This window comes from Zingiber officinale, chromosome 2B, assembly GCF_018446385.1.
Source record: "Zingiber officinale cultivar Zhangliang chromosome 2B, Zo_v1.1, whole genome shotgun sequence".
Taxonomy (NCBI): Eukaryota; Viridiplantae; Streptophyta; class Magnoliopsida; order Zingiberales; family Zingiberaceae; genus Zingiber; species Zingiber officinale.
In genome coordinates this window covers 148752487-148824038 of record NC_055989.1, presented here as the reverse complement: position 1 = coordinate 148824038, position 71552 = coordinate 148752487, and the positions used below count along the sequence as shown (strand labels likewise).

Here is a 71552-nt window from a genome sequence, read left to right as displayed (position 1 = left end):
GACATTCATAGCTCGCGATTCACTCGTCGTTCCACCTTGCACTCGTCGTCCGCGTCTCGCACTCGCTGCCCGTGTTTCAATTATCGCTTTGCCTCGCATTCGTCTCCCGGTCGATGCTTGGTTTTTACTTGTCATTTGTATAATCGCCTGATCAATCTGCTCAGTACCGCTCGAGCATCTTCTCGATATCATTCGGTCTCCCTCAGCCTTTGATCGAGCGCTTGCTCGGCATGCCTTCCGCACTATTTCTCATCGATCGCTCGATACTATTTGAGTTGCTCAACATCACCATAGCTACTCGTTCGACGTAGTAAAACGAGCCCGGTGATCTGATTTCGCGTTCGGTAGCGATTCAGTTTTGGGGCTTGGTCTAGTCAGTCGGACTTGCGCCTCCTTCGACTAGACTTGAAGCGGAGGCATGTGACGTGGATATGGTTCAGGGGTAGAGGTGCAATTAAGTGGAGATGGGAGGGCGTTTTAGTCTTTTGGGGGCTGGCTAGGGCTTTGGGAGAAAAGGGGGAGGCACTGTAGCAGGAAGGGGGGTTCGTGCGTTGGGGGATTGGCGCCGCCGCCCTCTGCTTCTCTCTCTTGAGCTCCTCGCCGGCGACGACGCCGGCCGCCGGCCTCCTCTCTTTTCCTTCCTCCTCTTCCTCCTCGCGGCCTCACCACCGGGCCGATGCGACGCTACTGCTCCTCTTCTCTTTCTCGCAGCGCCGCCGATGCCCGCCCACCTCTCTTCTTCTTCCTCCTTCGCGCACGCCGGCCGACCGTGGCTCCCCGCTGCTCCTTCTCTCGGACGTCAACAACGTCTCTTAGCTCTCCCTCTCTTCATGCCCGTGGGACAGCCGCCCGCCTCTTCCCCGCTTTCTTTCTTACGAAGAGGAGGTCAAGGGTTGCCAACGCATCCCCCGCTCGCGCCGACTCCTTCTCTTCTACCTGCTCACGCATGCCTCACGGCGCCGCCGCCGGACCGTCACCACCTCGACTGTCTTCCTCGTCGCAACGACCAGCCATCGTTGACCAGCGTCAACAGTAGCCTTTAGCATCGCAGAGGGCTTCCGAGTAGCAGCCGAGCCCCATCGTCGCGGACGGCCTCCGTGCCGCAGTCATTCCCCATCGCTGTAGACGGTCCCGGTCGGCATGGGCGTACATTTCCGAGGTCGATCCAATATACTACCCATGTGGACGAGCGTCCTCGGCACTATTCGAGCCATCGAGCCATTGTTGTGTTCTGGGCTTCGAGCCGCGATTGTGTTTTGGACTATGTGATTTGTGTTTGACCTCCTTGCTGCCATTTTATCCTGGCCTGTGCACTGCTATTATTTCCCGGCCTGCGTGTCGATCTCGTTTCCCGGTATGTGTGCTGATTTCGTATCCCGGCCTGCGTGCCGATAGTACCTCCCGGCCTGCGTGCCGGTGCCTTATCCCGGTCTGTGTGCCGGTATTATATCCTGACTTACGGCTCGTCTTCTGGATTCGTGTCTCGTTCAGCTACTCGTCGTCAGATCCAGCTCTCCAGCCTGATCAAAGTCATCTACTCTTCCGGGTCGCGACAACTCGAGTCGCGTCCCATCCGAGGGCGCCCCCCTGGGCCAGGGTACGATTTCCGTCCATATTCTCTTTGCATTTTATTATTTTATGGCTTAGTCTTGTACTCATATATTTATTGGATTCGCCTCGAGCATCGGGGTACCGGGGACTGGGTCAACCAGGTCTCAAGCTGCAGGTAGCGTTGACCAGAGGACTTCCGAAGACTTGGTCAACACGGGAGCCATCTCAGCACACCCCCCTCCGGGACGTCACGATTCAGTCAACATCTCATCCACCTCACCCGACGGTCCGTCTGACTCAGCTTCTGGACGGGATCAACCGCTAATCCCAAATTTTAGAGGCGAAAACTAAATTTGTTGCTAGCATACGTAAAAACCCTACCTCCTCAGCCACACTCTTTCTTTCTCCTCCGCTTCTTCTCTTATACCTGACATTGCGTTTCTCCTTCGGCAACTCTTCCTCCTACTCCCTTCTCTAGCGACTCCAACGATTCTTCCCTCCTTCTCCCTGGTTCAGCGATTAACTTGTTTCTGTTTCAATCGAACTTGGACGTAGTCGAGGTTAAGATTATTAGGACCCTTGGCGGCCGACTAGAGGAGGAGGAGGAGGAGGGGGGGGGGGGGGGGAATAGTCCCTGTAAAAAAAATAAAAAAATCTTTCTCGTACTTATAACTTAAGATAAAAGAGCACTTGCATAAACAAAATAAGAGATAAACAAAATAATGTCGGCATCAAAATCGACAAAAAATATATGTCAGCACTGAAATCAACAGCAGCAAGACAAAAAATGGATGTCGATGTCGAAATCAATAGCAGCAGTAGGAAACGACAATAGGAAGAAATAACATAGGGCTGTAGAAAAAATTAGATTAGAAAAGAAGAATCGCTCTGATATCATGTAGAAATTAAGAGAAAAAAAAATTAATCATCTTATTAAATCTTAAAATTGATATAAAGTATAAGTTAAGAAACCCTCTATAAAAAAAAAATCTCAATTTTACTTAAGAAATTATAAATAGATAAATATATAATCGAACAGAAAGAAAGTTTAAAATTTAGAAAGAATTGGACTGACATTATATTAAAAAAATAACTCTTAAATTGTTCATGCAACTAGTACATACGATCCTAAAATCTCCTTTTTTACACATTGAAATTTTTTAGTAAAACTAAATAAATTTATCCAAAAAAAACTAAAATTACTCTTTCAGAACTTAATAAAAAAAAAACTAAAATTTCATTTCAATACCGTTAGCAATACTGGAAGATACTTGGAACATAGTCTCCTCGGATGTTAATATATTCACGAACTGTACTTCATTGCTGGTGCGCCTTCTCAACATTTTCAATCCCTTATTTTTTAATTTCTTCAACTTCTTCTTGTTTGAGAGCAACTCTTCAAATCTCTTCCCCGGCATCGTCAATCGTAATTTAATCAGATCGGATCCTGTCAAGCCATGGATCAAGTGTTCATTGTCCGTTGCTGTTTCAGTACTGGCGCTCTGGATATGCGTAGAATCTGTCCGTATGTCAAACTTGGTATTGTAGTTATTGTACTTCTTGAGTAACTCGGTCAGTATCATAGTCGACGACGACTGATCTTTCAGATTGAAGTCGAGGTTGAAGATCATGCCGTTCTCTCCCAGACAAATAACTTCATCAATTGCTGTTAATCGCTGTCAATCAAAGCAAATTAATTAGGTTATGCATAAAAACTTAAAGAAGGTAAACTTTATCGATCGATTCTCCAGTCTCTCACGTTTGGGGTTGTGCCAGAATTCAGCACGAGGTGAGCGGGTCCCCTTGGGAAAGGGACTCTGAAAAGATCCATCAATACAACCGAAGGATCTCTCCACGGCGTGATGTCCACGATGAAAGAGAATGACGCGATCTGGGCCTTGGGCGCTTCGATGTGCAGGTCGTTGACGACGTCGACGACCATCGACTCGAGCATTGAGCTGTGGATGTCGATGGCGTCGATGTCGGGCTTCAAGCCGAGCAGGACTAGGTGCTTGATGGAGGCGGAGTGGATGCTTAGTCTGCCCGTGCTTGAATACTCTGACCAACTGCATAACATGAGTCGCAGAGTCTCGAGGAAGGGGCAGGAGGCGAGGAGGTTGCCCAGGAAATCTTCGCTAAGGGCGCTGCATCTCATGTCAAGGGAGGTGAGGAGGGCGCAACCCAAGGGCGAGAGGGGGCGGCGATCGGAGTATTTCGACACCACGATTCTGTGCAAGAAGACTCTCCTCAGCGACTTGATGCCGAAGAAGCCGCAATCCCTGTCGCTGAAATCCAACCGTCCCTCGCCGGAATCGGATTGGAGGATGAGGTCTTGCACGCCCGCTTCGGCGAGGCCGTCGACGAGCAGCTGTTCGAGGGGTTCGGGTAAATCGGTGACGTCGTGGAGGACGAGGTGGCATTGGCGAATCAGAGCACCGGGGAAGGTGTGATCTTTATGGATGTAGACGTCAAGGCGGAAGGCGTCGAGTCGGGGGATGGAGGGGAGGAGGCGGCGGAAGCGGGCGCAGACAGCGGAGACGGCGACGCGCTGCTTGATGGGGAGGAAGGAGAGGATGGAGGTGAGGAGATCGTCGTGGAGGGAAGTGAGGCGGTCCTCCGGCGCGCGATTGTAGTGGCCCGTCATCAGGTGAGCCGTGAGCATAGCCGTCGCCGACGGAGGCCTATTTAAACGTGGTGGCCGGCCGTTTTAATTACCTTACCGAAAAAATATAATTCTGTTAATAAATCCAATAAATATAAGACTAAATAAAATACGGTTTTAAATCTTTTGAAATAGCCCTTAAGAATAAGTCTTATGAGGAAAATTGATTATTAGATTTATTTTATTATTTTTTTATTATATTTTAGTAAAATTTTTAACAATTATTAATTTTTTTTATCCACCCCTAATTTAATAAGATTCACTTTCTCTCGTCAATTTTGTGTAAGACGTTTAAAAAGGATTTAATATAAAGTCTGAACAGAAGATTTATCTAATTTAAGTTTGATAATTTCATTGTATATAAAATTATTATTATTATTATTATTATTATTATTATTATTATTGTTAATGAAGATTACTACGAGAAAATAGCTAACGGTAATTAAGAAATAAATCTTATCAGAAGATTTGATTATTAGATTTAGTCCATTATTTTATTTATTTATTTATTTACATTTATTACAACCTCAATTAACTAACAATTATAGTAAAAAATCACTTACTAATTTATTATCCATCGATAATTTATTTCTAATGTTTGATCCAAGAAAAATATTAATATAATGAATTCAACAAAAGTGAACAATATTTATAACAATTTATCCAATATGTTAACATTATATTATTACTAGTAGTATTTATATAAATTGAGTAAATCCTATGTATATAAGTTATTTGCATGTGTAATAATAATAATAACAATATTATTATTATTATTATTTTGATATTATTATTATTATTATTATTATTATTATTATTATTATTATTTTTAATTGATACATATATTTAGTCCTACTAACCACTAAATTAAATTAAATTAAGAAAAGTACTTTTGAGATTTATTTAGACTGTCAATATTTATAAGTATAATTTTTATAGAAGAAAAATTTTCTATAATACGATTGCATCTTAATTTAAATCTTAAATTATATGTAGAACCAGTCGAAAATCATAGCGTAGGAATGTTCTTAAGTGACGAAGAATCAGGAGACCAAACGAAAAACCTTCGCACGCTAGATCGTCTTCGTTTGCTGATTAAGACAGCTTTTCAGGGAGGAAATCGAAACTGGCAAGGCCGAGTAAAAGGAGATCACCAAAGAAGAGAAGAAGAAATAATAGAACAATTGCAATCCTTTTCAAATCTCCTCAAGCCTGGTCGTTTCGAGACTATGAAGAAAAATTACATCTGCTCGGACGTTTTCAATGACAAAGTCGTCAACCGGGCACTTCGCTTGTTCGACTTGGCGATTGAAGGGACGTTCGACCAACTCCAAGCAGGCGGCTACATCTCTGGTATTTTATCGAGTAAGGTCATCAGTGGGAACAAGCTGACTGAATCACTGCCCGATGATGCCTTAGATTACCTTGAGTGAGGTTGAGAGTTCCACCTTTGTAAAATTTTGAAGTTTCAATGAATGCTTGTCCATTCGGCTAAACTTTATCTTCTTCTAGTATTTGTTCTTTCAACTAGTCTTTCAAACATTGCATAAACTCGAGGTCTCGTGACTCCTCCGATCGACAACGACTAATCTATCTAGCTGATCGATCGATTTTATTTTCAGAGTTTCTCATTATGATTCTGTGACCTTCCGATTTCGTGGTCACTATATTCATGATAGGTTGTTCATTATTCTTGAATTATAAGATCGTCGCTTGACCACTCATCGAGCCAAGGGTTTAAGGTCACCGCTCGATCGTTGGCAAAGACTATGTTAGAGTGTATACTAAAAGCCTAACTTTTGTAAACATTTATTTATTTTTGAAATAAAATAATCACATTGGTCAAATGTCTACATTTATTTATTAAGTGTAGTTATTCAATTAATTTATATTATAGATAACATTGTGTGTGGTGTCACACACAGAAGATCATGTTATTAGTTCTTTATAAATTATAAACAGTTGCTCACGACTAAGATGGAAATGAACAAACCATTGGAATAGTCGTAATGTAATTATGTATTAGTTTATCTTGACTAATAAATTACACTAGTACATTCTAAGTGTATTGAGTAGGACCATTTTAGGTAAGTTCTTTTTATACTGACTTAATAAAAGAACTAGACCTTAGTTATTATGGAAGTGTGTGCTCTTAATCCTAATATAATAACAAGCACATATATTTAGTATTTATTTCTTTGACTTATCAAAGGATTAGATTTAGCTCGATAAATCATAGGCCCAATAAGTTGAGAAATGATATTACTTATAGTGTGTGTTGTTGATTATAGAAGAAACTGTGTCCTACTAATTTAGGTTGAGAATGTCCCCAAGAGGAGCTCATAAGGATTGTCATGTTAAACCCTGCAGGTGGACTTAGTTCGACATGATAATGAGGTTGAGTGGTACTACTCTTGGATTCAGACATTAATTAAAATGAGTTGTTAGTAACTCAATTAATTAGTGGACATTCGATATCTTAAACACAGGGAGACTAACACACTCATGATAAGAAGGAGCCCATAATGTAATTTGGGATTGGTGCGGTAGTGCAATAATAACTCTCTAGTGGAATGAGTTATTATTAATGAACTTGAGTTGTGTGTTCGGGGCGAACACGGGATACTCAAGCTCGTCGGAAGACCAAAACCAATTTCTCCTCTAGGTCCCTATTGTAGCCTCAATGAAGCCTTAAATCCACTCATGAAAAGCCCATCTTGGTGTCCAAGAGGGGGTCAGCCCATGGCTTGGTACCAAGCCATAGGGGCCGATCACTTACTTCTCAAAGGGGTCGGCCCTTTGCTTGGTGCCCAAGCATGAAGGGGCCGGCCAATAAAATTCAAAATAGGAGGGGTGTTTTGAATTTTTAAAATCTTCTCTTTGTAGATATCTACAAGTTTTAAAAGAGAGATTTTAAAATATAAAACTTTCCTTATTTGAATTAGGCCACATGGTTTAAAAGAAAGTTTAAAAGTTTTAAAACTTTCCTTTTTTAACCAGCATCATGGTTTTAGAAAAAAAGAAGGGAGTTTTAAATTTGAAACTTTCTATTTTTTGTAACCATGTTTAAAAAGGAAATTTTAGAAGAGAAGTTTTAAATTTTAAAACTTGGTTTTAATTTTTTTAAATTTTCCTTTTTTAACATCCACTTTAGGGAATTAAAAGAGAAGTTGTAAAATTTTATAAGAGCTTTTCTTCATTGCTTATAAATTTTTACAAAAATTATTTTCTTCCTTTTGAGGGGCCGGCCACCCTTGTTTGGTGCCGAAGCAAGGGGTCGGCCAATCAATGATTGAATCAATCAAGAGGAAGGAAAAGAAAAAATAAAAGGGGAAAAGGAAAAAACAAGAGGAAGATTTTAATTTTTGTAAAAATCTTTTCTTTATTTGCCTTGGACAAGTAATATAAAAGAAGGGGAGGGGAGGCTTCATGAGACATCAATTCTTATTCTCTTGTTGGAGTTCTTCATTGTGGTCGGCCCCTCTCTTCTTTCTTTTCCCCTTGCTCTCTTTTATTCCTTGGTGGTGGTGGTGTCCGAATACTAGAGAAGGAGGAGGGAGCTTTGGGTGGTTTTCATCTTGGAGGATCGTCGTCCACATGATGTCCAAGAGGAGGCGAGGAATACGGCAGAAGATCTCGAGGTTATTAGCATACAAAGAAGAGGTATAACTAGTAATTATTTTTCGCATCATACTAGTTCTTCTTTGTTAGAATTCCAAACACAAGAGGCATATGATTCTAGAATTTTGGATTTGTTTTGAAGTTGTGTTTTTTTTTATTTTTCGAATTTGTGATTCGATTATTTTTTTTTTTGTTAAACCTAATGTTATTTTAGGAAATTAAATATTGAATTTCTATTAAAGACTTTGTCGAGATAGTGGTGGATGATCTCATACCCAAGAAGGCCTAGTGTCTCGCCATGTTTGACCTGGGAGTCGATTTTAGAAATAAATATTTAATTAACATTATAACATAGGTGGATTTGGATCAATTGTGTTAAGTTTTGCTTGCGATCTAAATCTAAACCATCAAGAACAGATAAGTTAAATTTGGAATCAATAATGTTAAGTTCCGTTTGCGATTTCTAATTTAATTTCTAAAGAACACAATAGGTTATTTAGGAAAGGTTTGACACTTGTACAAAAATTTTATACAGTGGAACCGGTACGATCTTCCTAGGACCAACCAACAGACTAGGGTTTAAGGTCGTCGCTCGACTGTTGGCGAAGACTGGGATTTAGGGTCGTCGCTCAACCATTGATGAAGACGAGGGTTTAAGGTTGTCGCTCGACCGTTGATGAAGATGAGGGTTTAAGGTCGTCACTCGACCATTGATGAAGACGAGGGTTTTAGGTCGTCGCTCAACCATTGATGTATACAAGGGTTTAAGGTCGTCGCTCGATCGTTGATGTAAATAAGGGTTTAAGTTCGCCACTCGACCGTTGATGTAGACGAGGGTTTAAGGTCGCTGCTCGACCGTTGTAGACAAGGGTTTAAGGTCGTCGCTCGACCGTTGATGAAGACGAGAGTTTAAGGTCGTCGCTCGACCGTTGATGTAGATGAGGGTTTAAGGTCACCGCTCAACCGTTGATGTAGACGAGGGTTTAAGGTCGCTGTTAAACCGTTGATGTAGATGAGGGTTTAAGATCGCCGCTTGACCGTTGGGGAAGACACATCTCAAGAATGACATTCTTCACTTTTATTCATATTTACCCTACGTTCATAAAATATACAAAAATACATGTATTCACTCGCGCACCTCTCATTCGGTCTTGTAGGGTTGGAGATGATTCGCGCTCCACAGCCTCTCGAGTTGCCTTACCCCTTCATCCTCCAAGTAGTAGGCGCCTGAGTGGAGCTTTTGCACGACCTTGAAAGTTCTCACCCATGGGGCTTCAAGCTTGATGATGTCGTCGATCAGCTTCACCTTCTTCCACACGAGATCGCCAACCTGGAAGGACCTCGGGCTCACCCTTCGGTTGTAGTTCTGCTTCATCCATTGTTGGTACGTCGTTAGCTGAATAGCTACTTTAGCTCGCGTTTCTTCCACCAAGTCGAGCTCCATGAGCCTCCGTTCGACGTTTCCTTCATCGTAGTACTACACCCGATTAGATTCTACTCCGACCTCCACATGGATGACTGCTTCGCCGCCGTATACCGAGTGAAAGGGGGTTACGCCGGTCCCCTCCTTCGGAGTCATGCGAAGGGCTCACAACACCCTGGGGAGCTTGTCGACCTAGTTGCCTCCGGCGTGGTCGAGGCGAGAGCGTAGAACTCTGACGATCTCCCAATTGACGACTTCAACTTGTCCGTTGCCCTGGGGGTAGGCCACAGAGATGAAGGCTTGTTGGATGTCATAGCCCTTGCACCACTCTCTAAGCCCGTGCCCGGCGAATTGTCTCTCATTGTCTGATACGAGCCGGCGTGGGATGTCGAACCGGTATATGATGTTCTGCCAAATGAACTTAATGACCATATGCTCGGTTATTCTTCCAAGTGGCTTGACTTCCACCTCCTTCGAGAAGTAGCCCACCGCGACGAGCATAAATCTCTGCTGACCTATCGCCATGGGGAATGACCCAACGATATCCATGTCTCATTGGTCTAACGGGAAAGATACTGTGGACGCCTTCATTTTCTCGATCGATCAGTGCGGAAGGTTATGATACTTTTGGCAGGACAAGCAGGTGCCTACCATCCGAGCGACATCTTATTGGAGGGGTAGTCAAAAATATCCGACTAGGAGTATCTGACGAGCTAACACACGACCGCCCGGATGGCCTCCACAAGAACCTTGGTGCACCTCCCACAGAATGTATTTGACATCTTCCGATCCAACGCATTTGAGTAGGGGTCTGGTGAAGGCTCTCTTATAAAGTTGGTCCCCAACTAAAGTGAACCATCCGACCCTCTTCTTCAGCAAGCGAACTTCTTCCTGATCGGCAGGGGTAACTCCCGACTGCAGAAACTTTGTTAGAGTCGTCCTTCAGTCGTTCGGGAAGGTCATTCCCTCCATTCGGTCAATATGTGCCATGAGAGAGACCTATTCGATCGGCTGCCCTATGACGATCGGTGATAATGAACTGGCTAAGTTTGCCAACTCATATGTCGTCTGGTTCTCCGATCGGGGGATTTTTGTATAATGACCACATGAAAGTTTGTCTTCAGCTTCTCGAAGGCTTCCGCATAGAGCCTGAGTCGGGCATTGCTTATCTCAAATGTCCCGAATAGCTGTTGAACGACCAACTGAGAGTCTGAATGGATGAAGACTTTAACGGCTCCCACATGCTAGGTTGCCTGTAGGCCGACTATCAATGCCTCATACTCTGCTTAATTATTAGTGGCGCGATAGTCCAGCCAAACGGAAATCTGCATCCGGTCTTTCTATGTGAGATAAATAATATGTCGATTCCGCTACCTTACCGAATGGACGAGCCATCAACATATATCTTCCACGTCGCCTCCGGCTCAACATGCTGGACATCTATGACGAAATCCGCTAAGGCCTGAGCATTGATTGCCACTCGGGATTGATATTGTATGTCGAATTCTCTCAACTTGGTCGTCCATTTGATCAGTCTTCCTGATGCCTCAGGGTTGAGAAGAACTCGTCCCAAGGAGCTGCTAGTAAGCACGATGATTGAGTGTGCGAGGAAATATGGGCGAAGCCTCCGAGCGGCGAGAATCAAAGCATAAGCTAATTTTTCCAGATCGGTGTAATGAGACTATGTATCCTTCAATATATGACTTAAAAAATATACAGACTGTTGTTCTTGGTCGTTCTGCCTAACTAGGGTCGATCCAACGGCATGTTCATTGGATGATAGATAAATCCAGAGTGGCTCGGCAACAATCGGCTTGGCCAATATAGGCAAGGAGTTTAGATATTCCTTAAACTCTTCCAATGCCCGATCACACTCGGTGTCCCATTGAAATTTTATAGCTTGGCGAAACACTTTGAAGAATGGCAGGCTCCGGTCAGATGACTTGGATATGGCAGGCTCCGGTCGGATGGCAGGCTCCATTCGAGAAGGTCATTCCCTCCATTTGGTCAATATGTGCCACGAGAGAGACCTATTCGATCGGCTGTCCTATGACGATCGGTGATAATGAACTGGCTAAGTTTGTCAACTCATCTGTTGCCTGGTTCTCCGATCGAGGGATTTTTTGTATAATGACCACCTGAAAGTTTGTTTTCAGCTTCTCGAAAGCTTTCGCATAGAGCCTGAGTCGGGCATTGCTTATCTCAAATGTCTCGAATAGTTGTTGAACGGTCAACTAAGAGTTTAAATGGATGAAGACTTTAACGGCTACAACATGTTAGGTTGCCTGTAGGTCGGATATCAATGCCTCATGCTCTGCTTAATTATTAGTGGTGCGATAGTCCAGCCGAACGAAAATTTGTATCCGGTCTTTCTGTGGTGAGATGAGCAATATGTCGATTCTGCTACCTTACCGAGTGGACGAGCCATCAACATATATCTTCAACGTTGCCTCCGGCTCGACATTCTGGACATCTATGACGAAATCCGCTAAGGCCTGAGCCTTGATTGTCACTCAGGGTTGATATTGTATGTCGAATTCGCTCAGCTCGGTCGTCCATTTGATCAGTCTTCCTGATGACTCGGGGTTGAGAAGAACTTGTCCCAAAGAGCTATTAGTCAGCACGATGATTGAGTGTGCGAGGAAATATGGACAAAGCCTCCGAGCGGCGAGAATCAAAACATAAGCTAATTTTTCCAGATCAGTGTAACGAGACTCTATATCCTTCAATATATGGCTTAAAAAGTATACAGACTATTGTTCTTGGTCGTTCTGCCTAACTAGGGTCGATCCAACGGCATGTTCATTGGATGATAGATAAATCCATAGTAGCTCGCCAACAATCGGCTTGGCCAATATAGGCAAGGAGTTTAGATATTCCTTAAACTCTTCCAATGTCCGATCACACTCGGTGTCCCATTGAAATTTTGTAGCTCGGCGAAGCACTTTAAAGAATAGCAAGCTTCGGTCGGATGACTTGGATATGAATCTGGACAGTGTCGTGATCCGACCGGTCGACTGTTGAGTTTCCTTCAAGTTCTAAGACGACGGCATGTCTTGTAACGCTTTGACTTTACTTGGATTGGCTTAAATGCCCCGCTTGGTGATGATGTAACCCAAGAAGCAACCACTATTCGCGTCGAACAGACACTTGCCCGAATTCAACTTTATTCCATAAGCCCTCAGCGTTCGACAGATTTTCTCGATATCTGCGCACAAGTCAGTAGCTCGGAGGGATTTTATTAATATGTCATCGACGTATACCTCCATGTTATGGTCGATCTACCGTCGGAACACCTTGTTCATCAGCCTCTGGTAAGTAGTTCCGGCATTCTTGAATTTAAATGACATGACGTTGTAGCAGTATGTTCCATCGGCCACAATGAAGTTGACCTTCTCCTAGTCTTCTTAGGCGAACGACACTGTTGGAGTGTATACTGAAAGCCTAAGCTTTGTAAACATTCATTATAAATAAAGAATCATATTTGGTCAAATTGTCTACATTTAGTTGTAGTTGTTCAATTAATTATACTGTAGATAACATAGTATGTGGTGCCACATGCAGAAGACGATGTTATCAGTACCTTATAAATTATAAACAGTAACTCACGACCAAAATGGAAAGGAACAAAGCATTAGAAGGTCGTAGTGTAATTAGGTATCAGTTTATCTTGACTGTATAATTATACTAGTATACTTAGAGTGTATTGAGTAGGACCATTAGAGTCGTTTCTTTTATACTGACTTTATAAAGAAACAAAGACCTCGGTTATTATGGAAGTGTGTGCTCTTAATCCTAATATAATAACAAGCACATATATTTGATATTTATTTCTTTAATTTATCAATGGGTGAGATTTAGTTCGATGAATCAATAAACCCGATAAGTTGGGAAATGATATCACTTATAGTGTGTGTTGTTGATTATAGAAAGAAACTGTGTCCTAGAGATACTAGGTTGATAATGTCCTCAAGAGGAGCTCATAAGGATTGTCATGTTAAACCCTGCAGGCGGACTTAGTCCGACATGACGATAAGGTTGAGTGGTATTACTCTTGGACTAAGATATTAATTAAATGAGTTGTCAGTAACTCACTTAATTAGTGGGCATTCGATATCTTAAACACAGGGAGACTAACACACTCATAATAAGAAGGAGCCCAAAAATGTAATTTGGGATTGGTGCGGTAGTTCAATAATAGTTCTCTAGTGGAATGAATTATTATTGATAAAATTAAGTTCTGTGTTCGGGGCGAACACGGGATGCTTAATTTTATCGGGAGACCAAAACCAATTCCTCCTCTCGGTCCCTATCGTAGCCTCTTATTTATAGAGTACTATACCCACCTATATCCACCTTCTATACCCACCTAAAGGGGGCCGGCCAAGCTAGCTTGGGAACCAAGCTAGGGCCGGCCTAAGCATGAATTGGGGTGGCCGGCCCTAACTTGAACCCAAGCTAGAGGGGCCGGCCATATTAAATTAAAATTTTATTATGTGGAAGATATAATTTATTAAAGAGAATTAAAATTAAATTATCTCTCTTGTAAAAGATCTACAAAGATTAAAGAAAGAGATTAGATCTCTTTCCTTATTTGTAGATTGGTGAGATATTTTATTTTCTCTTTAAAAATTATTCACATGTTGTAAAATTAAAATTATGGAAATTTCTTTTTATCAACCATGAAGAGATTTTGAAGAGAAATTTTAATTTTAAAATTTCCGGAAACAAATTAGGAAGTTTTAATTGTTGATTGAAACTTGTCTAATTTGATTTCATGATGTGGCCGGCCATTAGAATTTAATTGGGGAAATTTTATTTAATTTTTCTCAATTAAATCATGTCAAGGAAATTAAGGAAATTTTATTGTAATTAAATTTCCTAATTTACCTAGGCCAAGGAATATAAAAGAAGGGGTGAGGGTGCCTTCATGAGACACAACCTCTATTGTTTCTCTCCCTCTTTTGTTCCTTGGTGTGGCCGGCCATCATCATCATCATCCTCTCCCTCTCTTCCTCTTGTGGTGGTCGAACCTCTCTCTCCCCTTGGAGCTCTTGCGGTGGCCGGATACTACTTGAAGAAGAAGAAGAAGAAGGAGAGAAAGCTTGCATCTCTTGGAGCTTGGTTGGTGTTTTGTTCTTCATCCTTGGTAAAGCTTCTTTGTGGCCGAACCTAGCTAGGAGGAGAAGAAGGTGGTTGGTGGTTTCTCATCTCGGAAGATCGTTGCCCACACAACGTCCGAGGTTAGAAGAGGAATACGGTAGAAGATCAAGAGGTCTTTCTAAAAGGTATAACTAGTAATTTTTCTTTCCGCATCATACTAGTTATTTTTGGAAATAATACCAAATACAAGAGGCATGCGATTCTAGTATTTCGAATATGTTTTTCGATGTTGTGTTCTTTTGTTTTCTTTTTCCTTGTGATTTGATTGTTCTTTTTGGTTAACCTAAAGTTATTTTAGGAAATTAAATATTAGATTTCTATAAAATGTTTTGTCTAGTCGGTGGTGGTTGCTCCCATATCCAAGAAGGCCATGTGCCTCGCCACGTCAGTACTGGGAACCAATTATGGAAATTAATATTTAATGGAATTAATAACTTAAGGTGATTTGGGTCGAACGTGTTAAGTTCCGCAGGAGATCCAAGTCAAAACCAAAAAGAACAAATAGATTAAGTTTTGGATCAAACGTGTTAAGTTCCGCAGGCGATCCAAAATTTAATTTAAAAGAACACATGGTAGCTAGGAAAAGGTTCAGACCTTTGTACAAAATTTTTGTACAGTGGAACCTATAGGTTTTCCGAGTAGCAACCAACAGACACTTGGTGATACCCTTGGTATGAGTCGAGCATGCAGATCAGCTCGCAAGCCGCCGTTGAGCCCACCATTTGGTCTATCCTGGGTAATGGATAGAAGTCTTTTGGGCATGCCTTGTTCAAATCACGGAAGTCGATGCAGACCCGTCATTTATTGCCGGCTTGGAGACTAACACGACATTGGCTAGCTAGCTCGGGAATTGAACTTCCCTAATATGGTCGGCCTCCAGCAACTTCTCTATCTCCACCTGGATGATCAAATTTTGCTCCGCGCTGAAGTCCCTCTTTCATTGCTTCACCGATCGAGCGTTCGATCGAACATGAAGCTCATGTTGAGCCACACTCGGGAAGATACCGGAAAGCTTGTGTGTCGACCATGCGAACACATCATGATTTTGCCTAAGGCAGACGACCAACTCTGCCTTCTTCTCCACCCCCAGGTCGGCAGCGATAAAGGTGGTTGCTTTTGTTCGGCTGGGGTAAGTCTAAACCTCCTCCTTTTCTTCGTACACCAATGTAGCAGGTTTTTTAGTGATTGTGTTCGCCCCTAAGCGCGGATTCTTTCGAGCGCTTCTAGCTTTGGATTTGACCATCTTGACATAGCATCGTCGAGCATCCAGTTGATCGCCTTTGACTTCGTCCACCCGGTCGTCCACCAGGAACTTGATCTTTTGGCAGTATGTAGACACTGCAGTCCGGAATTCGTTGAGGGTCGGTCGACCCAAAATGACGTTGTAGGCCGACGGTGCGTCCACCACGATGAAGTTTGTGGTCCTGGTTCTCCTTAGTGGCTCTTCCCCAAGCGAGATGTCCAGTTGGGCCTATTCGAGCGATAGTACTTCATTGCCCGTGAAACCCTAAAGAGGGGTCGTCATGGGCAGCAACTCATTTTGATCAATTTGTAATTGATCGAACGCCTTCTTGAAAATGATGTTCACCGAACTCCCTGTATCAACAAAAGTTCGATGAATAGTATAATTAGAAATTACTGCCCGGATGATCAACACGTCGTCGTGAGGGATCTCCACTCCCTCCAAATCGCTAGGGCCGAAGCTTATCTCAAGCCCTTCGGCCTTCTCCCTGCTGCATCCCACTACGTGGATCTCCAATCGCCGAGCGTACAACTTTCTGGCTCTGTTAGAGTCACCGCCGGCCGGCCCACCGGCAATCATGCCTATTTCTCCTCGAGCGGCGTTGCTTCTGTTTTCTTCTTCCCGAGAGAAGGGTCTATTTCGCTCAGCCAGGACTCGGGAGGGATCAGTGTTATCCCTCCGCTGGTGCTGATGGTGCCGCTCAAGCGCCCTTCTTTAGTCCTCTCGTCACCCGGTAGATCGTTATCTATGTCTCCTATCAGAAGTTGAAGATCGGCGATGGTATCCTCTCGGCGCCGATTGGTTGTCGATCAGAGTCAGATCGTAGTAGGCGCGCGTGTTGTGCGTCGCTAACTAGTGAAAGGAGCATAACATTGGCGTCCATACCTTTCCTCTTGTCGTCTTCTACTGACTGGAGGTCACATGTTGCACGACATGTGTCCTGGCCTCCTGGTGCGACCACTCTCCCTCTACTCTGGGCCCTTTGGCCAATTAGTGGCTGCTCGACGGTCGCCACTCGGGCGCCGACGCCGGCTCGGCCGACATTTCCTTCTTCCTCGCTGCCTGGGTTCTTCCACATTTATGTATTCATTGGCCTTTCTGAGTAGGTGATTGAAGTCCCTAAACGACTTCCTGATAAGCGATCTGAAGAATTCTCCTTCGACGAGCTCTTGAGTGAAGGCGTTCATGATCGTCTCGAATGAGACCAAGGGGATATCCATGGCATAGAAACATGCTTTAAGTATTTAGCTTCTAACTCCTTGTCTTCCCTTGAAGCTCTAACTCCGGTGGAGAAACAAAAAAGGGCGGGGAACTTTCTTAGGACCGGCAGCAACATCCAAGGTGAGACTTTTAAGGGTAAGGTTTAAATAGAAGAGGGAGCTTAGAACCTTATTTTTCTTTTTATATACTAAGTCATTAATTGCATTAATTTCATACACATTTATATCCATATACTAATTTTATATTTATTTATATCCATGTATCTATCACATATACATGGTAATATATTTAATTCATATTATAATTTCTTAATACTAAAATCATTAATTTGATATTGAATCAAATCTCTTATATATATATCCATATATATCATATATCAACGTTACATATTAAAATCTCCTGTATATGTCTTATAATTTTTCTATTTTCATTATTTATGCTATATACTTTATATTTCTTATATTATTTATATGGATCAAATTTCCTATATATATCCATCACATACACAAAATAATATATAATTCACACTTATAGTTACCTAGTTATGATATACATGTTACGTTATGTTATATAAAATATATTAATCTTATATTTTAGAAACACAAAATAATATATAATTCACACTTATAGTTACCTAGTTATGATATACATGTTACGTTATGTTATATAAAATATATTAATCTTATATTTTATTTCTACATTGATTAGATGAATAGCCCATAAAAATTTATACACTATATCTTTATAAATTTTATTATATTAAGTCATAAAAATTTATTTTCATATATTATATAAATTTTATCTACATAATAAATCTTATAACTTTATATAAAAATCTATTTACATCAATTATATAAATTTTTATATATTATTTGCATGGGTTATTATTTACTAAGTCATATAAATTTTATATACATGAGTTATATAATTTTATATACACATTTGTTTTTTTAATTAAATTTTATACATATTTATATTTTTCTTTATACGCATTATCCTTTTCCTAATTAATTTGTACAAGATGAATATTACATTTGGATTATATATAATTATCTTAATTATATATATTAATCTGAATTTAATAATTATTTAGTAATTTAATAAAAATTTATATCATGTGTCATTTAAGTTTTTTATACATATTTATGGAATTATATCATATCAATTTTCTTTTCTTACGTGATCACCGAAATATATTAGAAATATTATTACTTATAATATTTATCACTAATTAATTATATTAATTGCATATGGTGTACTACTATGTCAAAATATTAATCAAGTAACTAATATAATAATTTCAGTTAACATTCACATTATAAAACGTTATTATTATTTTAGGCGTTGTAGACCAACACTAGTCGCCCAGACTTCGAGCACCTGGACACACCCGGACAAGTGTCAATTTCAGAGTTGACTCTTTGTCCGGCCTTCCGCTCTGGTCGCTTAGATGATGCTCTGGCCTTCCAAAGTTGAGCTCACCTGAACCCAACTCCAGCGTTCTTCTCGAGCAAGCTTCTGCTCTGACTTCTGGTCTTTCGGAAGCGTCGCGCGCGTCTTTCTTGCTCCACCAACGTACTCTTCCCACAACTTCTCGTCCCTCAGATGCACTGAGTCCGTCGACTTGATTCTCGTGTCATCCTTCTCGTCTGCCGCATCTTCTGCTTGACTTCTTGTGTTCCTAAGTCCCTGCACACTCAGACGCAAAACATCAAATATCGCAGAACCTAACTTGACTTGATTGATCACATCAAAATCAACATGGGGTACTTACAGGTTGAACCTTTTAACATACGCTCTCAGCGCCTCGTTAGGCCCTTGCTTGAGGGAAAATAGGCTAAGTGTGGTCTTGTGGTATCGGCGGCTGCTGGTGAAGTGATGAAGAGATGCCTTGCAAAAATCTTTAAAATAGCAATGGACTCGGTCGAGAGTCAGTTGATTCATCTTTGCGCCCAACCAAATAGAGTGGTAAGGAACACTCGACACTTGACGTGATCTGTATACTAATGAAGAATAGTTGCATTTTTAAATTTGAATAGATGGTCCTCTGGGTTGGTCGTTCCTCCGTATGCCCCGATCGTTAAGAGTCGAAAGTGGCTCGACAATTTGTCCTCCATTATTTCCTGGGAGAATGACATATTGACTCGCTTGGGGGAGCTACTAGCCATTGGAACTTTCCCCTTTCGGATGTCCTGACCTGGCGTGTTTTCAAAAGATGATCTTTGTGGCCTTTCCACTTGGCTCATATCATCAAAGGGTATGCGGAACATCGATCAATGATACATGACCGGGGATGAGCGCACGGGCGAAAGGTTGATAGGCTACGCAGGTGCTTGCATGAATCTGGCTGGAGGGAAGGAATCGGTTGGAACCCAGTTGGCCCTCCACTCAGGTTCATAGTTTGGTATGTGGGTCTGTCATTAATATAGTCGGGTCATTTGGCAAAGGACCCTCGGCTGCTATTTGTTGTTGTTGCACAAGCCTCTGCGCTTGGGCAGTTATTAGCAACTCCAAATCTTCGTGCAACAAAGTAACTGTAGTGAACCGTCCAATCTCCTCCATTTTGCGTTTCAAATTCAAGCTAAGTTCCCACAGACGACACCAAATTTAATTCTGTCTGAAATCGGGGAAGATGGTGCGCTGGGTACGAGACTCTATTATTGATTGTGAGAAGACTCTGAACTAGCAGTGGTGTACACCAAGTGATCCTGTATACCAAAAGAAATGGAAATAGGGAGAAAAAACGTCAACAATCGAGCCAGGGAGGGGGTCCTGAAGACAGACACTCTGACACTCAAGTCAATGAATGATTAAAAGGAAAAGGAATGCAATGGACAGTGGAAATGAACAATGGAATCTGAGTGTCTTAGGTTGTGTCGCGTAATGTAACGTACCTGTGCTTATAGATGAAGACCCCCTTTTATAGTGTTACTTTTACTTTCTGCACGAATCTCGATATATTTTCGAAAAAATGACCTACCTTTCTATCATTTTGATAATTTTCCAAAAATGGGCTCACCCTTTGTGTTCCGCAGTGTAGAAGCTAACTGCACAGGAATATTCCCTTAATAATGAATATTAAACCGTTGAGTACGTGGGCTACCTATATGCTTAATGGCCTCACCCTTTATCTTTGCACTTTCACAATGGCAAACTATCAGATTTCTGCAGTATTTCAGGAATGCTTCAGACTTGCTGAGCTTTAAACGATGGCAATTACAAGTCTATAATACTGAACGAGGAGAAGAAAAAAAAAACTAAAACTAAAATTTCATTTCAATGCAGTTAGCAATATTGGAAGATACTTCGAACAGAGACTCCTTAGATGCTAATATCTCTTCGAACAGCTCGCTGTTGGTGCGACTTTTCAGCTTTTGCAATCCGACTTGCTTTAATTCATCCGTTATCTTCTTCTGATTCGAGAGAAACCCTTCAAATGTCTTGGTGGGCATTTTCATTTGTAATTTAATTAGCTCTACTTGTGTCAAGCCATGAAGCAAGTGACCGTCCATTGCTGTTTTATTGGCGCTCTGTATATAAGCCGAATCTGCAGAATCTACACGTATATCAAACTCGGTATTGTAGTAATTGCACTTCTTGAGCAACTCGGTGAATAACATAGTTGACGATTGATCTTTCAGATTGAAGTGGAGGTTGAAAAACAGGGCTTTCTCTTTGCCTTCCGGAGGAATAAATTCATCGATTTCATTTCCTGCTGCTAATATCTGTCAATCAAAGGAAATCATATTATACAAATATATCAAGGAGAGTATGCATGAATTAAGAAGGTCAGCTTAATTTATCGATCTTCTCTCACGTCTGGGGCTGTGCTAGAATTCAGCATGATCCAAGCGGCTCTCGATGGAAAAGCAGCTCCGAAGAGAGTCATCAACGCATCTGGAAGATCATCCTGCGGTTCGAGGTCGAGAAGGAATGACGCGTTCCGGAACTTGGGCGCCTCAATGCAGAGCACAGTGACGACGTCGACGACGAGATACTCGAGCTTTGGGGCCTGGATGTCGATGGCGTTGACGATGGGGCTCGAGGAGAATAGGACTAGATGCTTGATGGAGGCGGAGTGGATGCTTAATTTGTCTGTGCCGCGATCGAAACCGCAGCAACGGATGAACTGCACAGTCTCGAGAAAGGGGGAGGAGGCGAGGATGGAGAACAGGACATCAACGTGAAGGAGGCAAAGTTCGATTTTGAGGGAGGTGAGATTGGTGCAGGGAAAGGGCGAAGAGGGGCGGCGATCGTAGCACCACCACATCATCGGGATATCGATTCTGATCAATGAGAGACTCCTCAAGGACTTGATGCCGAAGACACAGAGTTGCCTGGCGTTGCAAATGAACCATCTGTTGTTGGAGGCTTCGACGATGAGATCTCGTACGCCCGCCTCGACGAGCATCGGTTTCAAGCATTTGGGGAAGTCGATGTAGTCGTTGTGGAGGACTATGCGGAATTGGCGGAGCAGGGTACGCGAGGGGAAGGTGGATATTTTGGGGGTGTAGTGGCTGCCATAGGGGAGGCCGACGTCCAAGCGGAAGGTGTCCAGTCGGGGGATGAGGGAGGGGAGGCGGCGGCGGAAGTCGGAGCAGGTGGCGGAGAGGGCGACGCACTGCTTGATGGTGAGCAAGGAGAGGATGGAGAAGAGGATGTCGTTGGGGAGGAAAGTGAGGCGGTCCTCCGGCTGGCCACCCTGATGCTGCGCATCGTTGCGGCGGCGGCGGTCCGCCGCCTGCTCACGCGGGTTCTCATCGTAGTCCATCGTTATTTTTTTTTAAAAAAAAATATAAATTACAATGAGGATTAGTCGTCGTATTTATCATGAATTTGTTCTTGATACGGAAGTAGTAGATTTGATTAATGGTTTAATTATGGATGTACGAACAAATATATACAGATTTTATATCCATATTATCGTGATTCTAAAATTCTATTCTAAATATAAAAACAAATTTCCCTTTTATCTCACATGAGTCTATCAAGTTATTTTTTTTATATGATATTTATTTCCTCATGTGCATTATTACCAGAAAACTCGAGACCCTTTTTCTATAAACTTTCATTCAATATAACATGTTCCAATTATAATTATTCATTAATTATTATTAAAATAAAATATTAATAACTATATTATAAAAATAAATCTATGATTTTGTCCATATTTCATAATTTATTTCCATTTATTATAGATATATAAATTTAAATATTTTTTAATTTATAAGATTTTTTATTTTTTCCATTTATTTTCTTTAAAATTATTTTTTTATGATATTTATTTCCTTATTGTATTATTTGATGAAAATTTAACTCCTAACAAGTTGTCTTTTTAGATCATTGTTTCTAAATCTATTTCGATAATAACTATTGTAGGTGGAAGAGATGATCTCAAACAAACGATGGCTAAGAAAGGCAACTAAAAATCTTAGTTAATGATAACTACAAGGAAAAGCATTGGAAAATTTAATTTTAAATAAGGAAAAAAATTTTAATTATTATAATCATGAAAAGGTCCATTTAAAAAAATATTAAATTAGCCTCTAATTAAAATATTTTTGATCAATTTAGTAAAAAAAATATATATTATAAAAATATTTTATGTATAATATTGTTAACTAAATTAAATTCAAAATTTTAATTTATTTTAATATGTAATAATAGTTACTTCTTATATTATATAAGTGTCAGAGTAAATAATATTTTAAATATGGAAAATATGATAGAGTTTTTTATTTATTCAAAAAAGTGGCATCTTCTTGTAAGGTAATGTCGGCCAAAGCTCAAGAGCAAAAAAAGTTCAGGATTTAGAAAGAATTTAGCTCTAATAATGTTGATTTTTTTAAAAAAAATCTCAAACTTAATCCCTTTTTATATATAGTACTATTTATTCTTCTTAATAAATTTTCTTAACAAAACTAAATAAATTTATTTAAAAACCAATAAAGAGGTCCAACCTATTATATTTTTGGGTAAAAATAATATAATAAATATTTATTAAATATTTTGATAAAAGATGAAAAAAAATAAAATTTTATTTCAATACTAACTGGAAGATACTTTGAACACCCGAACTTAATCTTTGAATGCTTAAATTTCTTCCATCAGATTTGAGAGAAAAATATCAAATCTGCTATTTGGTTCAATCTCGTCGAGCCATGAAATAATTACTGTTTATCTTTCCGCGTCATGAAGGCAAGAAGGAAAGAACGACGTGATCTGGACCTTGGGCGCTTCGATGTGCAGCGAGCAGTGGAAATTCAAATTAAATCCAACCTGATTGGGTTGGATAATTGTTTTAAAAATTTTGTTTAGATATTATCCGAATCTGAATTAAATCGGAAATCCGCCTATTATTATATATGAATTAAATCTAATTTATTCATCATGATAATAAAATATACAATTGCTTGAAGTTGAGATTATTTTATATGTATTTAGTCTTGATGAAATATGTATTTATGAATAATATATTTTGATAATTAAATTTTTAAAGATTGAGATTTATGTTTCTAAGAATGATTATGACCATTTTAATATAAAAATAAATTAATCATCTATTTTTTTATTAGGCCATACATTTTATATTTATTAGGATGATATTAAATGAAAGTTTTGATAAAAATAATTAAATGTAAATTTTATAAATTTTTTTTTTTTTTTTATTTTGCGAAGGTTATAAAGTTCCTCCTAGACACACTCGATATTACTCAAATATCTAACTTATGAGTGCTTAATTAACTATATCGGATAGTGATCGATAAGGATGAATCCAGAAATTTTAAAGCGGTAAAAATCCAGATATCATAAATAAATATAAAAAAATCATCATATAACAAAAAAAAAAATAATTGATGAAAATTACTAATAAAGTGTATTTCTGAAAAAAAAAATTCTTTTGATTCAGGCATTCGCTATAGATTATTGGAGGAGTCTCCGGAGATTATTTATTAATTATAATTTATATGTAAATTTTTTAAAAAGTAATATAGTAATAGTTATAAATAATATATTAATAAAATTTATTTAAAACATAATAGTACTATTACTTATAACTCTATTAGTATGATATTTTATTATTTCATATCAAAATATTTAGAGAGTGACAATTATTCCCTTAGAGCATCAACATCAATTTCTCTATTTTTATATCTAAAATTTAGAGTAAATAACTCGTTTTATTAAATTTAGACAATCATTTTTCACTACATAATACATTAATCATCCTAAAATTTTCATTATCTTTAATTTTTTATTGTTTTCATCTTTTTTTTCCTATTTTTTTTATTATTATATTTATGAAATGAGTGGAATGAGAGTGATAAAAAAAATGAGTGGATGGTGAAAAATTGAAAAGAAATATTATTTTATTATTAGAGTAGAGACTTCATTGTCTAAATTTAGTAAATCACTATTGATCAAGGGAATAGATAGGATAATTGACATAAACATTCTTTTAGTTATTTTGTCTAAAATTTAGAGTAAAATTTTTAGATAGGATAGTTGATATGGATGTTTTACGTTTAGTGGAGCCGCCCTCGATCTTCAACGATTCTTGATGTTTAAGTCATTGAGAAGTGAAGCAGCAAGGAATGACAGTTTTGATCAGGTATTTTTTTCCTACCTTATATGTCGGGTACCCAATATAGCAACAGATGAGCTGCAGGGTTTGGAGATATTTTTTTTTTCTCTAAGAGCATATATTCATCGTGAATTGATCTTACTCTATTATAATAAATTTATCATTCTATAATCAATTGGACATTCCATTAGATATTCATTACAAAAGATACATCTCCCATTTAGAGGAAAAAATTCATATCTAGATGATCACCTAAATATCCTACCACGGACGTCTAAGCCCCGGGGACCACTGGCGGAGCCATGAATTATATCTCACCTGGGCTAAAATTGTCATCCGGGCTAAAAGTCCTTTTTCTCCCTTTGAAAATCCAAAATACAAGGGGTGAAGAAGTAAAATCAGTCTAATCACCAACTGGACCCCTCGGGCTATAGCCCGAGTAAGCCAATGCTCGGCTCCGCCATTGCCGGGGACAATCCAAGACCTATATATATATATATATATATATATATATATATATAGAACTTGTAATGATTTGTTTTTTTTAAGAAACATCAAAGTTAATTTGTTTATCTTTACAATTTAAATGTACCTTAACAAGGCTTTATCAATTAAATGAAAAAAAAAGGTGGCGTGAGCTTAGTCGTACAATATTTAGGCTATTCCACTTCGAGAAAAGAATATGAGACAATATTTCTAACAAACTAAAATGAAAAACAAAAAAAAACAAGAAAAAGGGAAATTTGAAGTAGCATATGTAATTACTTAATTAATTCCAATGCCGGTGAAAAAATGGCGTCTGATTGGGTCAACTGACGCGGACATTCTACTTCCTTGTAACAAAAAAAAACACAGGCTGATCAGGATTAATGAAAGATTATAAAAAATATATATAAAAATTCAGTTAATTTTATTAATTAGTCTTGATTGACCGATTTTATCTAGCCCCAGAACAAGATTAATGGAAGATTAAGCTGTCTCGCCCGATTGCTATGACCACTCGCCATCGAGTTCGAATCAATCAACTAATCAATTAAAAACCAACATATGCTTCCTATTAATTAAATTAAATGATTGTGCTTTTGGTTCATGACAAACTTTATTCAATTCCTCGAGAATTTTTTAAGTATTTATTTTTTCAATAAAAGGAAAATTTAAAATATTAAGCCCATTATTTAATCAATTGAGTTTTTTTTTTTAAAAAAAAATAATCTAAGTAGCTAACCTTTGATCCAACTTGTTCTCAAGGTGGACGGTTCAAGTAAATTATTCTATCATAGTAAAATATCCAACAGAATTGATTAGATCGGACAAATTAGATGACACTATTTGGCGAATTAAATTGGTTGAAAAAGATAAGTTTGGCCAATGAGTTAAATAAGCCTTAGAATAAATTGCCTAATCAAGAAAGTCAAATAAAATGAATCAAGTAAACTATATAAATAAATTATATCATATGGGACACAATTTTAACATCTGAACAAACCAAAATTTGTTGAATTTATACTAATCGTTTGAATCGATCAATCTAATCTAATCTAATATTTTTTTCTTTTTCTGTTTTTTTCCTCCTTTTGTTCTGTTCTTCGTATTATTATTATTATTATTATTTTACTTTTAATCAGGTTGGGTAATATAGAACTTGAGATGACAGGTCTGGTCCCACGAAAATTTTTCACCAATCGCGGCCAGCCCAGAAGCTCAGCATTTTTTGATTACGCTCCTTATTTGGAGAAAAAATTTCTACAAATACTTTATAATTGGGATTCAAACTACGAGTATTTTGGAAGATAATCTAAATATCCTACCACGACATCATCATCCCGGAGACTACTTTTAAAGAAATAAGAACGTACAGTTGCAGGGTCGATTCCTTCTTTCTTCCGCTGCTGTTGACGTGGAGATTATTACTCGCCAACCAACGGTCGGAGCCCACTGAACAGACGCAGAGAAGAGAATTAACAACGGGCAGCTTTCCGATGGCCGCCGGTGACGTGAAAGCTCCACCGCCACCGCTAGAGGTTGCGATGTCATATTGATCATATTGGCCGGAAGTTGTGGAACATTCCAATCATTGAAAGCGGATTAAAATAAAAATCAAACTACTTTAATTGTTTGTGTTTTTTTTTTTCGATTTTATTGTTTGATTCTGAAGTGATAAGAACTGTCACCGTCGCCATGAACGAAGGCTGGAGCAAACAAGAACTCGTGCGACTGCATAATCTTCAATTCATTCACGTAAAAGAGAATATTTTGGATCGAGGACGAAACAACTACGAAAAAATAATAAACAACAGAAATCAGTGCGCCGTCCTTCGTCGACAACAACATCCGCACTGCTGCCGGCTCCTGTTCAGAATTTGACCAACAGAAGTGCCATAAACTACGATGAGCAGGCAGCCGGCGGCGGCTATAAAGACCCGCTCTTTCTTCCTCCAGGGATCGATCTCAGTTCAATCTTTGCTAGTTTCTGTTTCTTCCTTTGTCGTCCCTGGTCGATTAGTGCGCACAAGCGCCGTCGCTTTCTCTTGATGTTCGATTTGGCGTTGCCTGCTCGTGAAGCCGCCAAATTCCATTTCCTGTTCAGCCATTACTAACAAACAAGCTTGGAAAGCAAGAAGAAGAGGCAAAATCCCGTCTTGCGGGCGAAGGAAAGCGGAAAAGTCGTTCCTTTCTGCGCGAGCGGCGAGTTCGACGGATTGAGGGGCGGAGAAGGGAAGAAGAGATGGCGAGTTTAGGGTTAGAGGCGGAGATTACGACCGGCTTTGGTGATTTCTTCGGAGAGCTTAAGGTTCATTCTCTTCTACCTTGTCGTTGGAAAAGATTGTAAATCTAGGGTTTCCCTGGTTCTTCATCGTTCATGCCGATTTGTTGGAACAGCAAATATGGACAGAGATTGGGGAAAGCAAGGAAGACATGGACCGCATGGTGTTGGAATTGGAGAGCGAGTGCAGGCAGATATACCAGAAGAAAATCGAAGAAGCCAGCAGAGCTAGGGCTCACCTTCATCACTCAGTGGCGGCCAAAGAAGCAGAGGTTGCTTCTCTTGTCGCCGTTCTTGATGAACACACTCTCCATCGAAAGGTACGTAATATCGTCACAAGTGATATCACTCACTGTTTGATTCAACTGCAAATGGAATTTGAGGATTCAATCTACATACTAGAGATTAGAGATCTATCTACCATTTTGAAAAAACTTCAGCTACTGTTGGTTTAAGAACATGTTTATTTTGCAATTTTGCAATTTATGGTGATTGTGTCAGTTAGAATTCATAGCAGTTCCCTGTTGTGTAGATGGAGAAGTTGTCATTGAAGGAGCAGCTTGCTTCAGTTACCCCTCTTTTGGAAGTTCTACGCGAAATAAGAGCGGAACGATCGAGACAATTCACCGATGTGCAATCGCAGATTGAGAAGATTAAAGCAGAGATTGAAGGAACCACTTGCCATCATCCTCCAACTAATGCTGTTGAGATCGAACAAGATGACTTGTCGATTCGAAAACTCACCGAGTATCAGTTACAGTTAAAGGGACTCCAGAAGGATAAGGTATGGATTACTCTACCTGGTTGAAGGATGTCAGAAGAAAACTATAAGTTCTTCATCTAAATTTTCTTTTATGTTACTTTGCCATTGATTTTATACTTCTTTGAAAGCTAGGGGAATAAGTTTTTGCAATTTGTATGTTGGTCTGACTAAAAAAAACTCTTCTTCTTCAGTCTGATCGCCTTCAGAAAGTTTTGGAGTTTGTAAATGAGATTTACTCTTTATGTGGTCTGCTCGAAGAGGACTTTCGAAAGACAGTCGATTCAGTGCACCCTAGCTTGCACGATAATGGTGGAAAACATTCGACAAACATTAGTGATTCAACACTCGAGGGACTATCCCAAGCCATCCTGAAGCTAGAAACCGAGAAGAAGATACGAAAAGATAAGGTTGATGATGACCTACAAGTCTAATTCTCAATGATAAAATTTTGACACAGCATTTTTGATTTGTAGATATGGCAAGCAGCGAGATCACTGATGAATCTGTGGAACATGATGGAGACACCGGACGAAGAACGAAAATACTATGGAGAAATAGTGCAGATTCTGGGATCACCTGAACATGACATTGGGTGCTCAGGTGGCTACTCTCTTGGCACAATTGAGAAGGTTAGATTTGTTGAAGCTTTACTGACTAAATTTCGAAGGAAAACCAGTTTACCAGAGTATTGTTCTTAACAGTTGGAGGCTGAACTTGAGAGGCTGATAAGCCTGAAAGAGACTAGAATAAGAGAACTTGTTCTGATTAAAAGGGCAGAACTAGAGGAGATATGCAGAACTGCACACATTGAACCTGATACGAGCACAGCTCCAGAGAACGTCAATGCAGCGATCGATTCGGGTAAATGTAGCACACACATTTGAAACCATGTAATGAAGAACATATGTCATCAAGTCACTTGTTGTGATTCTTATCGGTTTCCAGGTGTTCCGAGTTCATCTGAACTTCTTGCTAACATCGAAATGCAAATTTCAAAAGCCAAAGAACAAACTGTTATCAGGAAAGAAATCATGGATGGAGTAAACAAATGGCTCGCGGCATGTGATGAAGAGAGTTGGCTGGAAGATTATGATCAGGTAGAATAATTATCATTTCTATTGCTAAGTTAGAATTAGATTGTAAAATCTAGTTTTACACTCTCCTTAGATTTTGGACTGCATGCATTGAAGAATCATTCAAATGGATTCATACAACAATGTCATAATTCTCTACTTTGTTCATCGATCGACCATGTTTAAGTTACTTAACGATCGACTGACTGACTTGGCTTCGTCTGGATTCAGGATCCAAACAAGTACATTGCTGGAAGAGGTTTCCACTTGAATCTAAAACGAGCGGAGAAAGCACGAGCTGCCGTCAATAAAATCTCAGGTACAACCTGGTTGGCCTGCTTTACTGTTTCATTTAGTCTTTTGATTGAATCACTTAGTTTTTGTTGCAGATATGGTCGACAAATTACTGAACAAAATATTCGTGTGGGAGATAGAAAGACGGATGCCTTTCTTGTATGATGGGGTAAGAGGATTTTGATTCTTTATCTGGAACTAATGTGGCATCTGGTGGTTTATCTTTTGGTTTTGCTTTTACTTGTTACAGGTTTCATTGGTGTCCATATTGGAAGAGTACAAATTGTTAAGGCTACAGAAGGAAGAATTGAAAAGGCGATATCGAGTATATATACATTATTCTTGATTTCTTGTCAATCATCCCTCTTCCATATTTTTGCGTTATTTTTTACTTGCTATTGCTGTTGTTCTTAACAGGAGCAAAGGAAACTGCGAAATCTGTTCCCCACAGGGAAGGAAGCAGTTTATGTGTCTAAATTGAGTTCAAGGAGGAACAACAATTTCAGAAGGAAGCCAAATGAAAATGGCTCCATGACTCCTACTCCACAGTGGGTCACCGTTGCCGGCAATGCAAGCCCCGAGTTACTCATACACCGATCCCGTTCTCGTGGTTCTGGTATGTACTTCAAGGAGATGCGGCATCTGTCCGGCACATCGTTGAACTTTGGTCCAATGTCAGGAGAGGATACACTATCTTTGTTCAAGTCCATTACAAGTTCTGAACCTGAGTCTCCACCCCTCACTTAACTCTCAGGTTTGTTCCATTCAATAATCGAAATGCAAGTACATCGATTTCCATCATAATTTGCAGGAATACAAGTCTGATCTAAGAGCATTAGTGTGTTAAGAAGAGTTGGTAGATAAAGGAAATGGCTTAGTGGTTCTTTCAGGTGTCCTTTGCACTGCACTTAACTTCAAGCTTTAAGAAGCTTTATACAATTGTTCTATTAATATTCAGTTGAGTTTATAAGCATAAACTATGATCTTCATAACTATTTTGAATGACAAGCCAAAGCTTCTTCACAAAGGCATAGAGATTGGTAGCAATGGATCATGTGTGTGCCATAATTCAGAAATCATTTTTCTGCATTTTTGTTTGGTTTCAGGAAGTTCGACGGCAAGATCAAATGCTAAACACGCATGCAATGACAAGAATCCTGAAAGTTTATTCGTTCAATCAATTTTCTGTAAACAAACTCATTAATTAGATGTTCTAATCCTCTGTAACATCAGCTATCTGGAATAGAAGTTGTGTGGTGCATCTGTCATGATTCGAATCATCGGAGATTTAGATCTCTCCATCCCACAACTCTCTGGGGACTTATAAGGTCCAGCAAACAAGTAGAAGATCAAAGAAAACGCGAGCTAAAGCAAGAACCAAGTCGAAAAAGTGTCCAGATTCTGCAGCAAATCATTGAACAAAATGTTTGCAGAATGTAGCTAAAACTTTTAAAAGGCCAAAATTTGATAGGCCTGGATGATAATCACATAATATACAACAGGAGCTGGACGAAAATGGCATCAGAGTGCATCTCAAGTACACTCTTTGACTTCCAACACAATAATAATAAAAGAAGCTAGTAAGATTACAACAAGACTCCACCATGAAGAGCAGTCAGATCCTAATCTCACACAACATTAGGCACCAAGAAAAAATATGGAATGTGATTTTGATCTCTTGAAGTCACCTAGGCTAACCTTGTCTGTGTGACTTGAGGTGAACTTCATGTTTTGCATGTGACCGGTCTGCTATGATATCATTTGTGTGCCGGATGATAACGACGGGAACTTTCCCCAAGACTGATTGATAAATGCAGCAACCACCTTGGATGGCTCAAGATGATATTGGTTCGTAAGGATAAGAAAGCCATGGATGGTTAAGTGCATCTAAAGCATTCGGGCGCTTCTTTGGGTTCACTTCAAGGAGGTACGCAATAAAATCAATGAAGCCTTGATCGCCCATTGGTAGACGGTGACGTAGCGATGTTTTCTTTGGGATCAAATATTCTAGCTTGTTCGTTTCCTAAAAGAAAATGAAATTGAGAATCAACACATTAGAGGAATGCTTCTCTTCCATTGCTTTCAACTTCAAAAAAAAATGAGCATCCGGGAGAGAACTACCGACCTTCACATTAAGATAAAAAGAGAACTTCTAATTTTATGTTGATGAATAGTTACAAATAGTACAAGGCTAATGAATAATGGCAAGAATAGAAGAATATGGAGTTTTCCAATGGCGCATGTTCAAATGCTGCAAAGCATGTGTCATATGAAAAATTGACCATCCTTTATTCTTTATGCTTTCCATACAATCATATAAATGATCTCAGTTTTATGATGATTTAAATGCATGTTTACCAGTTTCTAGAAAGACTGGTGCAAGATTGGAAATTTGTTTTTAACATAGATTAGATATCAGAGGCTCAAACCTGGTTCCTCTCATATAACATGTGGTTTTTTGTAAAATATTTGTATGTATCATGTCCCTTCGCAAGCATCCCTTGATCAATAGGATGGATGATTCCAATAACGCGTGCTAGCAACGTTGCAGGAGAGTCATTTTGGAAGAGAACCTGCAGAAGTGGGAATTCAGATTGTTCATAAAAGATGAATCATTCAGAGACAAAGTAAAAGAACATTGACGTTATGAACTGATGCACCTTTAAAAAACAGCAAGATGTGTTAATATAATCCTTCAAAAATAATACAGTAGGAGGAAGCAAAAAAAAAAAAGACTATAAAAACCATCTCTCATTTGGCCATATGATTTATCCACATGAACTGGAATCAATTGGACAAATATGCAGCATAAAAGACATAAATGTTGTATATCATTTTCTGAGTTATGAAACTTACATTTCCCGTGCAAAGTTCAGCCAAGATGCATCCAAGCGACCATATGTCTATCTTTTTATCATATGGGAGACCTAGAATAACCTCAGGCGCACGATAAGATCGTGATTGTACATATGAACATAAATGATCTGTTTCAAAACAGCTACTTCCAAGATCAATGACCTTAACTTCACATCTGCTGTAGCTCTTTACCAATATATTTTCAGGCTTCAAATCACAATGAATAAGCCCAAGGCCATGCAAAAACTGAAGTGCCTCCAGGCATTGAATAGTAATGGACTGTAAAAAAATCATGGAAATGATGAGGTAAAACTTCTAGAAACACAAATAACAAGTAACATCATAAGCATGGGCAATAGTGTGGAGCATGTGACCTGCAGCCTAGGCATTGTAAAATAAACTTCGCCTCCAGATTCTCTATTGAACTTGTGAAATTCATATAAGTTGGCTTTGAGAAGTTCACAAACTATCAACAAGTGTTCCTACACAGGTCAAAATTATCAATCAAGCAAAAAGGAAATAACAATATCAAAGTCCAAAATATTCTAAAAAGAAATGAATGATAAAAATCAACTAAAATTTAGACACCGAACAAAAATTCATGCATGAAACTATGTATTTTGAGCTAATTCCATTGCAATAACTTCCTAATTCTCACTAGAAGTTGAATGATGAGAGGAAAGGTGTGTTTGTTGTTGTCAGAAATAATAGTTTAGCAGTTAGTGCATCATGCCTTCCAAGATTTGCAGAACAAGAAACAATAAATAATGAACATACTTAAATTCTAAGCTTAAGTTGCTTAACTCATTGGTTTTGTGCATGCTGGAGATAGATCCCAAGTTGCCCTCTCAAATTTAGTAAACTATATACATGCTTTAGCTTTACAGCACAATGAGATGCACACACATGTAGAACCTGAATATTCTCATCCTTGCTTTTAGACCCATACAGTAATTCTGTGTGGCATGTATTGCTTCTATGTATTTTTTTTTTCCTTCATTTTCTTTTTCTCCTATAGGCAAATGCATGAGTGTTGCAAATGCCAAACAGGTAGCCTATCCATTGAGTAATTTATAGGGCCCTGATGTATGCAGAGATATAAAACTATTATGGGTAATATAATCAAAAAAATTTCAATATATTATCTTATTTCCTAGAGGACTATCCATCTAGAAACATAAATAAGGCCTTAAGGACCTTAATTTTAGAGTACTAATCCTAAATTCATTATTCAAATTTTTGAACTTCCCCTAGCCACCTTCAGTTCATAGTGATGGTACTGTAAATGAAGGCTATTATAAAAATTTCTATTTCAAGCAATTCCAGCATTCGTAGATAATAGAACTATTTTGAACTTATCTTCTGTATATAAAATCAGGATTAGGAATATAACAACAAAAATTGAATTGGAATAATAAAAATGGATGATCAAAATGTAAGCATACACTCACCCGATAATAGAAATAATCATAGAGACGTAGAATATGATACTTGTCGGCAGGGTCATGCTTGTTAACAAATTTCAGAAGCTTGATTTCATCAAGGCTTTGATCAAAGAAATCTTTGTTATTCTTGATAATTTTAACACAGACATCCATACCAGTATGTAAGTCATGTGCCTGAATAGCTTTGCTAAATGCAGCAGAGCCCAAATATTCAGTTACATGATAACGTCCAGCAATAACAGAATTCAAAACCACGTGAAAATTTTTGTCCTCTTCAAAGCCAGTTCTGTAAGTGACATGAGCAGGCAAAACTGAAAGTTAGATCATAAAACTGAAAAAGAAAAAAAAACATTTTTTTCTAAAAAAAGATGGAAACTCTAAAAATTGAGTTTTTGTAAGCAGATAGTGAGGATCATTAATGTGAAAAAAGTGACGGAAGAGGAGCAAATATGAACCAAAGTCAAGTATCATTCAGCCAGAATGTTGGAAAAACAATGTCGAGGATAAGCATGCCTGTTTTTCCTATGAACTATCTTAAGATAGAAAGTCTCAAATTCCTCCTCCTGAGCCTTTATCTGTCTTAGTTGCTCCTGCAGTGCAGCTACTTCATCATCTAGTATGGCTCCAGGATCTTCTTCCCTTATCTCATTTACTTCACAGTGCCTTTTCCTGATACTGTCTGTTTCATCATAAGCATAGTCCGACTCCGATGATGCACTTGAGTTCCTTGACCTCACAGCATCAGAAGTCTTCTCATCTCTGGAGCCCCTAACAGGAGAAGAATCACTGCTTTTTCTCCTCCAAGTAGCAAGCAGATCCTCTGAAATTGTACCATTTGCACATTCGTCAAAAGTATTAACAATTGCATCACTAGGTTTCCCTGAACCTAGACTTTTCTCAGAATCAACCTCCAACATACTTGAAGTTTTCTGATGCTGGAAAGAGAAGGTACCATCAGCACTCACTCCTGACAGGCTTATATCCTTTTCATGTGCCAAAATGTAACCATCTCGTTTATTTTCACTTATCTTTTCCTTCTTTGACTTGTTCAAAACTCTATTGGTCATACCACATTGAGGACGCCTTCTGCCAAACCCTGTAAGATCATGATTGGGAAAGAATTCTATGTCCCCATCACTGCTTCCTCCAATCAAGCTATCCCGAATTTCACTGCCTATATCAGCAGCATCACTATTAATACCTACGCCGATTGACCTGATTGAACTATGCTGATCATCTTTTATAAGAGAATTACCATTGCGGCTTTCTCCAACTTCAATTGGGTTTTGGTCATCCCCTAACATAATTAGTTCATTATTTTGTGTGACAAAACCTTGCCAAACAGGTTCTGAATGCATCAAACTTAGTTCTTCAGCATCCATTAACTGCCCATCATATTGAGCTATTAGATCATTCTCATTTGTTCTCCCAAATGCCCCTGGCATCTTATGACCCAATGGTTCCTCTGTAATAGCAACTTGTTCAACATTCTTCCTTAAGAAATACTGATCACCTGACAAATAGGAATCTTCCTCGGCAAAAGACTGATCATCATCTTCATTGTTTCTTGGCGCCTGGTCCTGATGATCAGGCACACTCCCATGTTGTGTTCCTTTCTCATTGTCACTTGGATAGTCAATTTCATGCGCAAGAAACCAGGATTCATCTTCAATTGGCTGTCTCATGTAGCCAACATCATCATCATCTTCATACTCATCAGAATCCCAATACTCATTTGGATAGCCATTAGATTCATCACCAATAGTTGCAAAACCGGATACCAAATCAGAAGTGTCCTCTGCAATTCCTTGACTTACAGAAAGCCAACTACTTCCAATTGTTCGCCTGCCACCTGTATTAATTCTCACATTTTTTAAAACATTGGCTTATGTTGCAGAAAAGAATGCGAGCATGTGTATAAATCAACTGAACACCACAGGACATAGGTCAAGAATAGACCTTCAGCATTGACAATGACACGAAGGTACTATCAAGCAATATATGTGTGTGTGTGTGTGTGTGTGTGTGTTTCAGCTTAATACCAATAGAAGTGATGTGAAGAGTGAACAATGTAGGAAAATGTCACAGTAGAAAGGCATTTGCTGCTCGAGAGGCCAAATTTAGTGCTTGAAAAGGTTGTGCAACATATAATTGGAGCCAGGATCATCTATGAAGTTCCCAAACTTGCTATTAAGTATTATGCTTGAATTTGGCTAAAGCACACAAATTTCTGATTAATAATGGAATGCCTGGAAGGCTGGACAATTGTCTAAAAAGATGTCTTTATGAATCTTTAAGCAAATAGCTGAGGTACACACACTCCTAAGAATTAAAATGAAACAAGAGCCCACGGAAGTACTTCCAGCAATCAGCATGACAAGATTTAATTTCATTCTTATAAATAATCAACAAGCATCTCATCAGAATTTCTATTATTCAGAGCACTGGTAAGAATTTTAATGAATGAAGGTGAGAATTAATAGTTTCATATATGCCAACACAAAAACGAAAATGCAATGGTCATGTCATGATCCATGGCTAAGCAAGTGGATATATATTGTACCCTTGTTTTTTGCAGGATCATATTGATCTACTGAACTAATTTTAACAGTTAAAATCCATAACTGAACCCTCATTAACCACTCAGCTACAAGATACCTGAAGAGTTGACCTCCTGCCCAACAGGTACATCAAGGAAGGATCCTATCATAAAAGTACTGTCAGCATTGGATAACTTCATTCCTGATCTATGCTGATCAGCCTTTTCCTCCAATTGGGTATTAAGTAACTTGTCTTCAGACTTAAGTCTTACAGGAGGCAACCTAGGTAGTTCATCCCGGTGATTCTCACAATTAACCAGTAAATCAAAATTCTTGCAGCCTTTGGTTTCAGCATTTTCTTGAGACTTACCTGAGAAGTATGATCTATTGATCTCGCCTAGATGCTCTTTTCTTGATTCTATAACATTATTGCCATTATCTTTATGATTTAACTCCTTTTTTTCACTGGAAAGACCACCACAACTGGATGAGGCCATGTCCACAGAAAATGGAAAAACTGTCTTCACGGAACATCCCTTCAATGAATCTTCATTTTTCACCCAAAGGTCATTGACAAAATGGTCTTGAGAATAAGCACTTTTGTCCTTACAGCTACCAGGCTGGCTGATCTCAGGTTTCACTTCAAGTTCACATCTATCTATGTCCTTGGCACAAGAACTTCGCTGCTCTACTGATAGATCGGTATCAGTACCAACAGCACGATCTATCTTCTCAGGCACAAAAGTACTACGGTGATGCTTTGTTCCTTCTGATATCAAGAGGTCAGCAAAATTGTTGATAATTACACCAGTATCTTTAGAAACTGAATCAGAATTGCTATTATGGGAACTAAATTTCAAAGGATAAAGATCTACAGAGCCACAGCCCCTATCCTGACAGAAAGTAAAACCTTTCTTGTTCTTGAATCCATTACCAGATCCTCCTACTTCAATTTCTTTAACAATGTACTCTTTAGAGCTCTCCACGATGTGTGTGTTTGTGCTAAGCTGCCTCGCACTAACAACTTCTCCAGCAATTCTTCCTGATTCTTCTTCTTCAACGGAAAGATGTTTTTGAAGGAACCCATTCAAGTCAGGCCGTGCATTCAGCTCCCCCTTCAAAGCAGCCTCTGCATTCGTAAAACGATTCTTCCTCAGAAATTCCAACACCACATCCACCGAATCCACCATCTCCCGAAGGGAAGAGGCCGCTACGTAGCTATAAACAAAACTCAAATAGGCCTGCAAATCAAACGAAGTGAGATGAAAGTAAATTTATTTTTTCTCATTCTCGCTCGTGATTTCATTTCGACAAAAAAAAAAAGTAACCTTTTGCACCAAGAATGACATTTAAATAACAATACCAAGCGAAACCCTAGCCCTAACAGTCAAAACAAAATTTTGCTTCCGAGAAGAAACACCGGCAATCCCGTGGCAATCCACCTCGGGATCGGAGCTAGGAACAAACCCTACCGGCCCATTCCGAGGCCGGGGCCAAAAACGACGAGCAACGGAAGGACAACAATGAGTAGACTTTGAGGGAGGATCGGGCGTTAGGAATGGAGAGACTCACGGATCAAACAACCCAAGGGAAGGGATGGGGCGGAGCTCCGCGACCTAAGACGGCTACAGCACAGCGAGGAGGACAGGCTTTCCCTCGGCTTGGCGCAGCAGCGGGATCCGGCGACATCAACAGCGGAGGTAGCAGAGGGAGGGAGGACCGAGGGAGGACGGCATCGGAGCCCACGACGAACTGGTTGGATTTCGATTCGGTTTGGATTTGGACTCGATTCGCTTTCAAAAGTAATTACCGATCCAACATCAGCCCTGGCGGTCGGAGCCGGCGACGGAAACAACAATAAAATTACAAATTTATTAATTTATTCGTGTGTATCTCTTAATTTACGGCTGGCGTCGAACATTTTCAGTTTTCACGGATAAATTTAGATAAATAATTAAAACGACTATGATACGCTGGGTCAGTTTTTTTTTTATTTATTTCGATTAAGTCAATAAAATTTTACGTTGTATTTAGAAATTGAATTATGATATTAAGCATTAAAAATGTTAAAATAAAAAAAAAACTAAGTGCTGTGTGCGGCGTGATAGAAAGAGTGAGGGATATCAAATCTCATAATTAAAATATATATAAAAGAAAACTTTACGTTGTACATCTCTAATACGTTGTAAATAAGCGGAGCTTAGTTCGAGTTCGATTTGATTAGATTTATAATTATTCGATCGAGTTCACTTGAGTCGGTAGATTTAATTATGGATTCAAAGCTTGAGCTTATTATTATTATTATTATTATTATTATTATTAAATAAATTAATATATTATATATTAAAAAATATATATTATTATTAATTTATTTGGATCAATGAACCATCAAATCAGTAATAATTAAATTTAAATTTAACTTCATTTTTAATCAAGTAGGCTCAAACTCGACTCGAGCTTAGTCAATTTTAAGCTCGAGTCGAATTTTAATTGAGTCATTCATAAATGTCTCACGAACGATTTAATTTATTTGTATTTAATGTAAATTAACTAAATAAAAAATATATATTTTCGATGATAAAAAAAAACAAGAGATATAGTCACAGAGATAAAAATATTTTTTTTTATTTAACTAATTTACATTATTATATTAAATAATATGATTCATTAAGTATATTCACATTCACCGATTCCTTTCTATCAAATCCCCATTTATTTATTCAGTGCTTGGGACATTAAATGGAAGGTGGATAATAGTTTTTGCTATTTTTAATTCATTGGGTATTTGAAACTGAGATATTAAATTTAATTTTAAATCTCATCAAATTATTTTCTTTGATTAATAATCCAACTAGCTTGACCAATAATTATATTTATAATCTTCATATATTGTCAAATATCAAGACTCAAATTTAAGTCAATTCAAGTTTAGTCAAACTGATCAACCTTGACCTAAAGGATATGACACCAATATTCTTCGTTATTTGTGGGACGACATGGTCGCCAGACTTTCATTGGACTCTGGCCTCGGGTGCCTTCATAAGTTGTCCTCCTTTTCACTTTTCTTCTCTTTCTCGATAGTGAGAAGTATCACGATCCTCTTGATCAACAGTGTCCTCACCCACACAACGCCCTTGACTCATCTGATTTCGATGAGACCTTCGCCTTAGGATAGCTAGGATTGTGGAACCTCAGTGAGAATGATTCTGAGCATGTTTTTCTTTGCTTTTGCATATCTGATGGGGGGGAGGCTCTAGAGTCTAGATAGTTGGCGGCAATGGAGGGCGAGGTATCTGATGTCATAAAGCCAAGTAAACCCATTATCTATGACCGATTTGTCTTATTCCTTTCGTCATTTTCCTTTCCTTCTTCTCTTTCGTTAAAAAATGGAAGAAAAAAATATTTGCAAAACAAAATATTGCATTGTTAGCTGGTCAGGCTATAACCTAAGATTGCCCTTGCATAGCTTCGGCCCTAATCTACACTAAAGGTAAGATCTAACTGACGACTCAATCATGCAAGAGGAGTCACACAATGGTTGTCATTCTTGGTTTTGTACCTTTCTTTGTGTGGCTAGTCGACAGACAATGTTTCGCTCATCCAATCACTTACGTCACTCACATGGCGGCCTAAGCGGATATTCCTTCTCCTCCGCTATATAAGACTTTGTGATGATGAATGATATTCTTCTCCCTTGAAGCATTCTCTTTCTCTCTCTCTCTCATGTACACAAGCTCCATCGCTCTCATCCAAATTTGACACGATGAGGAGCCACATTGAGGATACGATCCCTACTAATGCCCTTTTGATTCATAGAATATCAAAGTCCAACTAATCGGGGAAACCATAATAGTTTCATTCCTCTTAGTCCAAAGTAGACTTGATCATTAGAGTGAGTATCCTGACCTACTGACGTGCTTTTGATGAGTAAGAGGATAAAGAACATCATCAGTAATGTTTTGTTGATACCCTTGAGAGAGATGGAGCTCTCTTATTGGAGAGCTCTCTTATTACTATCTAAAGTAAAAAAATTCACATATCTCTTTTCTATAAAAAAAAACTTATTAACAACTCTTCTTCGTTCATTTTTATTATATATATTTTTTATTTCTCCTCCACATTTTACATTATATATAATTAAACAATTTTCATTAAAATGCAACATATTTTTTAAATAAAAATTAAAAAACAGCATTTTTTCAGTGAAAAATAAAAAAGTATAAGAAGAATTTTTCAGTAAAAAACAAATGTTTTTTTGTTTAAAACGATCATTTTAAAAAAAAGATAATGAAGGAGCGGGCTCTATATCTTGAGGGAGCTCAGGAACTCCCTCCCTCCCTCTAGGGAGCTCCCTCACCTTTGCTGATCCGACGAAGGTTTGTGGATGCCCTAATATGCACACTACCAAATTCAAATGCGCCGCCCAACCCAAACTGGTCATGGACGGATCCCAAAATTCATTTCAAAATTCAAACAGCTTCCAGGATTCCGTTTGCCGCTCTTTTGTCACCTCAAAATTTCACCTCGGACTCGGGCACATTCTAGGCATCCCGTCCCCGCGTCGCACGGTCGCGCCCTGCAAAACCCTAGACAGCTCCCCTCTTCTCCGATCCTTCTGCGCTCGCCCGCGCAGTTCTCCACCTCTCAACTTTCCGATATGACCACGGCGTCGGCGGAGAAGCGCACGCGGCGGATGCAGCGGGCCGCCGAGGTCGACGGCGGCAGCGCGACGCCTCCCACCACCATCAGAGGAAAGAAGCGGGCGACTGATACTGACAGTGGTTGGGCGACGGGTTTAGAAGTAAGTAAGAAGAGCGCGGCAGAGGCATCGGCAGTCGGAGTGGTGAATGGGATATCTCCCGCGCCTCCCAACACCAGAGGAAAGAAGCGCGCGACTGAGACTGCTTCGGCGGTCGGAGTGGTGAATGGGGTATCTCCGGCGCCTCCCAACACCAGAGGAAAGAATCGCGCGACTGAGACTGCATCGGCGGTCGCAGTGGTGAATGGGGTATCCCCGGCGTCTCCCAACACCAGAGGAAAGAATCGCGCGACTGAGACTGCATCGGCGGTCGGAGTGGTGAATGGGGTATCTCCGGCGCCTCCCAACACCAGAGGAAAGAATCGCGCGACTGAGACTGCATCGGCGGTCGGAGTGGTGAATGGGGTATCCCCAGCGCCTCCCAACACCGGAGGAAAGAATCGCGCGACTGAGACTGCATCGGCGGTCGGAGTGGTGAATGGGGTATCCCCAGCGCCTCCCAACACCAGAGGAAAGAATCGAGCAACTGAGACTGCATCGGCTGTCGGAGTGGTGAATGGCGTATCCCCGGCGCCTCCCAACACCAGAGGAAAGAAGCGCGCGACTGAGACTGACAGTGGTAGGGCGACGGGTTTAGGAGTAAGTAAGAAGAGCGCGGCAGAGGCATCGGCGGTCGGAGTGGTGAATGGGGTATCCCCAGCGCCTCCCAACACCAGAGGAAAGAAGCGTGCGACTGAGGCTGCATCGGCGGTCGGAGTGGTGAATGGCGTATCCCCGGCGCCTCCCAACACCAGAGGAAAGAAGCGCGCGACTGAGACTGACAGTGGTAGGGCGATGGGTTTGGAAGTAAGCAAGAAGAGCGCGACAGAGGCATCGGCGGCCGGAGGGGTGAATGGGGTATCCCCGGCGTCTCCCAATACCAGAGGAAAGAAGCGCGCGACGAATACGAACGGCCCTGCCAAGGATGCAGCTGGAGTTAAGAAACGAACGAAGGAGACATCTTTGGTGGTCGAAGGGTCAAATGGCGTAGCGCTGGCGGCTCTGGTACCTGATCAATCAGTCAAGGACGAGGATCTTGACAATGATGGATATTATGTCGGTAGCGATCTAGGATCTCAGCAATCTGGAAAACACGAAATGGAAGAAAAAGGACAAAATGAAGTGATGAGCATCAAGATATCGCCAAAGAAGAAGGTGGGACATAGCAAAAAGTCCAAGGAAGGTGCAGTTCTTGGTTGTCACTTTGTTGGTGATCCTATTCCAGAGGCCGAAGCTAAAAAACGTTGGCCAGAAAGATACCAGAGGAAAGTAAGGATTGTGTCCTGTTCATTTGCAACTTAAAAATACCACTTTCATAGTTATTTATCTGCTGGATTATATTTATGTATTGTTTTTGCTGTTTGGTTAACGAAGATTTATGCTTCTGGAAGTGCTAAAAGGTAAGAAATCAGTTAAAAGATATTTGGTTCCCCCTTTCCCCTACATTATCTATGATCAAGGAGTAACATTTCTTCTCTAATTTTAGGGTGGATGGTGAATCAGTATTGCTAGCGAGGCAGCATTATTCACAGGCCATAGTGGATGGAGTTAATTACAATCTTTATGACGATGCCTACGTTGAAGTGAGCTTTGTGGCATTTCTCATTGTTATTCTATTTTACAAAGATGTTCTTGACTAAATTTTGAATAAATATAATTCTTTGACTGCAGCATTTATTAATACACAGCCTCATTATGCCTATGCTTGATTTCTTAGTTCCTATAAAAAATCTCATTTGTTAAATTTTACACTGCATTATCTAGATCAGTAAAAGGATAGTAGGCAATCTTTCTTTTTCTTGTGTTTGTTCTGTCTTTTTCCAAGTAGTTGTATCAGTGCTGAGATTTTTTGCCTTTATTCTGATTATGAGCTTATTAAAATGCCAAAGGAAGCATATTTAGTATTTATTGATGCTTACAATAGTATGGATGGCTAATTTTAGCCTCATTTGGGAAGTTAAGTTGATAAGGTGATTTGTGTGGTCCAATTCCTAAACAAAATGTAAACAGCTTAGGTTATTGATTGACGTAGAAAATTAATATTTTTTAATTCACTCCGTTCTTTTAAGCTATATATATATATATATATATAAGAGAAAGGACTATGATTCAACTCACTAGCTCAATATTTTATTTCTCCCCAAGGGTGTAAGTGGAAGGAATTGAATTTACAAATCCCATAAACATAAATTAGTAAATGGAGTATTTCCTTGTATTCAATTTATTCTAAGTAAAATACGATAAATGAAATGATGTGGAAATAAGAAATATAATTAATTTTCTCTTTTAATGGAAACTTGTTTTCCTATTCTGTTTCTTCTCAAAGTAAACACGTCATTAGTTGTCATATTTAGTGTTGGTTTGTTGGAGGTTGTTTATTCATAGTTTTGTTATGGTGTTGCATTTAGAAGGTATTACATGTCATGGACAATGAAAGGCATTAATGGGGATGTTGAGTCACAATTAGGGAGATTGACATATCTTGCGTTAGTCAAGCATGAAAAGTTGTGTGCTAATGAGGAAAGATTAAAGATAAAAGAATGAAGACTCAATAATTTGGGTTGAATCTTTTTCACTTTGTGTACAATACCATATTTGTAGGATATTAGTTAATTTTCATATCCTATTCAAAATAATGCATATTGCCTATGGGAATGAAATTTTGAATATCATGATGATCTAATTTTCTAAAATATGATTTACTACAGAAGATATATTTTATGATCCTGTTTTAGTTGTATGATTAATTTATTAACTTTCCATTTAAGTTGAAACTAATGGTTTTTTATAGTTAATCTGGTTGATATTACTGTTTTTTTGTCTTATGATTATTGATCATGTCTAATAATTTTAGGCAGGTGAAGGAGAGGCTGATTATATTGGGCGTATAGTTGAGTTTTTTGAAGCGATTGATAAGCAACAATATTTCACAGCTCAGTGGTTCTTTAGAGCAGAAGACACTGTAAGTAGCATTAGCCTTTTTTTGAAAAATTCAATTTGTTTTATTTATTTTTGGTTCCTATATCTAGGTTATAAAAGAGCATGCTCATTCCCATGGTTCAAAAGTGATGCATGATTCAAGGAGAGTTTTCTTGTCTGAAGAGAAAAATGACAATGTCTTGGAGTGCATTGTCTCCAAACTACAAATTCAACGAGTGACTCCAAATGTTAGTTTAAATATGTGCAATATTCTGAGATGATGCATTTACATTCGTTTTTAAGAGATTTTACCTACTTTATTGTCTCATGTCAGATTGATTTGCAAGCCAAGGTGAAAAGCATCCCTCCTTGTGATCTTTATTATGACATGTCATATTCTTTGGCATATTCTACATTTACTAATTTGCCTGGTAATATTGTTATTCCCTAGGTTTTATAAGATTGGTATTGACTAATCTATCACTGACTCGGTGTTTTTTTTTAATTCCAGAAAGTATAAGGATTGACAATGATTCTTCATCCACTATTTCTTCAGAAGATGCTCCTAATTCTTCAAATAAAAAAGCATTATCAGATTCTGAAGCTACATCTTCTGATCAAAAGAATGTGATCACTTTGCTTGATCTCTATTCAGGTTGTGGAGCTATGTCCACTGGTTTATGCTTGGGTGCCAATTTGTCTGGCATAAATCTCCAAACAGTAAATTATTTGTGCAAATCTTTTTATGTGTTAATTTTATATAGTAAATTTTGAATATATTATTTTTTGCAGTGTTGGGCAGTTGATTTAAATGAATATGCATGTCAGAGTTTAAAGTTGAATCACCCAGAGACTGAGGTAATGCTCCTAAATGACTTATTTTATTTCAAAATTCAAAGCATTTAGGAGTTATTTAGTTGTGGTGCAATGTGATTACAGTTCTCTTACATAACCTTGTCTTCTAGGTGAGAAATGAAAAGGCTGATGATTTTCTAGCTCTTTTGATTGAATGGGAGAAACTATGTACAAATTATTGTGTACTCAGAAATCAAAGTTTGAATGAAGAAGAAAGTGATTCAAATGATTCGGATGATGAGTTTGAAGATTCTAATCCTCCAAATGGTGAAGAATTTGAGGTTGAAAAATTAGTTGGTATTTGCTATGGTGATCCGAATAACATTGGAAAAGTTGGAATAAAGTTTAAGGTAAATAATTGAAGCAAGTGATACAGGACTTTCCATTCTTAGCTACAACTCAAATATCATTGTCTATCTCTCCATCTTATAGGTTCGTTGGAAAGGATATAATAGTAGCCATGATACATGGGAGCCAATTGACGGCCTAAGGTATTTACTGTGTCAATCCAATTTTTCACATTCTATTGCTGATATCTAACTTAAATATGATTTACCAGCAATTGCCAAGAGAGAATTATGGAGTTTGTGAAGAAGGGATACAAAAAAAATATTTTACCATTACCTGTATGATTCTTTCCATCACAATTTCAACTTCTCCCTTTAATTTGTTAAATTTTAAAATGTTAGGATTTTCAAATTTCTCTAGTTGTTTATTTTGCTTCTATTATAGGGCCAAGTGGATGTGATTTGTGGCGGTCCTCCTTGTCAAGGAATAAGTGGATTTAATCGTTTTAGAAATAAGAATGCTCCATTGGATGATCCAAAGAATCAACAAATGCTTGTTTTTATGGATATCGTAGAGTTCTTGAAGCCAAAATATGTCCTTATGGAGAATGTTGTTGACATACTCAAATTTGCCAATGGCTTTTTGGGAAGATATGCATTGAGTAGGTTGGTTGCTATGAACTATCAGGCAAGGCTTGGGATGATGGTTGCTGGATGTTATGGACTGCCTCAATTTCGAATGCGTGCGTTCCTTTGGGGTGCTCGCCCAACTGAGGTTTTTTTTTTGTTTTTCAGTTTGTAATATTTTAGTGTCTTCTTTCTAAGTTGTAATGGCATTCTCTTGCAGATTTTGCCTCAGTATCCATTACCGACTCATGATGTGGTGGATCGTGGGGGTGCACCTAATGAGTTTGAGGTATTAATTATGTATTTCAATTCATCTTTTTCCTATGTCATTTAAAAATATTATGCTCTTGCATTCCCAAACATAAAATATATTTCTATTAGTTGAACCAGGATGATTAAATCAGTTTATCTTTCTTCTAGTTGAATTAGATTTGTTTAATATAATATTAAAATATTTGTCATCTTGAAACATGCTTATGTAGCTCTTTTTGCCTGACAATTATATAATTTTAACATGATACATGATTTTATTTTTAATATTCATATTATTTTTCTGGTAGATTTTTTTTAAAAAAATATTTAAATGTAAATAATGATATAATAGGAGATAGAGTTTAATGACATATAATGATCCATATAGTTGAACCCATCTAGTAGGATAAAAGTTTAATTGTTGTTGTTTTATTTTATGGATAAATTTCACTATAATGAGAACTTGGAGTCTGATTTAAACTAGTTCTGTGGTAGCTAAAAGCATTATCACTAAAGTCATACTCTCTTGATTTCAATTTATGTCGTGATTTTTGTAGCAAAACATTGTTGCATATGATGAAGACCAACATCCACAACTTGAGAAGAAACTACTCTTAGAGGATGCTATATCTGATCTCCCGGAGGTATTTATATGCTCATGATTCTGACTTCAATTTAGATAATTCATTAGCTTATCTTACTGATACTATGTACTGTTTGCATTTTAAATAAGATTGGTAATTACGAAGACAGGGATGAAATGCCTAACGACAGGCCTCCAATAACAGAGTTTCAGAAGTTTATTCGCCTTCCAAAGATTGGTAGCTTTTTTTTCCCCTTCAAAAAAAACACGAAATTTTGACCGTGCAAATTTAAAAATCAGCAGCCAGTGGATACTGCTAGAAGTAACACTTCTACAATTGCTCATTGTTTATATGAGTTATCTCTTGTTTACTGCTTTCTTAATAGATTTATGTGGATGTGCACAAGCTTTAGCATCCGGATCTATTGTGGATAGACCGATTGCAAAGCACCAGTTTTTTGATCACAGACCACTGCAATTAAATGACGATGATTATCAACGTGTTTGTGCAATTCCTAAGAAAAAGGTTTACTTTATTTTCCTACCCAAAGCTTTTCTTCATTTTCACTAAAATGAATTATAAAATTTTGTTTCTCTTTATTATAGGGCGCAAACTTCAGAGATTTGCCAGGAGTTAAAGTCGGTAAGGATAATACAGTTGAGTGGGATCCAGATGTCGAGAGAGTTTTTTTGCCATCTGGGAAACCTCTGGTATGTAAAAAAACTTTTATGGGGTTGACTGTTAGCTATTGAGGATAGCTCTGTTATATATGAATCAAACCTTGTTGCAGGTTCCTGATTATGCAATGACTTTCGTCAGAGGGAAATCCTCAAAGTACAGTATATTCCCTACTTCTAACTCGAATGCTATTTCCCATATTTCTTAGTTTATGATAAATTTTCTTGACAGGCCTTTTGGACGACTTTGGTGGGATGAAACGGTTCCCACCGTCGTAACAAGAGCTGAACCTCACAACCAGGCACACCATTAAAATTTATGATATATATATGTTTTTATAGGTAGTGTCTTTTAGTCGCTAATAATAGTTCTGGCTTGCATATTGATAGGTGATTCTGCATCCGGAGCAGGATAGGGTGCTTTCAATTCGTGAGAATGCTAGGCTTCAAGGCTTCCCAGATTATTATCAACTTCGAGGGACTGTAAAAGAACGGTAATGCCGTATCTGCTAGTGCTTTCTTTTCCTTGTTAAAGATTAGTGTAATTACGTGTTTTTCAGTTGTATTCTAACTTCGCTCGATTCTCATTTTCAGATACACTCAAGTGGGAAATGCTGTTGCTGTTCCAGTCGCAAGAGCATTAGGTTACGCACTGGGTCAAGCGTACCAGGGTCATAGCAATGGTGTGCCTCTCCTTACGCTTCCTCGTCACTTTCTGCTGCAATAGTTGAAGCTGAGAGCGGTTGATTGGTTTGGGGCACTTATTCTAATCCTACCGAGGCTTTTGTTTCACGACGAAATTTGTTGTCCTGCACAATTATTTTGCTATTTATGCAACTATTCTGATGGAATATTGAGCCACACTAATTGTTGTATTGTCAGCATCAGTGTTTGGATTATGGTGTATATATATAGTTTCTCAAGCTAACGTGGCTAATGATATGATAACATGAATGAATATTGTAAAAGGTTAGAGCGAATAGATATCTAGAAGAACCAGCAATATGTTCTAGGTTTAGTACATATTGCCCCATGTGCAGTGCAGATAAGATGAACTGTTAATTGCCCAGACTAGATCTCATAATTTAAAGCCCGGATCGAAGATGGCATACAGACAAACGAGTAGCTAAATTTAATCTTTTGGTTTAGTTTAAGATATCTCCTCTCAATCTTTGAATAAGTAAAGAATTCAATTGACAAGAAGATAAAGGATAATATGGTGATGATCAGAGGTGCAAATCCAGACTCACCTTCTCTTTCAAATTCCGGATCATAAATTGGTGTGATGAAGAAGAAGAAGAAATAATAGCAGTCGAAATATTAGTTCCACCTGCTGCTACTGCTCCTTCTGCTCTTAAAGGCTGTAAAGGCATCGCCGGGGAGACTCCTCCTCGACCAGGCAACGGGCTGCCGTTGATGGGCTGAGCCACTGGCGCCGCCAGCCGCCAGCTGCCGGAGAAGCTAGCCTCGGACACGCGCGACGGGATCGCAGAGTACTGGTGGTTATAGCTATTCATGACGCCGTAGAGTTGGCGGTGGCCGTGGCCGAAGCCGTAGAAGGCGGCGGAGTACTGGTTGAGTTGTGCGCGCTTTGCGTGCTGGCGCTCCCGCTTGTGCGCGTTCTGGTGACCGCCGAGCGCCTGCGACGTTGGGAATTGCCGGCCGCAGTAGTGGCACTCGAACTTCCTGAAGGCGGCGGCGGTAGCAGTACGACTACTCTCGCCGGCGTCTGCTCCTCCATCAGGACCGCCCCCGCCTTTAGCACCGGCGCGTTCATCAGCTACGTCGCCGTCGAATGAGGGCTGCCGCGCGACTTCGATGCCGAAGAGGCGGATGCCGGAGGAGGAAGAGGAGAGCTTGGAGGCCGCCGGCAGTCGGCCGCCGATGAAGGGCAGCTGTGAGAAGGAATCGACGGTCATCAAATCGCGCTCCTCCTTCTCACTCATCCTTCTCTATTTTGAAGCCAACAAATTCCACAAATAAGAGAAGAAACACAATCAATTCTTCTGTCCTCTCTTCGGAATTAATCAAAATTAAAAGAAAGAGCTTTGGATGAGAGACGATCGACTCGACTGAACCATCTGTTCTTGAGAAATGACAAAACTCAACAGAAATATATGCATATTTATATATATATATCGTTGGTGTTGGGTGACGGTGATCGGGTGATGAAGGTAGCGGGTCGTGGCTTGTCAATTAAATTATTAACAACCAAATAGAAGATATATCATCTTTCAGTCTCCTATTTCCTAGTACATTTTATTTTTGTTTCTATTAATAATTTTCATAAATATCGTACCCTATTTGTTTGGCTTCCATGCATGTGGAAACAGTAGACAGGTACGGGACCAATTACCCTCTTCCTCTCTCTCTTCCCTGCAGTGTAAAAGATTTTCAGTGAACTACTCCTCTTTGCTGACTTTGCTGCGGGATACATAAATAAGCTTTCAATATTTATTAGATTAATTAATTAAATAAATTTAAATAACTTATTAAATTAAATAAATAAATTTGAACATATATATTCTATTTATTAATATTTATGAATAATATTCATAAATATATTCGTGAGCAATATTTATAAATAATGTTCATCAATAAATTTTTTATTAGCATGCTAAATTAATAAATAAAATTTTAAAATAAATAAATAAATTTTATTATCAACTCAATAATCAAATTTCAAATAATTAAGCATATTTAAATTGAGAGTTCGATAACAACTAAATAAACTAAATTTAAGTCAATTTAGTTCATTTTAGACTTGATTTATTTGACTTGATTATCAAATAAATTTGAATACTATAAAACTTAACTCAATTTAATTCGTTTAAGGCCCTATATATATGACAGATGAGTTTTTAGATATTTATGATTTAAGTGGTGACCGACTCCGTGCCGACACTTTTACTAATTGAGAGTACTGATTTGGTCCCCTTCCTCATGCAAGTAAAAGCTAAAGGATTGTAGCACGAGGCATGAATGGGCTTCCTGTAATGAGGATTCCAAATTCACACATGACACTTCAATTCATATGTTAACGATTCATGATATTGAGCTCTTCGTTAGGATGGATAAAAACTTTCTTAAATCGGATTGAGAGAGGAATATAGTTTAATCAGGTGAAGTTTAAACATCTGAATTATTAAAAAAATTATGAGGTATAGACCAGAAGTGGTAGGCCATCGTGTTTTTATTGCATGTCTTGTCATGAAAACGTAGAACTGGGCTAAATTGAAGATCAATTGGTCGTCATTTCCATCTCATGGATGAGTACAGTACAAGTGTTGGATGGAAGATTAAATCCAAGGACCACCGAGACAAGGACCCGTCCTCGCAGAGGAAAATTATCACAATAATTTTTTCTTTGAAGCATAATCATACTTAGAATCTATCCAAACAAATCGAGACGATAGAAAACCCAAAGCTAAAACAAAAAACATGGCAATCAACATGCCTTTATGAAAACTCAATTTAGGTGGATTAAAGAGGTGTGTGACTGTATGCACACATCAATCTCCTTCTCAACTCTAATCTCTTCCTCTCGTGTATTGTTCTCCTTGTGTGTTCTTGAGCCCCCGGAATAGAATTATTATTATAGGACAAAAGCTTGAATCTCGGTAAAATTTAGAAAAAATGTTTTATAGCTGCCTGATTTATTATTTTTTCACATATGATCATAGGTTTGACTGAATAAAACCGTTGGGATGACGAATACCATCTTTTATTACCATCGTTGTGTGCCCTAGAGAGGCAACACTACCATGTGAGTTTTGATTAAACTGTGAAAGGCCACCCATTCTTATTCAATTTTTCCACTAGACTTAATTTTGAGATTTGCTCTAGGCCATGAAAGGTAGATTTGATGTGATTCCTAGGAATATCATGTCTACTGGTGCACCATGTGTGTGTGTGTGTGATGAAAGAAATGGCCACATATGCAACCCCATCGACCGAACTGACAATAAAATATTTATATTATTATTGTTTAAAGTACTTGTCTATTTATTACAAAAACAAAGGTTTTAGATTCATTTCACATTTACAACCTATGGCTTACAGTTTTATATAGCTTACGGTACTTGATCAAAGGCACATTAAAAATTGTTAAATTTTCAAAAGCCGCATTTAATTTTCAAATTTAGTAAAGGACATGTTTATTTTTCATTTTATCCCTTTTAATGTAGGGATGACAATAGGTAGGATTTGGGTAGAATTTAATATCCTTCGTATCCATTCCTATTTATTATATCTATATCTATACCCATCCTTATACTCATCGGGTATTTAACTTTCATACACATTCCCATACCCGTCGGAGTTTCGGGTATCCATATCCTACCCATCATCCTATTACTCCATAGTCCATACCATTCTCATTTAAAAAAAAAATATTTCAATGTATTTGTCAGCTTTTCCTCGTCTCGCGCTCTTTCGATCGGGTGAATATTTTTCGTGAAAAAAAGAAGATGAGATACGTGTTGATGACCGGATAAAGAGACAAACTAAATTTTTTTTTTTTAAACGAAAAGAAAAGAGGACTAAAGTTTTTCTTTTCTAATAAAAAATGAGGTTTATATATATGTATATATATTCAAGGGCGGATCCAGCGGGGGGTGGGGGGAGGGGGGGGGGGCATCGGCAGTCGCCCCCCCCTTGCCGGTGGTGGAACCCTTAATATTATGAGGTTCCACCGGTAGAGATGGAGGATACCACCCTTTATTCATCGTGATCGCCCTTCCATACTTGAATTTCTGGATCCGCCACTGTATATATCAGATATTGGGTAGGGTATGGGTAGAATTTTATCACATCCATCTCCATACCCATATCCAAAATACCTATATCCGAATATTATTTACTATAATCGAGTATAAAAATTTTCTCCATATCTTTCTCCATTCGGATTGAATATTAAATTATCCATCGAATTTGGATAAAATTATCATCCCTATTATGCTGCGATGTAATGTTGCATTCAAAAAACATCACCATTTAATGTTAATTTTCAAAAGGCAGCCCTTTTATAATATATACTACATAAACCCTAAAATTAACACCATTATTATACTGTTGATTTTTAAAATGCAAAGCCATTGTGGTGCTGTTAAACCTTATAATTAACATCATTGTGGTGCGATTGATTTTTAAATACAATATCATAATATCATAATGGTACTATGTTTTGAAATTTAGTATCACAGTGATATTAATTATAGTAGTTGACGATAAGGTCAAAATAAAAAATAAGTACATTTGTTTAAAAATCTAAATGTTAGATGCCTCTTTTGAAAATTACATAATTTTAAGTGTACCTGTCTGAATAGATTATTATAATACTCAACTATAGAATCTCTTCATCAATTTAAATATAATGTTTGTCTGTACTTTTGTTTTATTTTTTTTTAAGTAAAAGATGATTATATTCATCTCAATTATTTCTTATATTCCATCGTTAAATTATGTGAATTGAAATAAATCATAAAATCATCTTATAACCTATTGCTAAATTAGCTAAAGGTGGAAGTGATTTTATTTTTTCTTGGTGGCAATAGATGATAATATTTATTCCAGGTGTGTCTCACAGTCCGTCTCTAAGTTATATGAAAAGAGAAAAATTATGAGGGCTATTAGCTTAAACAGTGATCAGTATACGGGAAGAAACAAAACAAAAAGGGAAAAGGAAATTTAAAAATGATGATCTTGGACAGTATCTCACTTAATCCCCTCTTCATGAAGGACAGATCCTCTGTTCAGTAATTTGCGATCAGGAGATGATCCACTATTGTAGACCTTTAATTTGGATGAATCCTACCAATTTAAAAGTGGGCTTCATCCAAATCAATGGTCCTCGTACAATGGATCATCTCCTGATCCATAAATTACGGACCAAAGGATCCCTATTGCTCTTCATGTGCATAATTTATTATTAACAATTATAATAGTTTTAGAAAATAATGTGTGTTTGGCAGAGTAGGTTGGGGAAAAAATGCTACGTATCTCTATAAAAAGTCACAAGTTAATTATAAGGTACTTTTCAATCTTTGTCGCCCCTAGTTTCTTGCATTTGATGTGTTATATGAATGTGAGCATTTCCATTGACCGCCATTTGAAAATTTAATCAATTAATCACATCATTTATGACATGGATAAAGACTCCTCTTATAAACGATCAGATATCAATAATACACGAACATCTTATAATAACCACATACATGCAAAAAGAATCAGTCTTTAGGATAAGAATTGAAATGGGATAGTTTGTATGATTAGAAAAGTATGTCATATGTTGTGAAACATATGAGAACAAACCTATAAAAAAAGGAAAAAAAAAAATTGGGTTGATTGTAAGTTAAGACAATATAAATAATCAATCATTATCGTGAGTGCTATTTTATAGAAATCTTTTACTCATGATAAATATTGAAAGTTAAGTCATCATTATATATATATATAAAATATCTTATTTTAAGTTGAGTGCTTCAATTTTTTTACCGCAATTGATCAAAACGCAATTAAATTTATGGAATTGTCAAAAGCAGCGCATAATTTTCAGATTTTTAAAGGACGTACTTAATTTTTTTCATTTTACGCCTCCAACTAATTACTGTGGTGCTGCTATGTTACTAGATGAGTTTTAAAGAATAACATCATTATAATACTATTTTAAAAATCAACAACACTTTGGTACTTTATAAATCTTAAAAGGAGTACCATTATGTGATGCTGATTTTTTAAAATCAATATTATAATGATGTTGAATTTTGAAATATAGTACCACAGTCATACTGTTCTTCGAAATCTAATATCACAGTAATATTATTATTCTTTGAATCCATCTCTACAGTGATTAACCGAAGGGAAAAAAATAAAAAACTAAGTGGGCCCTTTAAAAATCTCAAAGGTAAGTAGGTGTTTTGAGAATTTTGTAACTTTACCCTTTGCTCAATTGTGGATTTTCTTAAGATTAATTTGTATATTACTAATACAATTCAAATATTTACTATGATAATAATTTTATTGCATATGTTTAATTATAAAATTATTATTTTTAACATTACTATTTAAAATTATATCTAATTGATTCCCAACACTAATTTATTTTATTCTTTTAATGAAAAATATACTACGTGTGTCGTGCTAAACGAGGGAAAGTAAACTTAAAAATATTTCCTCCTAATTTATTTTAAACGTGATAATCTTTACACGAAATAACACACATCGACAATTTATATGTTTTAATTTTCACTTTTCCTTTATTTATATGTTTCTCTTTTGAATAAAGAGAGGAAATGATTCTTGTGAGTCAGAACATTAATGCCCCGTTTATTTGGGACTGTGGATTTAAAAACTGAGAAAAGTTGTTCGTTATTTACTTTATGAGGATGGATAGATTAGCCATCCTTTTCACTATTTACTTGTTATCAAATAATGGCCGGATGAATTCATCACAGTAATGGCAACGAGCACATCAACTTCGACTCCATTGTTGACGAATCTGACTCGTACGATAGCGCAAACGCCCATGTGCATTGGGCATAGAGGAAGGCGGGAGAGGATCGGACGCACATGATCGTGTTGGAGTAGTACGGATGGGTGTTTGTCGACATCTACGACAGCTTCAACAGTCCCAACACCACTGAATACCTCCTCCTCGCCAACCTCTACAAATCCATCCAAAAGCAACTCAATGGGTTGCACTCGGCCGGCTCGCGCAAGTGGCTGATAACTATCATTTTATCACGATATTTTGATTTATTTAGGCATACTTTTTGATCCTCATGAATTAATTTCATGTTTATATCATATTTCATGAATTACATATATGTTTGGACTTAATTATAAATTCTCTCATAGTTATGATATTTGATGTTAATATTTGAATGTTATTCTTGTAGGCATCAAAGAATCATGGATTCAGATCATATCAGACCAAATTGATGCTCAAATCCCGATTTAAACAAGGAGATCATCCAATCAACATCTGAGGAGATCTGAGCCATTCACCATGATCTGGTCCATCTAAATCAAAGAGAAAGTAGATCATCACCGTTAATTTAGATATGAGCCTTTGGATCAGATTTAGACCAAATCTCATCGTTGAATTGATTTAGAAGAATCACAGTCGTCCGTGTAGATCAGGATCGATTTCAAAAGGAATTAGAAGCTACAATGCTCGTGTTCGCGATTTTGATGAAGGAAGAAGGCGCGCGATCACAGAGAGAGGATCACCTTCCATCGCCGATCATCTCATTTCTCCATCCATCACCTAGAGTTAAGGGCTTACCTTCTCCATCCAGCTCCGGCGTTCTAGCATCTTCACTAGTAGCATCGAGATTTGGAAACGGAGCAAGGACGTGCGGGAAGAGAATCTCTAGATCACCGATCGCCTCCACCGCTGGCCATTGGATCTTGATCCTTCTCATCCACTGAGGTATAGAGCTTCTCCTACCTCGTCCATCCCCATTTCCACCCGCATTTCAAGCTCCGGCCAGCCATTGTTTCCCCCAATCCTTCTCTAAGCGTAGAACAGAGAATTGCCGATCTCCTTCCCTTCTTTAGATCCGATCTGGAACAAGTTAGGGAATGCCCTAATTTAGTTCGTAAGAACTTCCTTAATCCAGATTTTCTCTGGTTATGATGTCTAGATCATTTTCATATAATTGAGTTGTTGATAGGATGAATTGATAGTTTAATTCCTTATACTTTGGATCTTAGTACTTTGATTAATAGTTGTGGATTTGCAATTAAGAGTTCTTAATGTTCTGTTGATGCTTGATTTCAATTATGTAGTAACTTAGGATAATGTAATGTCTTCTTCCTTTCCAATGCCATGAGTGATTTATTTTCGTAGTTAGTTTTCTTTGTCTTCTATGCATTGCAAGTAGATGAGATTAACTAGGTTTCATTAATTCCTTTGTGTTTTTAGTTCATTGCAATCATAGTTAAACTATTAGATAGGTTATTTTTCATTGTCAATAGTTTAGAATCCCAAATCCAAACCCCCAACCATTAACAACTCAATCCTAAAACTAGAACGCATTATCTATATTCCTTGTGAGAGACGATCCGAGCCATCTCTATGCCAAATTAGTATAGAGGGGTTCGGTACTATATTATTTGATATCCATTTCACGACAAAATTAGGGTTGATCAACGGCACTGCTTGTCCGGCTTGCGCAGGCAGCACCGCTCGTTCGGCTAGCGCGGACGGTGCTGCTCGGCCACCCGCCTCCATTGCGATTGGCACCGCGAGGGCGGCTTTGTGCGGCCGCCCACCTCCCCCACTTGCATGCTGATTTTTTTTTAACTTTCCCCCTTTCTTTCCCTTGTTCTCCCTGCAGATTCCTTTTCTTTCCCCTTCTTTCCCATTTCTTTTCTTTTCCTCCACTCCAAGGATTTATTTTCCGCAGAGATTCCTTTCCCTTCTCAATCCGAACCTCGAAGGAAACAGAGCATAAAAGAATTTGTGTCGGTCCCCAAGGCTCAACAAGCATCTCCTTCCTCCCACAACTTTTTTTTTTTTTTACTGAAACATCTTCTGCAATATTCTAACTGTCCTGTTGACGGGACAAACAAAATGTAGGACAAAACAATTATGGATTAGCAACTGCATTTACTCCAAATTCAAGTTTGGTTCTTCCTCTGGAAAAAATGGCTATCTATCTCATAGTATTAGAAATATTATTATTATGAAAAGCTCCAACACTCACATTTAAGAGCCTAAGATCATGATAATCTATCTGTAAGACCCCTCCCTACCAACTAAGTTCAGCTAATTGGTACCCTCAACCTGATTATCAATCTATCTATCTATTGCAATGTTTCTTTTTGATTTCCTTCTAGTTATTGCAAGTCATCAAACATCTCAACAGTTTCCACAAGGTTCTGAATCCTTGGAATGATAAACGCACACCAGAACACGAAGCATCAAAGGACAAAAATAGCAGGAAACTTAACTATTCTTAAACTCAGACAACAATAATTACAGCAATGAAAGAACTCACCTGTTATTTGAATAAGCAATTCTCTTCAAAGCTCTAAATCGTCCCTCCCCGTGTCGTAATTTGTCTGCCGTCTCGTGGACACTACTCACTGCTCAGGCCTACTCCTCTTGTGGCTTGGTTGCCTCACTGCGGAGCTCCACTCGGACGATGCTTCCACGGATTTGGTGAAGGAGAGGGAGAGATCAGCGTAGAGGTCGACGACACGCCGGATGTTATTGTTGAGCTCTCTGATCAAGCCCACATTGCGGCTGAGGCTGTCAGGGATCTTTGACTCGTGATTCTGATTGATCTCATTGATCAGTAATCTGTTTTGATCTAAGATGCTTTGCACCTGAAGGAAGCTCTTCTGGAAGGATTGGAAGACTTTGCTATCCACTTGGGTTCCATTGCCGAAGACTGAGAAGTTGTCTCCTTCCATCATCCTTCCTCTTTGTCACACACCCCTGATCAAATCAAAAGCAGCAAAGGGAACAAAACAAAACAAAGAAGAAAAGTTCGAAAGGCATCAGCTTTAAGTGACAAGAGGAACACGCAGTTGGAAAAGCAAATGTGAGATCACTCATAGTGGCGCAGTGCACTACTACTGTGAATTGAGAACAATCACCTTTTCTGAATAAATTAGGAACTGATACGAGATCCTACGGAAAATGATGCAGTGAAGAAGAGCATTGACAAAAAAAACTTTGATCGAGTCAGGATATATTTAGTACAACCCAACATCTCTACAAAGACATAGAGATGATCACGAGGGAAGAGCAAGGGCAGAAGACTGAAGAGAGAGACAGGAATCTACTGTAAAGTTGTCAGGCTCGAGAGGCATGAGAGACAAGTATTGTGGAAAAATAATGGCCTCGGCAGCTCCTTTTCAGAAAGAAAAGGGGTATCAAATGGCATGGTTCTCTTTGCATGATGGCATTTGGAAAGCAAGCTTATCTAATTCCCCAAGATCTATTTTTTACATAGTCCATTGAACAAATCTCACATTGAATCAATCCATCAATCTAGACTGAAAGCAAGAGAAGAATATGTACGGAAAGGAAAAAAAAACGAGCATACAAATACAAAAATGGAAAGCATGTACAGAAATTTAGGGCAAATGAGAAAACCGACATAGATTGGATTTCGAAGCCAAATTCTTTAACATAAGATATATACTAAAACATGATCTTTACGGAAGCCTCTTGATCGTTTCCTTAAAGCAAGATCAGCAAGGCAGAAAACACGAATCCGGCAACTGAGAAACAAAATCTAAAAACCCTACAAGAAAAGGCATAATCTTTGCGCTTCCAAATCGGGGAGTAAGATTCGGGACAAACCTCGAAGATGAGGGTCACGGGTATAGAGGAGAAGCTTCGAAGCCCTCGACGATGGAGGATTGCACCAGAAGTTGGAGGAAAAGAAGATAAAAAAGAAAAGATCTGGTACGGTCCTGCGGAGAATGGGGGAGGGAGCAGAAGTTGCGATGCGGCACTCTCAGAATGCTTCGGCGACCCTCGGCGAAATCGACGCGGTCGGTCAATGCGCGAAAGGATTCGTTTGGCGGACAGAAATCGACGAACTATCTAAATTTCATCTTCATGTTTCCGTTTTGGATGCCTAAAATCAATAATAATAATAATAATAATAATAATAATAATAATAATAATAAAAAAGTTCTCTACTTCAAAGATTTAATTAATTAATTTTAAATATATAACTTTTACCTGGGCAAATTGTCCAAAAAAAATAAATCCCCAACCTCGGCTGAAACTCAGTCCTAGAAAAAAGTTATTTCCCCTACCGACTAAACAAATTTATTTACTTTAGCTCCTCCTTAATGGACATTACCCTCCATTTTAATTAAAACCCACTAACATTCATTCTTTCCCTCTATTTTGAGTAGGATCCTCTGATCCATAATTATACATCAGGAAATGGTTTATTGCATGATGACCTTTGATTTGAATAAACTTCACCTTTAAATAAATTTGATCCATCCAAATCAAGATATAAAAAAATAGATCATCCTTGGTCCATAATTTATAGATCAGAGGATCCATCCTCCTCTATTTATAATATCAACTTCTACTCTAAACCATCGACAAACGACCATTGAATTCAACTGACCTTGAAAACAAAGTCGGAGGGTGACCAAACTTTTGAAGTGAAGCAGCGCCTTACTTTATTCAAACGAACGGAAAAATTAGTGAACAAGAGAAGAAGGTATGATTTTTTTTGCTAAATTTATAATTTTTTTTCATTTAAATTGCACCTTTATTAGTGAGTTTGTGTTTAATCTTTTTCAATTGAATAATTTGATGAGATTTGAAGTTTAATTTTTTGATTGACTTTTGTTTTTGGCTGTCAATTAAAAAACTTTTGTTTTTGGCTGTTAAAATGTAATAAGAAAATCATCAAAAATTTTCTTGATGGGCCTGATATGAAATCATATCAAGTCCAACGTGGATTTGATATGATTTTGATGATCATGCCCAATGTGGAGAAATTTAATGATTCATCCTTATTACATTTTAACACTTCTGAGAAGCCGAAATAAACGATAGATAACATATTTGACCTCTTTGTAATATCAGAAATCCATATGAATTAAAATGAGTATAATTAGAGCTATATAGTTCTATTAGTGAATTTCGACCAAAATCCACTGATAGACCTAGAGAGCTCTGATTGCACCCATTTCAGTTTCTGTAGATTTTTGAATTTGTAAAAAGTTCAAATATGTTATCTATTGTTTATTTCGACTTCTCTGAGGTGTTAAAATGTAATAAGAAAGAATCATCAAAATTTTCCACGTTAAGCCTTATATGGAATCATATCAAGCCTAATGTGAGCTTGATATAGAATGATATCAGACCCACGTTGGACTGATATGGAATCATATCAGACCCAATGTGGAGAATTTTGACGATTCTTCCTTATTACATTTCAACACCTTTGAGAAGCCAAAATAAACAATGAATAATATATTTAAACTCCTTGCAACTATGGAAATCCATAGGAACTCAAATTGGTACAATCGGAATTCTCTAGGCCTATCAATGAATTTTGACCAAAATCTACTGATACTCCGATTGTACTCATTTCAGTTCCTGTGGAATTTTGAAGTTACAAGGAGTTCAAATATACTATCTATTGTTTATTTCAACTTTTCAGAGATGTTAAAATATTTTTAAAAGAATCGACGTGGAAAAAAGAAAAAAAAAGAAAGAAAAGAGAAAAACATTACATGCATAGGAGGAAAGACGAGAGAGAAATAAGAGAAAAAATATAAAGAAAAATAATCCAAACGATAGAATAGAAAAAATATATAAAAGAAAACATCCTTTAATAAACAATAAAATAGTATGCGCCTTTGATAAATTTGAGATCATAAAAACACTTTATAAGAACTCCCACATTTACAGATGCTCTCAAAGATTCATAATAAAAGTTCCCTGTGGATGACGTGTCGAATAAAACCCCTTCCACAGTAGGGAGCTCCTTTTATTAAGGTTCGGATTTGGGGAGCCACTCTTTTTATTTTTTTTAAATTTAAATTATTTTATAATTTGACAACAGCTCACTGAGACCTATAAAATAAATTATTGGAAAGTTTTTTTTATAGTAAAGTGATGGGTGCTGGAGATGCTCTAAGAGAATTTTACATGTGCATCAAACTCCTTTGCGTCCATCCATCATCTGTGTCTGCCCAGCTTTGAGCAAATGAAATTTGATTTCCTTTCTGCCTTCTCTGCCATTCAATAGACAAGTAAACATGGGTAGGATTAGACACCCCTCCCCATCTGCTGATTAGGCCTCCATCCTCTGACGTAAATAGGCCCTGAAACCATAGTATGGTTATGATGTGCTAAGTGGCAGATAAGTGGAGCGACAATGGATGCCGACCTCCTGACTTCCATCTAATGGTTCAGTCTTAATGGAAGTACAAATGGAAAACTCAACTCATACAACTTCAGATGTTTAGCGATTGACAAGATTGAGAATATCAGAATACACAAATTGGTCACTTGTTTTGCAATTTCATACAAGGATAACAGAATACACAAAAAAATTGAAGTTTCAAACACAGTGATTGCTTCAAATCATTGCATGAGTTGTTAAATACTTGAACTCACTCCAAATGATTTAGAAAAACTATGCCACCATGGGGGCAGATTATACAAAGAAACAATTCTTTACGAACATATAGCATGCTCGGTGATGCCATTGTACATTCCATAAACAATGAAAGTGACGGGGAAATCAAAATCAGTGGGAACTTGCATTTTAATGTGTAAAGGTTAATGTTCTGTGTAATATGCTTCATTGATAAAGACATGTGACTAGCTACATGTATAATAGACATCAGTTGACGAGGGAGATTAGCAATCTAAGATCTTATATTATTCCGAGTAGCCTTTGTGTTTTTCTGTCAAATGATTATTCTATCTATTCTATAACAAAAATAGTATGCAGTTGTGTCACAACATGACCAGAACAATAATAGAGCAATGTTCACTTGTTACCAACCATTTACAATTAATTATCCACTGTCTGTAAAATTTGTAGAACAGAGGATTCTGATTCTTAAACAAGGTAAGTTGATTGACCATCCCATGCAACAGGATATTCTTCAAGACATACCCTGATGTCTTTTAGCCTTATTACAGCTTCATTCACGAGCTTTCTATTCTATATACCAAGCGGCAGATTGAAGTCTCCATCCACCATGCTATATTACAGCTTCAATATTCATCTTCTATCTCACCAAGGTCCTCACAAGTAAAACACCATCACATAATTTGTAGCTATTCATGAAAAAGAAATTCCCCTCTACATGTTGGCCACCGCCCACCTTGTTGTCTTACAAACTGATTTATTAGATAAAAAGTTCATATTTATCTCAGCCAAGATCTCAACCATGCCTAAAAGAGATTGGACAAAGGTTGCTTAGAGATCTGCCTCACAACTTAAGTTTCTTAGTTAAATTTTTTTTTTCCCAAGAGCTTCATCCAAGAAGTGATTGCATTATAAGCTCATCACTTTTTCAGAATTCCTTTTTACTTGAGATGGGCTCAACATATATATCCATCAGCAAAAGTGTACACCATCTACGTATCATCTAGAGGCAGATAGAAAATTGGCACTAGGAAAGCTAGAGGATGTATCCTAGAAGTTAAAAAATATTGCTACTTCTATTATATTGTAACCCGCGTACGAATGATGCCCAAATATAATCTCCAAGCAGAATAAAGAAACTTTCTGGATCTAACCTCACTCTTGGCAGCCAGTGGAGTTGTACCAGTACCTCCATTCTCATCCAACCATTGAACGGCACGAGCGCAAGCTAATATCCAAAAAGTCCTGTAAATTAAACTGTTAGTTTTGTGATAAAAATAGAACTCTGACCTTTGCGAATACAAATAAAAGCAGAGTTCAACGTCATCATGATAAAGAATTTGGATCCCTTTTCTCAAGTTGTCATTGAGATCGCAATCACTCATAATAAATTCACATGCACCAATCAGATTTAGGAAAATTCAAAGCTTGTAGTTCAACCTCCAACGAAAACAACAATCACAAGTTTTAAATATGTAATTGTACACTCACCACCCTTTATACCATCTCTTCTCTAGTCTTCATCTTCCAGTGGCCAATGCTCTCCCAACTCCTTGTCAGAGGTCAATGTTCAGAAACCATCACCTGTAGACTTTCATCCCATTCTCAGTTCTCATCTCCCTACTGTCATGAATTGTTTACTTCTAAATTTATTTCTGAAGTAACTCTCTCCACTTTCTTGTTCACACTTGTCCAATAGTGTGGTTATTATAAATTTCCACCCTTGCTCAACGTCACCTCGAGGGCTCATTGAACAACTATGATCTTCGAGGGTGGCCAAGGCGCTAAAGCCTCGCCTAACGACCATCAGGAGCACTGTCTCATGGATTGGTTGGAGGAGCCCATGTGCTTCATCTCCTCCTTCCTCGATGATCCCTGTGCAGCAGCATCCACCTCCACACCAAATGAAATCACTAGCTGCGAATGGTGGGCAAAGGGCCAGGAGCAATACGACATGACTTGCACTACTCCATCGCTGTCATCTACACCCAGCACGGCAAACAGTCCCCAATTGCTTCCACAAGCTGAATTTTCCAGGAAGAGGAAGAAACCGACGAGTTCAACTACTGGCAAAACGACCGCAGCGATCCAAGACAAGCAGAGGACAGTAGGTGTCCCTGGCAAGAAGGTTCAGGAAGAGTTGGTGGAGGAAGGTGAAGTAAATATGAAGCTGGCGGGGACAGGGAGGAAGGTGCAGGGAAAGGGGGGCCCGGGGGCCTCAAGCAACGGCGGAAGCAAGGAAACAAGATGGGCGGAGAAGTTGCTGAATCCCTGCGCCACCGCCATTGAAGCGGCGAATGTTTCTCGGGTTCGGCACCTGTTATGCGTGCTCCAAGAGCTACAGTCTCTCTCTGGCGACGTGAACCACAGGCTTGCTGCCTATGGACTCCGCGCTCTCGTCAACCGCCTATTGTTCACCGGGATCAGCATTTCCAACATAGGTGGAGCAGCCGCTGCGACGACGGAGGCGGCGGTTACCTTCGTTACATCGGAGACGAGGCTCTTCCGATCGGCGCTCATAAAGTTCCACGAGGTCAGCCCCTGGTTCGCCTTACCTAACGCTCTCGCCAACGCCTCCATCCTCCAAACGCTAGCCCGCGATCCGAGCCGCTGCGCCAAGTCCCTTCGCGTGGTCGACGTCGGCGTCTCCCACGGTCTCCAATGGCCGACGTTCCTCGACGCGATAGCCCGCCGTCCCGAAGGAGGTCCGCCTCTGGTGCGCCTCACCGTAGCAGGCGCCGCCGCACCGCCTGGGCCGTTCTCCGTCTCGCCTCCGGGATACGATTTCCGTTCTCATCTCCTTCGTTACGCCAAATCCATCAACCTCAACCTCCAGATCGATGACGCCAACGATCTCGAGCCTAGCTCCTTAGCTCTCCGCCGAGACGAAACCCTAGTCATCTGCACCCAATTCCGAATTTGCCATAGGAACGTCGATGATCGGATGGCGTTCCTCCGATCGATGCGGAAGTTAGAACCCGACCTCCTGGTTTTAAGCGAGATCGAAGGCGGCAGATGCAGCGGTGGGGCGGACAACGGGTATCCTGCGGCGTTCGCGAAGAAAGCGGAGCTTTTGTGGAGGTTCCTAGATTCGACAAGCGCCGCATTCAGGGGTAAGGACTGCTCAGAGAGGAGAGTGATGGAAGGGGAAGCGGCGAGGGTTCTGGAAACTGCGGAACCAGCAGCGGAGGGGAGGGAGCGGTGGCAGGAGAGGATGGCAGCGGCAGGTTTCGAGGAGGAGGCATTCGGGGAGGAGGCTATGGAAGCGGGTAAGGCGATTCTGAGAAAGTGCGACGGAAATTGGGAGATGCGGACGGCATCGCCGGCAGCGGCAGAGGCGGTGGCGCTGTGGTGGAAGGGGCAACCGGTGTCCTTCTGTTCCCTGTGGAAGCCGAACAGACCAATGTAAAGCCGTTATATTCTATCTGATGAACGGCCAGATTTGTTTTAGCAAAGGGTACTCAAAACTTAGCCTATGAAATAATTGGATAGATGAGCCTGTGTGCTTTATCGGGTTCGGATCATGCAGCTGGTTGGATGATCCAATTTTATTGTAGCTAAACTTATTATAACAATTATGGCCCAAATTATGTTCGGATCATACTGACTTGTCCCGCATTGGTTGGCGAAGGAGATCTACGGCCCAAACGGTTCTGCAGGCTCTTGAGAAATTTGATTGCTAATGGATTTCAACTTGTTTCTTTGGACCTGTTCTTGAGAAATTGATTGCTATTGTATAATTCATTCACGTGCACGGCGGTCGGGATTGCAGACCACAGGAAAGTAATTCAAGTGCTCATACAGAAAGAAGTCGACGACACCTAAGAATCGAATGAGCACCCGACATTATATGAGTACATTGTCGAATGGATGAAAATACACGGCGGATAAAAAAAATGAGGGGATCGAAGGTGAAAGGATCTCTTTACTATTATTTCTGTTGCTATATGCAATCATACGGTGATTAAGTGAGCATTCGACATTATATGAGTACATTGTCGAGCGGACGGAAATATGTGGGGGATAAAGAAATGAGGGGATCGAAGGTGAAAGGATCTATTTACTATTATTTCTGTTGCTATATGCAATCATACGGTGATTAAGTAAGTACCCGACATTATATGAGTACATTGTCGAGCAGACGAAAATACGCGACGAATAAAGAAATGAGGGGATCGAAGGTGAAAGGATCTCTTTACTATTATTTTTGTTGCTATATGCAATCATACGGTGATTAAGTGAGCACCCGACATTATATGAGTACATTGTCGAGCGGACGGAAATACGCGGCGGATAAAGAAATGAGGGGATCGAAGGTGAAAGGATCTCTTTACTATTATTTCCGTTGCTATATGCAATCATACGGTGATTAAGTGAGCACCCGACATTATATGAGTACATTGTCGAACGGACGGAAATACGCGGCGGATAAAGAAATGAGGGGATCGAAGGTGGGATCTCTTTACTATTATTTCTGTTGCTATATGCAATCATACGGTGATTAAGTGAGCACCCGACATTATATGAGTACATTGTCGAGCGGACGAAAATACGCGGCGGATAAAGAAATGAGGGGATCGAAGGTGAAAGGATCTCTTTACTATTATTTCTGTTGTTATATGCAATCATACAGTGATTAAGTGAGATCCTTAGAGTTGGGTTTGATGTTAAGAAAGTTAATTGGTATAGTTGTCAAAGTCAAAAAGAGATTAACTTTTGGATCATATCGGTGCCATGCCGAAAGTCAAGGTCATCATTGAGTGTTCTATTTGATCAAACCAAAGGGTCGATCAGGCATGCTAGGCACATAGCTCAGTTGGACTGGACTCTATATTCAAGTGTAGCGATAGAGTGCAAGATGAATCCCTAACATAAAGTCCGACCAGACAGCTTGTCCAAGTGGATGCCGAATGTCCAACATAAACCCAGGCAGACTTAGCGTCGATCAGACCCATGGAGCTTAGCTCCCCACTACACAGAGGTAGGACTCGCAGTCTACAGCCGGTCGACTCCAGAACTGGTCGGACTTACGGGACCAACTCCCTACTTTTCCAATGAAAGGTTCTCAATGGAAACCCGATCGACCCTAGAGTCGGTCAAACTTACGGGGCACAACTCTCCATTTCTCATGAGCATGACTCCCCGTATGCAACCGATCAACCCCAGTGCTAGTCAGATCTTAGGGACTCATCTCCCTACTTCTCCAGAGAACGACTCTAGTATATTCCCAGTCGGCTAAAGAGTCGGTCAGACTCCTTCTAGGAGATAATATCATTAGAGAATGACAATAATCTGTTAGAGAATAATAACCACTTATCAGAAAATACTCCATCATTCTAACATATACATGCAACAGAACATTCTTCCAACCATAGGAAAACTATCATACATCCTCTACCACCCGACATACTCTGACACCAGACATTCTCTATTGTCTCATTAATGCGAAGGTTATGAGAGGCATCATAAAAAAGGGGGTCCTCTCCGTTGGTTAGGTACGAGAGGTCTCGCTACCATAATTGATCATTTGTTACTACTGTTCTTCTTCTTCTCTATTTCGCTCGGCTATTGTTCTGACTTGAGCGTCGGAGTATTTGCATCAGGGACCCCCTCCCATGATTCTCGTTCTAACGTTCTCATTGACTCTGTCTGTGGTGTGCATAGGTTCGCAGCTCCTAACTCTATGATCGTTTAGCACCATCTTCTTCCAGTTCATAGTCTTTGCATGGTCAACCTCAATGTCCCATGCCCAGCGGCCATCTCCTCCACTTTCGGACATGATCAAATTTGATGTTGTCTATGAGAACTTCATCTAAATCTGAAATACGGAGATAGAAGAGGCTGGATGACTCATTACCGTTACCTTGTCGCAAGAAGATTTAGAGATGCTAATAGCTGCCCGAACTCAAAGATTGGCACAACAGTAATAAACAGAAGCTCCGTGCCCTTTGCAGAATGACCTAGCTTTATCAGTAATGGGCCCTCACATTGAGCGATGGACCTGAGTGGAAAGCTCAATTGGGTTCCAGCTAGTTCCTCCTCCTCCAGCTTATCTCAACTAAGTATCGCCATGGCTAAATAGTCTGCCTCCCATGCCCCTATTCTTAATGGATTACCATCAAGCGTTGTTTCGGATGCCGCTTAAAACTAATGTCCACTCGGAAGTCCCCTAGTGCTTTTCGACGGGGAATGCACCTTCTCGAGATCTTTGAAAGAAGAAAGCTCTGATGGCCAACATTTCCCCTGAGCGAATAGGTGTACTGTTCTCCCAAAAAATTTTGGAGGACAGATTGCCAAGCCACTTCCGCCCTTTGACGTTCAGAGCATATGGAGGAGCGACCGACTTAGAAGATCATCTACTTATATTTAAAAATACATCCATCTTTCATAAATACACTGATGACGTTAAGTGCTGAGTGTTCTTTATCACTCTTTCCAGCTTAACACAAAGATGGTTCAGTCGGCTCCCGGCTGAGTCCATTTATTACTTCAAAGATTTTCACAAAGCCTTCTTACACCACTTTGCTAGTAGACAGAGGTATCAAAAGACCAGTTTGAGTTTGTTCATGCTTAAGAAAGGGGCCAAGGAATCCCTGTGAACATACATCAAGCGATTCAACCAAGTGGCGCTAGATGTTCTGTCCGCCGCTTCCGAAATACTAATAAGTGCTTTCTCCCAAGGCCTTTTAGATAGAGAGTGTTGGTTGCTACTCGGAAAACCTATAGGTTCCACTGTACAAAAATTTTGTACAAAGATCTGAACCTTTTCCTAGCTACCATGTGTTCTTTTAAATTAAATTTTGGATCGCCTGCGGAACTTAACACGTTTGATCCAAAACTTAATCTATTTGTTCTTTTAGGTTTTGACTTGGATCTCCTGCGGAACTTAACACGTTCGACCCAAGTCTCCTTAAGTTATTAATTCCATTAAATATTAATTTCCATAAAAGGTTCCCAGTACTGACGTGGCGAGGCACATGACCTTCTTGGATATGAGAGCAACCACCACCGACTAGACAAAACCTTTAATAGAAAACTAATATTTAATTTCCTAAAATAACTTTAGGTTAACCAAAGAGAACAATCAAATCACAAGGAAAAGAAAGAAACAAAAGAACACAACATCGAAAAACATATTCGAAATACTAGAACGTAAGCCTCTTGTATTTGGTATTATTTCCATAAATAACTAGCATGATGCGGAAAAGGAAAAACTACTAGTTATACCTTCTAGAAAGACCTCTTGATCTTCTACCGTATTCCTCTTCTAACCTCGAACGTTGTGTGGGCAACGATCTACCAAGATGAGAAAACACCAACCACCTTCTTCTCCTCCAAGCAAGGTTCGGCCACAAAGGAAAAACTTCACCAAGGAGGAAAACCAAAATACTAACCAAGCTCCAAGAGATGCTAGCTTTCTCTCCTTCTTCTTCTTCTTCTCCGAGTAGTATCCGGCCACCACAAGAGCTCCAATGGAAGAGGGAGATTCGGCCACCACAAGAGGAAGAGAGGGAGAGGTTGGCCGGCCACACCAAGGAACAAAAGAGGGAGAGAAATAATAGATGTTATATCTCATGAAGGCACCCTCACCCCTTCTTATATATTCCTTGGCCTAGGCAAATTAGGAAATTTAATTACAATAAAATTTCCTCAATTTCCTTGATATGATTTAATTAATAAAAATAAAATAAAATTTCCCCAATTACAATCACATGGCCGGCCACATCATTGGAGAACAAATTGGACAAGTTTTAATCAACAATTAAAACTTCCTAATTTGTTTCCGAAAATTTTAAAAAATAAAATTTCTCTTTAAAATCTCTTCATGGTTGATAAAAGGAAATTTCTATAATTTTAATTTTATCAACATGTGAATAATTTTTTAAAGAGAAAATAAAACATCTCTCCAATCTACAAATAAGGAAAGAGATCTAATCTCTTTCTTTAATCTTTTGTAGATCTTTTACAAGAGAGATATTTTAATTTTAATTCTCTTTAAATTATATCTTCCACATAATAATAAAAATTAAAATTAAATTTCTTTTTTAATTTAATTTAGCCGGCCCTACTAGCTTGGGTTCAAGCTAGGGCCGGCCGCCCAATTTTATACCTAGGTTCCCAAGCTAGCTTGGCCGGTCCCCTATTGGTGGGTATAGAAGGTGGGTATAGAAGGTGGGTATAGGTGGGTATTGTACTCTATAAATAAGAGGCTACGATAGGGACCGAGAGGAGGAATTGGTTTTGGTCTCCCGATAAAATTAAGCATCCCGTGTTCGCCCCGAACACACAACTTAATTTTATCAATGATAATTCATTCCACTAGAGAACTATTATTGAACTACCGCACCAATCCCAAATTACATTTTTGGGCTCCTTCTTATTATGAGTGTGTTAGTCTCCCTGTGTTTAAGATATCGAATGTCCACTAATTAAGTGAGTTACTGACAACTCATTTAATTAATATCTAAATCCAAGAGTAGTACCACTCAACCTTATTATCATGTCGGACTAAGTCCACCTGCAGGGTTTAACATGACAATCTTTATGAGCTCCTCTTGAGGACATTATCAACCTAGTATCTCTAGGACACAGTTTCCTTCTATAATCAACAACACACACTATAAGTGATACCATTTCCCAACTTATCGGGTTTATTGATTCATCGAACTAAATCTCACCCATTGATAAATTAAAGAAATAAATATCAAACATATGTGCTTGTTATTATATTAGGATTAAGAGCACACACTTCCATAATAACTGAGGTCTTTGTTCCTTTATAAAGTCAGTATAAAAGAAACGACCTCTAATGGTCCTACTCAATACACTCTGAGTGTACTAGTGTAATTATATAGTCAAGATAAACTAATACCTAATTACATTACGACCTTCTAATGGTTTGTTCCTTTCCATTTTAGTCGTGAGCTTCTGTTTATAATTTATAAGGTACTGATCATCTGTATGTGACACCACATACTATGTTATCTACAATATAAATTATATGAACAACTACAAACAAATGTAGACAATTTGACCAAATGTGATTCTTTATTCATAATGAATGTTTACAAAGCTTAGGATTTCAGTATACACTCCAACAATCTCCCACTTATACTAATGACTAAGCTGCCATATCTTCTACCATACATCTGATTCCCATTCCCTCCACATGTCGATCGAAAGAAGGGCCTTAGTGAAAGGATCCGCCAGGTTTTCCGATGCAATCTTGGCGATGACAACTTCTCCTCGCTCACGATATCTCGTATCGGGTACTTAGCTCTATATGTTTACTTGCCTTATGAGCTCGTGGTTCCTTGAGTTTGCAATTGCCGCTATTATCACAATAAATTGTGATGATTTTGGGTAAATCAGGGAATCACATCTAAGTCCATTAGAAAATTCACGAGCCATACCGCTTCTTTAGCTGCCTCAGAGGCTCACATATTCGACTTCCATGGTTGAGTCCGAAACGCATTTCGGCACACTCCTCCATGAAATGGCTCCACCTCCTAAAGTAAACACATAGCCCGATGTAGACTTACTGTTATCCCTATCGATTGAAATCAACGTGTAACCCAGTGAGCGGATCGTCTTGGTAAACTAGCATATAATCTCTAGTCCTTCTCAGGTACTTTAATATATGCTTTACCGCAGTCCAATGTCCTTGTCCAGGGTTACTCTGATATCTGCTGACCATGCCCACGGCAAAACAGATATCAGGTCTTGTACATAGCATTGCATACATTAGGCTTCCTACAGCCGAAGCATAAGGAACTGCTTTCATGTCCTCTATCTCTTTCGACGTCTTTGGAGACATCTCTTTAGATAGAGCTACTCCATGTCTAAAAGGTAAGAAACCTTTCTTGGAATCCTGCATGCTAAAACGAGCAAGGATTGTATCTATATATGAAGCTTGGGATAGACACAACATTCTTTTCTTACGATCCCTTATAACTTTGATCCCAAGAATGTGTGCACAATCTCCTAAGTCCTTCATATCAAATTATTTGGACAACCATACCCTTACGTCCGATAATACCTTGACATTGTTGCCAATTAACAAAATATCATCTACGTATAGTACAAGAAATACCACCACGTTTTACACTTCTTATATACACAAGACTCATCCGGACTTTGAATAAATCCATATGACTGGATTACTTCATTAAACCGGATGTTCCAAGACCTTGAAGCTTGCTTCAGTCCATAAATGGACCGATTGAGCTTGCACACTAGATGCT

At 38.8% G+C, this 71552-nt stretch overlaps 5 protein-coding genes and 1 long non-coding RNA gene across 8 annotated transcripts; 3 read left to right on the top strand and 3 right to left on the bottom strand.

Moving 5' to 3' along the window:
- Positions 1–26722: 26722 nt before the first annotated feature.
- Positions 26723–30631, top strand: LOC122047774 (65-kDa microtubule-associated protein 6-like). The gene is made up of 12 exons (XM_042609243.1): positions 26723–27260; positions 27350–27553; positions 27766–28017; positions 28188–28403; positions 28470–28625; positions 28698–28857; positions 28942–29093; positions 29301–29388; positions 29459–29532; positions 29614–29688; positions 29781–30117; positions 30470–30631. Exons 1-11 carry the CDS (start codon positions 27195–27197, stop codon positions 30108–30110), a joined length of 1773 nt encoding a protein of 590 aa, XP_042465177.1. The 5' UTR covers positions 26723–27194; the 3' UTR covers positions 30111–30117; positions 30470–30631.
- Positions 30632–30918: 287 nt separating this feature from the next.
- Positions 30919–38051, bottom strand: LOC122047773. Its single transcript, XM_042609242.1, has 8 exons — positions 37777–38051; positions 36323–37445; positions 34178–35516; positions 33671–33950; positions 32594–32701; positions 32220–32498; positions 31793–31936; positions 30919–31386 (listed from the first exon to the last, which is right to left on the bottom strand). The coding sequence occupies exons 2-8, from the start codon at positions 37392–37394 to the stop codon at positions 31198–31200; spliced, it is 3411 nt and encodes a 1136-aa protein (XP_042465176.1). The 5' UTR covers positions 37395–37445; positions 37777–38051; the 3' UTR covers positions 30919–31197.
- Positions 38052–40577: 2526 nt separating this feature from the next.
- LOC122047772 (DNA (cytosine-5)-methyltransferase CMT3-like) lies at positions 40578–48126 on the top strand. 2 transcript variants are annotated; one of them, XM_042609240.1, is made up of 21 exons: positions 40580–42271; positions 42377–42402; positions 42489–42585; positions 43857–43964; positions 44032–44169; positions 44256–44352; positions 44433–44641; positions 44714–44779; positions 44887–45126; positions 45209–45267; positions 45336–45402; positions 45509–45838; positions 45911–45979; positions 46500–46586; positions 46676–46763; positions 46912–47051; positions 47132–47236; positions 47317–47360; positions 47436–47505; positions 47594–47697; positions 47798–48126. In XM_042609240.1, exons 1-21 carry the CDS (start codon positions 40619–40621, stop codon positions 47928–47930), a joined length of 3930 nt encoding a protein of 1309 aa, XP_042465174.1. In that variant the 5' UTR covers positions 40580–40618; the 3' UTR covers positions 47931–48126. The 2 variants fall into 2 exon arrangements, with proteins under 2 accessions (XP_042465175.1, XP_042465174.1); XM_042609241.1 differs by lacking the exons at positions 47132–47236; positions 47317–47360; positions 47436–47505; positions 47594–47697; positions 47798–48126 and having other exon boundaries at positions 40578–42271; positions 46676–46847; positions 46939–47051.
- Positions 48127–48276: 150 nt separating this feature from the next.
- Positions 48277–49398, bottom strand: LOC122049659 (zinc finger protein 8-like). Its single transcript, XM_042611017.1, has one exon. It carries the CDS (start codon positions 49147–49149, stop codon positions 48430–48432), a length of 720 nt encoding a protein of 239 aa, XP_042466951.1. The 5' UTR covers positions 49150–49398; the 3' UTR covers positions 48277–48429.
- A 6231-nt stretch (positions 49399–55629) lies between these two features.
- Positions 55630–58809, bottom strand: LOC122047771. Of its 2 annotated transcripts, XR_006130656.1 has the most exons (3): positions 58527–58800; positions 57211–57653; positions 55630–55772 (listed from the first exon to the last, which is right to left on the bottom strand). It is a non-coding gene; the product is annotated as an uncharacterized LOC122047771 (long non-coding RNA). The 2 variants fall into 2 exon arrangements; XR_006130655.1 differs by lacking the exon at positions 55630–55772 and having other exon boundaries at positions 57137–57653; positions 58527–58809.
- Positions 58810–62813: 4004 nt separating this feature from the next.
- Positions 62814–64909, top strand: LOC122047770 (protein NODULATION SIGNALING PATHWAY 1-like). The gene has a single exon (XM_042609239.1). It carries the CDS (start codon positions 63068–63070, stop codon positions 64715–64717), a length of 1650 nt encoding a protein of 549 aa, XP_042465173.1. The 5' UTR covers positions 62814–63067; the 3' UTR covers positions 64718–64909.
- The last annotated feature ends 6643 nt before the right edge of the window (positions 64910–71552 follow it).

Coding starts and splice junctions, on each gene's coding strand:
- LOC122047774 (XM_042609243.1), top strand. CDS start 27,195: ATGGCGAGTTTAGGGTTAGAGGCGGAGATTACGACCGGCTTTGGTGAT. Junction 27,554..27,765: donor AACACACTCTCCATCGAAAG/GTACGTAATATC, acceptor CCTGTTGTGTAG/ATGGAGAAGTTGTCATTGAA. Junction 28,404..28,469: donor AGAAGATACGAAAAGATAAG/GTTGATGATGAC, acceptor TTTGATTTGTAG/ATATGGCAAGCAGCGAGATC.
- LOC122047773 (XM_042609242.1), bottom strand. CDS start 37,394: ATGGTGGATTCGGTGGATGTGGTGTTGGAATTTCTGAGGAAGAATCGT. Junction 35,517..36,322: donor GCAGGAGGTCAACTCTTCAG/GTATCTTGTAGC, acceptor GAATTAATACAG/GTGGCAGGCGAACAATTGGA. Junction 31,937..32,219: donor CTGAACTTTGCACGGGAAAT/GTAAGTTTCATA, acceptor CCACTTCTGCAG/GTTCTCTTCCAAAATGACTC.
- LOC122047772 (XM_042609240.1), top strand. CDS start 40,619: ATGCGCCGCCCAACCCAAACTGGTCATGGACGGATCCCAAAATTCATT. Junction 42,586..43,856: donor ATGACGATGCCTACGTTGAA/GTGAGCTTTGTG, acceptor TAATAATTTTAG/GCAGGTGAAGGAGAGGCTGA. Junction 45,403..45,508: donor AAAATATTTTACCATTACCT/GTATGATTCTTT, acceptor CTTCTATTATAG/GGCCAAGTGGATGTGATTTG.
- LOC122049659 (XM_042611017.1), bottom strand. CDS start 49,149: ATGAGTGAGAAGGAGGAGCGCGATTTGATGACCGTCGATTCCTTCTCA.
- LOC122047770 (XM_042609239.1), top strand. CDS start 63,068: ATGATCTTCGAGGGTGGCCAAGGCGCTAAAGCCTCGCCTAACGACCAT.